Below are 72,089 nucleotides of genomic sequence, written 5' to 3'. Positions count from 1 at the left end.
AGTATTCAGTGCGACTTTTGGATGTTATAGATAGTTGTGTGTAAAAAGTTTGTATAAATTGCATATTATTTATGAATATTTATAATGATTATTTATATATAAGGTAATTAATGATGATAAGTAGCTCTTATTGTGTTAGGGTAAGACTTTACCTTTGCATGTTCATGATAAGCTTAGGTTACTGAGAAGATAGTTTGGGAACAGTTTGGGGAGAAACTCTTTTTGTTAAGGGGGCATTGTAACGGCCGTGGTCTGTGTCTTGGTGAGAATAAATTTCGGGAGGGACAATCATTTCATCAAGTATGAAATAGTTTTTAAATTGTGTATGGAAGTTATGTGGTTGAGAATGGAGATGAATTGTATAAACACAAAATACTGTACGTTATTACCGGTGAAATGTCACCGTGTCGCCCCACTATTAATTTCACTTAACTATAGTTATGAACGTATTGAATTATTATGAAATGTGTTTCTTGCCTTCACTTGATATTTGCTGGCATTTTCGTGGTAGTTGCTATGTATTTTCGGAGCTTTAGAAGGTATGTGCAGCGTAAATGCTGCACGACACGCTCTGGGTTATGTTATTGTCGTCAGCCATTATTGTTGACGTTATTGTATTGCATCTTGGGATAGCGCAGATGACATGACGTCACAGACGTTATCATGCCGTTTGCGTTATGTCTTTATTGAACTATGTGTCACACCGTATCGTACTGATTATAAATACGGAAGTTCGCTTCTCTCGGGTTCAGTCATGTCTTTGCTGGGCACCATATTCAAAATTTGAAACTCTCACAAGCATTCGCAAAATAATATTGTCATATTGTCGTTAAGATGGGCACAATTAATATTATTGTCGATAGTAATTTCGATTCATTTTATCAATAAGTATTAATTTATCCTCATAAAGAAAACAGTTAGCTTTTATCAAATAATCTATTGTCTTTACTGTGTATCGACACGACACGGTCTCGACACATCTAGAGTGTCAACCATAAGAAAATACGTTAATTCCTTCTGGGAAAAATAAAGACCAGTTATTGAACTTAAATTTACTATAACACAAGAATATTTACTCTATATTACAAACAATTTCATTGGATACGTTTAGATACACTAGAAATTATTGAAGGCCAGCGGGCTTTTTCATTTACACATTTTTGAACTATAGGCCTAATACAGAATATTGATTGATAGAGTTGTGCATAATTATAAAGTAGATTGACATTAAAGTTTATGTCAATTAGTTAGAGACAATAAACTGTTAATCATATACGAACAAACAGAAACATCAGACATTGTTTATAAAGAAGGATAATATTATTGCTAGTGCTATTGTAAACTATTTATATTAACACCCATGTAATTCACATATATTGATACCAGAGCCAACAACGTGTAACTACCACGAATGCCAGTAAGTTATTAATCCCTTTTTCTATCTTGAGTTTTAGGATCACATAATATTACGAGAGCAGCAAATAGTGTTCTGATTGTGAATACTATACTTATGTTTATATTGTTCAACCTGTATAAACTATAAATTGGTGTTGTTAATAAATCATTAACTTTATTTAGTATGAGTCTGTAAATGCCCTACAAGACTCAATCTTGATACTGATTACAGATTCGTGAATGCTACACTAACAAATTCATATATCAATCCTCTGTGTACGCAACCTACGACCTGTTTTCAGGTATATAAAATTACCAGTCACATAACGCTAAATAGAAAGTAATCCGTCACCGGAAGTTGGAACCCTCAGCCCACTTCAATATCTCAATGCATCTTGGCCAAACCCCTAAACGTATAAAGTTAGTTGATACTTTAAACCTTAATATCACTGAATTTAATCAAAAGCATATAAGAGGTTGGCAATGACAATCTCAGTTATTTTTTTATATATTTTAATATCGAGAATTCTTATTTCAAACATCAGTTTCGTTCAAATGTATTGATGAAATGCGCTTTGGAAAAAAGAAAATCTTGAAGTTTAGCCAGTGTGTAGCTAATCAAGAGCGCATCTCTTCCCCCCGGGAAAAAAACACACACAAAGAAAGAAGAAAGAGTGAAAAAAAAGAACAAGACAATACTTAAATTCTAAAGATCGAAATGATGATTCCAATTATAAATACAATGCAATTGAAGTATATGTAAAGGTATGAAAGGGCATTCGTTTGGCTGCGCGGGATATATAAATACGCATCCACGTTCGGTCGTCACTGGGACGTGTTTAATCCGATGTCTCGTGTAATGAGGTTGCCACACTCACTGCATGTTAAGCAACCATAGAATCAACTCTGTAGGGAGTCCATAGGGGGTCGGTTGTCCGTCTAACACACTCTGCTTTTCAAGCTGCAGTCGAAATTTGTGGTCTCATTTTCGTCGACCAACTTCGCAAAACCTATATCTATTAGATTATTAATAAATTAATTTTGGTCTTAATATGCATGAAATATTTGTCACTGGGTGTTAGGTATACAGCAATTAATTAAACCTGTACAACATTCAACAATTTACATATTTGCAATACGGTTTACACCTATTTACCACCCGTTTCTTAATTGCATTGCAATCTTTGGACTGCGCAGAAACTTTTACTCCCAAGTCTCAGATCGTTTATGTTACTTGACATTAGAGTCAAGCTACGCCACTGCATTTATCCTTACTTAATCAAAATATCTGTGTTATTTGGTCTCTTGTGTCTCTGGCAATCATACCAAATCTTCTTATTTTTATATTTGATAGAGACTGATATCCTTATTGAACATTAACATTATGATTTCTCATTGTAATCTTCATACCAATATTTATGATAAACAGGACAACTTATCCTTTTCTATTGTTAATTTTTCCTTTTATTGATGCGACAATTGCAGTCATACATTGTAATATAAAATGTTGAAAGTAATTTTCCTTATAATCTTCTTTTTTTAAATGCAAATTGTATCTCTCCATCTCGTCCGTTTTTTTGAATACCATTGTTAAATAGCCGGTAATATATTTTTTTTAAATTCTTTTATTACAGTGATTGAACAAAAAAATTTTCATGAACGGATTCCTTCGACCGACGTTGAATGATGGCGGCAATACTGAAATAATGCAAGTAATATAAGTTTTGTAACTTTGTATTTCATGAAAAGTTGAATGCACAAAGGAGTCAAACAAAAACGTCTGGAAGGCCAGTGGTTTTTATTTCTTTTTCGTTGATAACTTGGCTTTTCTTTGTGTCCATGTCTTTCCTTACTTCCAATAATTTCAGTTTCTTTCCTTATACAACATCTTCTTTTCTGCTATAAGATTGTTTCTTTTTATCTTTCTTCTGTCTTTTTTATCTTATTTTTCAAAATTGAATTCCTCCTGGCTAAAACTTTCTGACGTCTTTCGTCACTCTTTTTAGCCATGAAGCCTAAAACAACAATCGGAATATATTAAACGGTTTCATAAATAAGTTCAAAGAGGCCATTTATTGTCCCTAATTCGCAGGTATGATTCCGATTTCAATGCGCACGAAATGTGATTCTAAAATAATCCTCATCCGGTATACTCGAGAACACAAGTTTGGACAAGATAAAAAAGATTAAACCGAGAAATCAAACACACCCGTCACACTAGTTTAAGTACAGTTACATAATTTCTCAATTGGAGATCCGAAATGCATCCTGTCAACTTGGCGAGTGGTACACCCACTAACTTACAGTCCACCAGCATCGATACCAACCCATTGGACCCATTGGTAGACACATTACATTCATTTAAAATTAGATTAAAAAGTTTGAAAACTACATGTGAATAAACAAACAAATAAATAAATTTTATCCCTAATATGTTATAAAATATATATTTTGAAAAAAGGAATAAACTGATTCTTTATCTGCAAGAGCGCCATTCTACGTATCTCAACCATTAGGTCCTTTTCTTCTTTATCGTAGGGATCTGTTTTATCTAAAGAAATATTGCAGACATAAACATTCAATTACGTGTATTCGACGAGAACTGAAAAAAAATATATCTTTTTCGAAGTCTCTCGAAAATTTAAAGTGAAATGTTTCAAAAATACAACAGACTGGAAATATTTATTATTATTCAAATGAAGAATAATGTCGATCATATTCAGTGATGTGGTGACCATTTAATGGCTTCTTTTACTTTAGGGGTCCCAACCCTTATAGAGCTATACTTAATTATCCTTTAACCTAAATTACCCTTCAACTAGCCCTAACCTTAAACGAACACTACCTCAGCCCTAACCACAAATGAACCCTAATCCTAAAGTACAGGGACTACTAAAGCTAAAGAAGGCCCATTCATTAGTGAATACATGTTTTAAATACAAATTGGTTCGTTGTCTTAATCCAGCTTTCATGCATTACATTTATATATAGAATCAAACCAGTCTTCAATCAAATCAAAGCAATCATGGGATTTTATCACCGACCTCACAGGCCAATTCTTGATATAGCGGGAAAATGTTTTGTTTTGTTTTGTTTGTCTGTTTTGAAACACATACCTGATATGTTTGTCGTTGTTCTTGATAGAGCCGGACATCTCCTTGGTCTCCTGTCTTTCATTCTTTCGGATGTTTTGTCATTAGTGATGTTAAATTTGATTCCGCCTCCTCTATTCGTGATTATTCCAACATTTTGTCTTACATTATACTAGGTTTTGTTAAAGAACAAATTCCGGGATATTTTGATAATACTGAGCTCCCTCTTATTTGTTATATTTACAAGAAATCTACCCGGAAATTTGTGTTTAATTATAGCCAATTGTGTAAAGATGTTAATATCAGTGAAAATACACCTACTTCATGTAATTGCAGTAATTCCGAATACATTTATGGACCCATTTCCCATGTTATAACAGGAGATCTTAACATCGTTCAAGACCGAGAGTTAAAATCATTCCTCAGTAAAGGACCTAAATATCGTCCCCCGTCAATTATTAATTGGAATGAGTGTCGTAATATCATCCACGACTCACTCCATACTTACTGTTTGAAATGGATAAAACGGGAAAAAGCTGACAAAAAATCTTTGGACTCTTTTTTTAAATCAGTAATGAACATAGTTGATATACGTATTCAACATTTTAAAGAACATTTTACTCTTAACAATAACCACAATAAACCTATTTCTCGTATCAAACATAAACTAAAAGAACTAGCCAAGGAATTTGTTTTTGTCCCGGCCGATAAAGCTGCTAATAATATTATTAATGTTTGACGTAAATTTTACATTGAGGTTCTGAAAAAAGAAATCACCAATTCACCAACATTCCAACTGACTCCATTTTCAGAAAACGACATCTGTAACAAACATAAACTTTTAGCTACCGCTTTACAAGCAGAACCAAATACAATGAAAGTCCCAACTATGTATTGGCTTCCGAAGCTACACAAAACACCTTACAAATATAGATTCATTTCGTCTTCAAGCCATTGTTCCACTACTAAATTGTCTATTCTTCTTACCAGTACACTTGGTACAATCAAAAACCTGATAATAAATTGTTCAAAAAAGGCCTTCGAAAATAGTGGAATTAATTACTTTTGGAGTGTCAAGAACTCGTTGGAAGTACTTGATAAATTGCATGCATATATTGGTGATTTTGAATCTGTTCAAAGTTTTGATTTTTCTACCCTATATACCACATTGCCTCACATTCTCATTAAGAAAAAATTCACACACCTAATTAAATGGGCATTTAAAAAGTCAGAATGTGAATATATATGTTCAAACTCTTTTAGGTCATTTTTTAGTAGCAATAAACAAAAAAACTATGTCAATTGGACATGCTTTGATACTATATATGCCCTTGAATTTTTACTAGATAACATTTTTGTTCGCTTTGGAGATTCCGTATATCGTCAGGTTATCGGAATTCCAATGGGGACTAACTGTGCACCACTTATTGCGGACCTTTTTTTGTATTGCTATGAGTTACAATTTATGACAAAAATCAGTAGAGACCCATCGAAACAACATCTGATACACAAATTTAATAATACTTTTAGATATTTGGATGATATTTTGGCTCTCAATAATGACGACTTCAGTATGTATACTAAAGAAATTTATCCTGTTGAACTTACTTTAAATAAAGCTAATACTAACAATGACCACTGCCCTTTCCTCGATCTTGATATCTATATCATAAACGGAAAGCTTAATACTAAAATATATGATAAAAGAGATGATTTTTCATTTCCTATCGTTAATTATCCATTTTTAGATGGTGACGTTCCCTTGTCACCATCTTACGGTGTTTATATATCTCAACTTGTACGATTCGCTCGTGTATGTAACAATGTTTTAGATTTTAACGAGAGAAATTTATGTATTACTGAAAAATTATTACACCAGGGTTTTCGATATCACAAACTAGTCAAAACATTTACTAAATTTTATCATCGGTATAAGGACATCATTCGTAAATATAGCTCAACATGCAGACTTCTTATACGTTCAGGTATTTCACATCCAATTTTTTATGGAAATATTCTTTATAAAGCACAAAAATGTCAGTATTCACCTCTGAAACTAACAAAACCTTTAAATAGACTTATTAAGAAGGGATATAGTTACGATACTGTTGTCAGGTCATTAAAGATTGCATATTTTGGCGTTAATATTGATTCACTTATAGGGTCTTTGCATCGGCACTAAACACATTTATTTAAAAACCAGTTGTTGGCATGACACGGGTTATGTTCTTCTCATATATGTTATGATGGTATGATACTAAACCCCTAACGGGAAGGATTGTGCCTGATATTCATATGATGAAGACATAATCTTTCAATCAGTTTAATTGAAGTCTGGAGCTGGCATGTCAGTTAACTGCTAGTAGTCTGTTGTTATTTATGTATTATTGTCATTTTGTTTATTTTCTTTGGTTACATCTTCTGACATCAGACTCGGACTTCTCTTGAACTGAATTTTAATGTGCGTATTGTTATGCGTTTACTTTTCTACATTGACTAGAGGTATAGGGGGAGGGTTGAGATCTCATAAACATGTTTAACCCCGCCGCATTTTTGCGCCTGTCCCAAGTCAGGAGCCTCTAGCCTTTGTTAGTCTTGTATTATTTTTAATTTTAGTTTCTTGTGTACAATTTGGAGTTTAGTATGGCGTTCATTATCACTGAACTAGTATATATATTTGTTTAGGGGCCAGCTGAAGGACGCCTCCGGGTGCGGGAATTTCTCGCTGCATTGAAGACCTGTTGGTGGCCTTCTGCTGTTGTCTGTTCTGTGGTCGAGTTGTTGTCTCTTTGACACATTCCCCATTTCCATTCTCAATTTTATTTTCTCAATTTTTTAACTAATTATGACAAAACTTGACAGTAATGCTAGAAATAACCAGTATTACAAAGGAAAAAAATCACATTCAGTTTATTCAACAAAAAAATTCTTTTTTAGGTGTAATACCACCAAATCATAGTACGTCACATCCGGTTGCATACGAAAAAAGGTCGAAAAAAAATATTCCCTTGAGTTTAACAGTTGTAGGAAATTAATCCTACATTTCATTGCAGTAAAAACATTCTGAGTCATAAGCTTATATCTTGGGTGTTTCAAAGCACCATCATTTTTTTATTTAGTGTTTCAATAGAATATTTTGGAAACTTGAGGTTACATGGTAACTAAAGCTTGTACACAGGAAAAAAAGGGGTGAAAATTTGATTGGTTAACTTCCAGTGATGGTTTTTTTCTTATATGCAATGAAATGTTATGTGAAATTTTGTCTATAGTACCGGACAGGATGAAATTTTACTCATGCCAAGTATTTCTTTATTTGAAATAAAGATAAATTCTGCACAATTTTTTGAAAAGTGCAAATTAACAAAGACTAATAGGGGAAAATCAATGGTGGTATTACACCTATTATAGGAAGCTGCACTTGCATCTTTGACCTTGTGTGTACTCTCTTTTGTAAAAATTTCATGCTATTTAAGTGAAATATTACAAAAATGAAATATTCTAAGTGGATTGAGTATCAAAAACACATTTTATGAGAAAATTTACTTGAAATATGACCATGAATGTTAGTAGACAGAGCAAGCCATACTCAGTGTTTTGGGGAGCTTTTTCTGACTTTTTCTCTTTATTTCTTATATTTTGTTATAATAGAAAACTTTTTCCTGAGTAATACTTTAATAAATGTATATTTATAAGTAAATGAAATTATTTTTGAACTAGTAACAACAAATTATTCACTAAAAGAGAAGCTGTGTATGTCCCTCTCTGGAACACGGCGTAAATTGAAGTTTTACGTAATGACTTATTGAAACCTCCATGGAGTCAGTAAACTTTTATATGGATAGTTTATTCAGCTTGAATACTTCAATTACTCATTTATTATCACATTTCTTTCATAAATTAGTGAAAGTTACCCCAAAATGTGTTGATGCTCCTGATCTCTTGTGTGTGTATGTTCTTTTTCATTTTCTATTGTTAATTTTCCTTTTATTGATGCGACAATTGCAATCATATATTGCAATATGAAATGTTTATCGTAGGGATCTGTTTTATCTAAAGAAATATTGAAGACATAAACACTCAATTACGTGTATTCGACGAGAACTGAAAAAAATATATCTTTTTCGAAGTCTCTCGAAAATGTTAAAGTGAAATGTATCAAAATACAACAGACTGGAAATATTTATTATCATTCAAGTAAAGAATTATATCGATCATATTTAGTGACGTGGTGCCCATTCAATGGCTTCTTTTACTTTAGAGGTCCCAACCCATATAGAGCGATACTTAATTAACCTTTAACCTTTAACCTAAATTACCCTTACACTAGCCCTACCCTTAAACGAACACTATCTTAGCCCTAACCGTAATTGAACCCTTATCCTAAAGTACAGGGACTTTTTAATCAAAAGAAGGACCATTCATTAGTGAATAAATGTTTTAAATACAAATTGGTTCGTTTACTTAATCCAGCTTTCATGTATTCCCAGCTTTAAGCACACTTAATGTAGATAATGTTGATATTATATGTTATTCGGGATCTTCACAGGGGATATGGTCTCATGTTCCCTGTCAGTGTTTTATATCCCCTGAGCCATCAATATAATCTATTAGTATGTACATATACTATACTATATAGATCTATATTTTCGGCACTAGGAACGAGGATGGCATGGTGCTACCTAAACTTTACTTTTAGACAAACAGGAGTATCCCCATCTTATTATTTTTAGTAGTTCAAATAATTATGACGTCTTGAAAGGCTATTTTTTTGTTTTGCTTGACGCCTTTTCAAGAACTTTTGTATGTTGCCCTCTTAATGTCCCATCTGCATCAGGCACATAGGTGGCATGCCAGTTTTTTGTATCTCGTCATAATATTTAAAGAAATTACTATGGTCTATGCACTCACATATACCACGTGCGTCGACCAACCACCTTGCTATACAGCAGTCCATTTGATGCCTTTTGCAGGTTACATATCCAATTTCTTAAAATAAAAATAAAGAACTTTTTTTATCTATATAGTTCAAACCTGTTCAAACTATAATACTTTATTTTTATTATTGTTGTTTTTGTTGTTGTCTAACCAAGAATGTTTCTCAAATAACACCAATTCGGATACAAAGTTCCTGTCCAACATTTATAGTACCCATTTTTAGTGGAGGGACAACTTATTGATTAAGAAACAGGTGCATAGTTTTCGAAATTAATGGACCAGCATACATGCATGCAACTTCAAAGCAAGAACAGAAGCTAATAAACTCGACAATAAACGCAGGACTTCGGAAAAGTTCAGAGAGCAGACGACCTTGCTTCGGAAATAGACCTGCAGGCGAAATTATAATTTTGCTTCGGATTCATTTTGTGTACGGTCTTAGAATTCCTAGACATGAAGGGAAAGTGACAAGCGCATGATTCTGCACCATTCTTGGATGAAAGATAAAGTTTTTATGTTATTCTAAAGATTGATGTGTGATTAAAACCTGCAAGTAAGTTTGACACCTGTCTTGACACTCAGCTGTAATGATAAGTGCCTATCTATTATTTATGCTGTTGTTTTTGATAAGTTTGATATTTTGTCAGCGATATTTCAATTGTAAGTGTATGGTTTATGATCAAACCGCCTCCTTCACATATTAAATCCTTCTTGGAGGAGTCGATAAGGTTTATCATCTGTGTCATCTGTACTATTATTTGTCGGTTTGTCTTTTTATTTTTGGCCATGGCGTTGTCAGTTTGTTTTCGATCTATGAGTTTGACTGTCCCTCTGGTATCTTTCGTCCCTCTTTTAGACACAGTACATAGAAATGAGAAGATGTGTTATGAGTGCCAATGAGACAACTCTCCATCCAAGTCACAACGTGTAAAAAGTAAACAATTATAGGTCAAAGTACGGTCTTCAACACGGAGTCTTGGCTCACACCGAACAGCAAGCTATAAAGGGCCCCAAAGTGACTAGTGAAAAACAATTCAAACAGGAAAACCAACGGTCTAATCTATATAAAAAACGAGAATCGAGAAACACTTATAAACCACATCAATAAACGACAATCACTGCACAACAGGTACATGCATGTAAGATTTATACAACTTATATATTGACTAACTTTTTCAGGCATTATTTTATAATGCCTAGAAAAAGTTAAAGGCATTTTACAAAATGGCTGAATTATTTTATAGAATGAAACGTACACAAAAGCTAAGCCATTGGAACACAACAGTTTTATCTATGATAATAAATTTTAACGCTTACATTTAATTATAAAAAACAAATTCAACTTAACTATTTAAAATTCCCGCAAGTACTGAACTCGACAATCATTTGTTATTTCATTAAATATTTGGGGCAGGTTATGTTGCACATTTGTCCTGATTTTTGTGACAAATATATCGTTTAGCGTTAAATCTGAACTAAGCACTTAAACCACATAGGTGAAACCCGGAGAATGACTTTTTCAGCTCTGTCAACATTTAAACGTTTGAAATCATGGGGTTTCGCAAACAGCACACACATGAATATCTTCTTTTCATGTGTTTCCAAATATTCGAAGTATTAATTATTAGCGTGATTAAGTTGACTTACATCCTTTGGGTTATCAAGAGCATTCACCAGGCTGAATCAGATTCGTCGCATAGTGGGTGATGCATGTATAACAGGAGACGCCTACCCTTTGGACGCACCTTGATTTGTCCCTTCTTGGTTCATTGTTTTATCATAGCATTAGTACACTACAGTCGCCTTAATTCGTCAGATTTTAAAGATCAAAGAATGTCCATGACGCAGTGACGATGAAGATACTCATATCTTTTACTTTACAACCAAACACGACCTTGTATGGTGAAACGAATGCTTTAGAGGGGAAACCATTTTGCTGTAACATCTGTCCCTATCAACATACTTTCTTTTCAAGCGGTAGTCAAAATTCTTGTCTTTTATCAGATCAATCTATTGCAGAACTATACCTATTTGATTTATTATCAATTTGTTGTTGTTCTAAATAAGCATAAAACATTTGCCACTGAATGAAAACAAACAACAATCAGTCAATCAAACAATATCCTTCTTTTTCTCATCTTCATATTTCACGCTTTTGTTTTGAATCTAGATTTTATAAAAAAAAATATTCGTAAATTTTGTTTTATTATAAGAATAATTTGTCCTTCTGTTACCATGACAAGAAAGTCATAAAATAACTACTAGTATATGAAATACAAGGTAAATACAGACTTAAAGTAGTTTCACTAAAAAAAAAACTATGACATACATACAAACTTTCCCAGTTGGTATCTGAAGAATAAACTTAATTTTACTGTACCATTCGGTATTTTCTTTGCAAGATATTGTGTTTTTTGTCATATCCCAATGGTACTCTTTTTGTACAAATTACTTGAAACTGAATATATATTGCTTTACAATTTCATAGTAGGTCTCTAACAATCAATATGTATTGAATTTTGTATTGTCAAACGAAATGAAAAAAGAAAAAAAAAATCTAAATTGAATAGGGATCATTTATATTGTCAATGAAAAAAAAAGCCATTGTTTCAAACATTATAAAAAAATAGAAATTTATTCTTTCCAACAACAGTTTGTCAATCATATTTGTGATTTCACAAGATGTTGTGGACGATGAACATTAAATAAATCTTAATAAACATAAACTGTATTGTCAGAATGGTCCATTAGTATTGTTATAAGTTATTAAAACTTGTGAAAACTTGTGTTAACAAATTTTATGTCAAATTTAATTGTGTAATTCAAAGTATATTTCCTTTATAAGGTATATAAATATTGCATTGTAATGTAGTTTCAACACTAACTTTCCTGGGAACGGTATCTACAGATAGATGGTAATGTTTCTTTAGATAATTATAATTTAGAAAATTGAAATTTTTTGAATTATTTTAAAGGGTTTCTTCCTCCTATTCCCACTTTTTAAAAATCACTATTCCTTCTATTACCACATGCAAATAACAATAGATGTTTTGATAAATAATTTGTTTTTATAACAATCAAGGTTAATTAAAAATCACCCAAGATTTACCTGTATTTTTTAAAAGGAAACATATTTCTTACACTGTTTAAGTATATTATTTAAAAAAAAAAACTAAAATTGATGCAAGCAATAATTATTATATAAATTTATTCAGTCAGTTCTAGTGATTTTCTAGAATATATTAAAATATCACCAGGAATGAAGTATTTTTATTCCTTAATCAGGTGGAGTAATGTCTGATATGAATTACATACGGATTTGGAATATGTGGATGTTGGGCTACATTTTAATTTTCACTGTTTATTTGTAAAAGGTTTTTTTCTTCTTCAAAGAATTACCTTATAATAAAGAATAAGTCAGATAAACAGAAGTAATATACGATTAAAAAATCATTGAATTTGTAAACCCCAAATTTTTTCATCTGAACACATAAATTAATGATAGATGATATAAAAACAAACTTTCCCATCTTGCAAGATTTCCATGTACATAAAACGCAAAACGAACCTACCGGTTTTACCCATTCTTGCTAACAGACGACAACATAGTTTGGTGTGTAATAATCTTCAGAACTCAAAAGAATCTAACTCATTAGCAGTAGCAGATATCATAAACTAGTATGGTAAATATACATTTTACTCCTGTCCAAGGGTATTTTTCAAAATTTCAATGAGGAAGTCACAACAGTACAGTTTGGTGATGCAGCCTTTCACCTATTTACGTTCAACAGATTAATAAAAATGCAGCCTCATAATTTGTGTTATGAAAGAAATAAAATAATTAACTATATTTGTTTCCATTTCTTTCATATTTATTTAAATTAGAAACACAGAATTCATATACATACAAAAATAACCTATTACCTATCATAAAAAACACTAGTCAATTAAAAGTTGATTGAACAATGTTTATACAGTATAATCCTTTGTTTGTACAAGTTTTCCTCCTATTCCCACATGAAATTTTAACTTTTCTTACCAGATTTATAAAAAGTGGGAATAGGAGGAATGAACCTTTTAAAGACAGCAAGAATGAATAAGATATCAAATTGCTTAGGGTTGTTACAACAACACTTATTTCGGGTTTAAACCTAGTAATTTATTGTACACCTTCACAAGCTTTATTTCCAAAATATATTTATTAATATTTATTAACATCATTAGCACAATTTTTTGGGGATATTTGGTTTTCAATATACTTCAACTTCAGAAGGGGGTTTGGCCTTCCAACGGTTCTATTTCGAACGCCACTGATCAATTTTATATAGAAAAAACGCGCGTCTGGCTTATTAAATTATAAACCTGGTATTATTGATGAGTTTTTATATAACATATTAAAAAGGGGAGGTTTGAAATGCCATAAACGGCATAACATTGGGCCAACTTTAAGTAAGCAAAAATAGTTCCTATTTTCTAGTTTTACTTTTATTTGACTCGTTATTTTAATTAAAAAAATACAAAACAAAGCGTTCAAAAATACCATTGAAAGTTTACCATTTTGATTAAAACAACATAACTATAGATTGCTTTATTACGGTAAGATTACACGCGATTCTGATGACTGTGTTTGATTGACACATATTCTGTCAAACTGGATGTACGTGAAATCGTTTTATAGCATTATTTGAAGTCAACTACAAACAATAATACGTTCGATAATAGGTTGGCAAAAAGTACAATCCAACCATTGATCTGTATCGGGTTATAAACTGTTTTTTTTATTTGACGTTGTGTTTTGTATTTCTTTACGGAAGGTTTTTTTTTCTGTTTACAGATGAAGATGAAGCTGCTAATTCTTTTAATCACCATAGCTGTTGCAACTGCTAGTTATGGAAAAAGGGGTAAAATATGTTTTTTCTTACAACCTACTCCTCGTGCTATTAATATAAATCATATGTTATTCTCTCTTTCCTCCTCTGTTTTATATGCATGCTATATAGATCATATTAGCGTATTGTATTTTACCCGTTGCAGGTTAATGACTCCGTGTTGCTGAAATGAAGAACAATTAGATAATGCTTTTATTTATATATTTTCAATTGGCGATATCCAATAACTTTTACATTTCTCAAGTACGTTTCAAGATAATCATTCTAATTTGACGTTAATCATTTTCACATCTCCTGTGTAGAAAAATCATAAAGGCATTGTTTTGTATGACGAAAATGCTATATTTTTTCCCATATGAAACTTTTTAATTCTTGTGTTAGTCCAATTATGCATAATTGTAGTGAGATACAGCCTCTAAACATTGCAAAAAACAACAAAAAACAGAAGTCACAATATTTGTCAATGGAATCAGTAAAATCATATTTGCAAAGAGTCGTCTTGTGTTTATTCAAAGGCAGTAAATATTGATATATAAGATATAAAGTATGAATGTTCCCCATTTTTATTCAGGCTCTTAAGTCTTCTAAAGGTTTATGGCTGCACATTTAAACTCAAAGGAGTGTCTTTACTATATAATGTTTATAAAGTTAACCATCATTTACCCGATGGATTTGCTTTAAAAATTTAAATTTTACTATCCAAATTGAGTTGTTCTCATGTTTTGGAAAATCAATGTACTTTTTCTAAAAAATGATTTCTTTCGGCTTTAGCAAAGAATCTTAAGAAAATTACAATACATTTTCGAAAAATGGTCTTTTCAATAATGAGAATTCGATTAATGGAAACAAGTTAAGAACTTATGGAAAATTTAAAGTAAAGTATGAACTTAGAAAATATCTTTTATCAAATTAAGATAAAAATGTTATTTAAACTATGCCAAAATAAGAATAGGTAACAGCACGCTAGCTATTGAACGTGGTAGATATAATAAAGCAGCTTTAGAATATAGATTGTGCCCCTTAAGTAATATAGGCGTGGAAGATGAATTCCATTTCGCAATAATGTGTGCACAACTCAACAACTCAAGAATGAAAATTTTTAATGAAATTTCTGATATTGTTCCTAGTTTTATTTCAATGAGTAATAGGATAAAAATTTGATTTATTTTTTCTTGTGAATAATACGACATTTTGATAATTATTGTTAATGGCTTAAGTGAGATTTCTAATTACAGAAACAGTATTAGCAATTGTGTATGAATTGTTGATTTTACAATATACCTTTTTCTTTCTAATATAACCTAATACATGAATGAATAAAATAGAGGTAAGCTACATTTCTTTTTTTTAACTATTCTAAATATGACAATTTTTATGTTAATTTGAGGGGAGGCATGTTGTCTAGCATTAAATAGAAGAAGAAGAAAAAAAAAAAAAAAAAAAAAAAATAATGACATAAATACAACACGGAAGTCCTTAAGTAGCAACCGATTGTTCATTAATAAATATCTTATCTTATCTTATTATAATTATCCAAACAAGCATACTCCAGCACTTCATTCGTGGTTGTCATCCTTTGGATTTTTGATGAACATAAATAGCATTTATTCAGTTGAAAGACTTATGAATAACTTATATTTTCCCTGAATGACACTTCAAACGAAGATTGTCAAAAAATGAAAGCGGAAAAATCTAATTTGTGTAAAAATAATAAAGGAGCAAGTTGCGAATCCTTAGTTTATTTTTCAAAATTAGAAAATGTGGAGAGGAATTGAGCTCTGAAATTTGGGGCAGAAAATTAAAAGAATAAATAAAAAGAAATATGGATACATGTCAATGATACAGGAACTACAAAACAAACTTAAACACAAGGTCATGTTTTTCTCTGACTGTTAATGATATATTTACACTAAATCCATGGGATGTTGAATGTGTACTGATGATTTTTTTATTAGTTGTTATTGGCTTTGAACTAACTGTCAGTAACTGCGATTACTCTCAGATCTTTACTTAGTTACATTTTGTTGTTAGGGATGAGGGATGGATAAATACCCTGCCACGTCCGGTCTGTGTTTATGTTTGATGTTATTCTGCCTTGTATCGATCTGATGAGTTAAGCCTTTTTCAAATGATTTTTATAGTTTGTTCTTATGTTGTGCTGTTACACCACTGTCTCAGGTTAGGGGAGGGTTAAGCGCTCACAAAAATGTTTAACCCCGCCACTATCTTTATTTGCCTGTCCCAAGTCAGGAGCCTGTAGTTCAGTGATTGTCGTTGGTTCATGTCTGTCATATTTTTTTTCGTTAATTGTTTTGTTATAAATTAGGCAGTTATTTTTCTCAATTGAATTGTTTCTTATTTTTCATGTGGGGGCCTTTTATATCCGACTATACGGTATGGGTTTTTCTCATTGTTTAAGGCCGTACGGTTGCCTATATCTGCTTACATCCATTTTTTAAACTTTGATGTATAGTTGTCTCATTGGCAATCATACCTCATCTCATTATTTTTATATTAAACCAGAAATTACATTTGAAGATAAACGTTCTTCGACCATAGACAGATTATCTTTAACAAATAATGCTCGCAGATACTGTATAAATAAGCAAATAAGCTCCAATGATTAATCGGATAATAAAGATATCCCCCCCCCCCCTCCCTCTCGCAAAAAAAATTAAAGTTATCAGTAGCGAGTCGGTGGATTTAATCTGGTTTTTATTTACGTTTTTAAATTGGAAGGGAAAAGAAAACTTTTGGTGATATTTTATGATATTATATGCGGTCGCGCGTCTCCGCGGGTCTCTGAAAGCCGGGGACATTTTTTTCTGCCTTCTACACCGGGAAGAAATTTTCATTATTTATTATTCAATTAAATCAGGACATCTTTTTTTCAACCAGAACTACATCATGGATTATATTATCTTCTAAACTTGATCTTAAATATTGATTTTCTCAAAGAATTTTGCTTTATTTATATCAAATATCGTTAAACATGTAGATAGTATTTGAAAAAAAATTGAGATTACATGGTAGTTTACTGAAATTATTTCATCCATTATAAAATTATCTTTAATTTTGTGAAGGAAGTGGATGGTATGGTGGCTATGGAGGATATGGGAGAATGGGATATAGTGGTGGCGGATACGGTGGAATAGGTTATGGTGGCATGGGATACGGAGGAATGGGAGGCGGTGGATACGGAGGAATGATGTATGGAGGCATTAGATATGGATACGGCGGAATGGGTGGATATGGAGGAATGGGTAGATACGGCGGAATGGGAGGGTACGGAGGAATGGGTGGATACGGAGGAATGGGTGGATACGGCGGAATGGGTGGATACGGAGGAATGGGTGGATACGGCGGAATGGGTGGTTACGGAGGAATGAGTGGATACGGAGGAATGGGTGGATACGGCGGAATGGGTGGATACGGACGAATGGGTGGATACGGCGGAATGGGTGGATACGGAGGAATGGGTGGATACGGCGGAATGAGTGGAGGTGGATATGGAGGATATTGGCCAGGTGGTAATAGATATTGGTGGACATATGGTAGAAGAATTGGAAGTGGGAGATGGTCAAGCTCTAAGAAAGGTATAGTACCATCTAGCTAACTAATTCTTTTAGTCGTGTTCAAATCTTAAATACGATTTATACTGCAGCGAAATTGCTTATCAACAATTCTTCATTCATATAACTACTAGTATACTTTTGAAATAAAACAAGGCTAGAAAAAAAATGCGTGGAACGAAAAAAATAAGTAATGAGAAAAATTATAAAGCTCTGTTTTGTTTTGCGTCTTGTTGAAAATAAACAATTCATACTTCAATAGATACTTATTGAACCGTATTTAAGAAACTTTTACGTACCATAAACACTTAAGATCTCGTAATTTTTCGTCGTAACAACACAATTCTTTTCATTGTTCATCACTGAATTTCTTTAACAAGTAATGTTGATATTTTTCAGGAAGTGTTTACTAGACTGGTTCTTTCAGAATGACACAGACGATATGGAATTCCTTTTTATATATACATCTTATATACTAGTAGATATTAGTAAACTTTGCAGCCCATTTGTTTTTGTTATTTCTAACCGTTTCTTCCACCTAAGGGAATACGTGGTAACATCCGGTCTTATTTGCGGGGAAGACGTAGGTTAGACCGGGTAAAACCGAAGACTATGAAATTCATATTATTTAATACTTGCCGCCAGATGTCAAACAGCCGTCAATCAATCAATCGTTTCTAGACATATTTAAAACTTCTTGATTTCTTGTTATCACAGTAAAACGCTTCCCTGTTTGATTATACTAAAACTTCTTTTAGCTAACATAAAAAAAGGAAGAGGAACGGACAACAATTTATCGAGATTTGGTCAGCAAAGTTGTAATGATACAAAAAAATTTCCAGAAAGTCCATTAATAGTTGCAATAATCGATACATAGAGAATGACATATACGAAAGAAAAAAATTGAAAAAAGGGGTAGGTTCATTTTCCACAGGTACTTGTCTCTGAAATGTTCATATAAACCTTAATGTAACACGATTTCTTCCCGAAACAAGTGCATGTTCATGCTATATAAAAAAAATACAAGTACCAGGTCGCATATAATTGTATTTATTTTCGTTTAGTTCCTTGTTTGGTTTGGCATTATACATTATTATTCTACATAAAACAAATATATATGATAAGTAATCATTTATTAAGCAAGTGAAATACAAAATTTAGACGACCACAAAATAAATTACTTGTCTTGTCAGTGTTCCTCTACTTGTTTAGGTTTGCAAAAACAGGACAACAGCGATCCAATAAAATCTCGGAAGGTTGATTTCTTCTTGTGCAGTCCACCTGGAAAATAAACACAATGCACTATAAACAGGTACTGTTAAGCCAAAACAACCATATTCTTAAAATCTATTTTATTTTTCGTAAGTTAAATCCACGCTGCCCACGCTGTCTTGTGTAGACATACCGTAGGTGTTTTTCATACCTCATGGTTTTCCGAAAGATTCAGGTACTCGATTTTCATTTAAGGAATTAATTTTTATTCACTAAAATTTTGCAATGGAGCTTTGTTATGAATACAAAGGAGGGATGCTGTAATGTAAACATTCCATTCTGTATGTGCCTGTCCCAAGTCAGGAGCCTCTATTTCAGTGGTTGGTGTTGGTCGCTGTCTATCATATTTATTTTTCGTTTATTGTTTTGTGCATACATCAGGTCGCTAGTTATTTTGTTTGAATTGTTTTACATTTTTGTCATTTAGAGACCTTTTATGGCTTATTGTAAGGAATGGTTACTATAAGGTATGGGTTTTGGCCATTGTTGAAGGTCGAACTGTGACGTTGTCTCATTGACAATCATACCACATCTTCTTATTTCTAAATTCGAACTCTCCTCGGCATACACTCCTTTTCAACCTTTCTTGGATTGAAATCCTTTTCAAGAACCTTCCGAATTAATATAATGTTTTGTACTCTTATAAGTTATACAACTATATTATTGTCCGTTATTTGTTTAAAAAATTCCAAATAAGCCAGAAGCCAGAATTTTTTTTTTAAAGTTTGACTTAAAATAGTCAGATTTGTTTTTATATCAGCATGGTATAATAGAGGCATATGCTTTGACTAAATGACTTTTATTTTTGATTTCTGTGGTCATGTTGATTTCAGATCCGCGTGATGTATGTGTGTGAATACAATTGAATGTCGAGTAAGCGTCAATGAGTTAACAACCCGACAACACAATCATAAAGCGACATTAAGCATGACAGAACTAGCCGTCAGTAACTGCGAGTACTCTCAGATCTGTACTTAGTGTCTTTTTTGTTGTTAGGGATGCGGGATGGATAAATACCCTACCACGTCCGCTCTGTGTTTACGTTTGATGTTTTTTCTGCTTATCGATCTGATGAGTTAAGCCTTTTCCAAATGATTTTTAAAGTTTGTTCTTATGGTGTGCTGTTACACCACTGTCCAAGGTTAGGGGAGGGTTGAGCGCCCACAAACTTGTTTACCCCGGCACATTCATGTGCCAGTCCCAGGAGCCTGTAGTTCAGTGGTTGTCGTTGGTTCATGTCTGTCATATTTGTTTTTTTTGTTGATTGTTTAGTTATAAATTAGACCGATAGTTTTTTTTTAATTGAATTGTTTCATATTTTTTTATGTGGGGGCCTTATATAGCCGACTATACGGTACGCAGCTACGTTAATGCTGTCTTTAGGCAAATTGACATTTTCGCGCTAAATAAAGTATACTTGTAGTCGGACTTCAGTTTTCTACTTATAAGGAATAATTTCAATATAAACATGACTTTTTATTCATATATATATCAACGCCTTTCCTTTCATGTGTAATTTTATTGTTTACTTGGTTACCATGGTAACCTGTCCGCCATAATGAAAATGTAACTAGACTGAAGTAAAAATGAAATGGCACACCCCGAAGATCTCGACGAAAACAAGCGATACAGTGTTCAATCTTATCGTAATAAACTGATTTTTCGTGAAACAAGTGTTTCTTAAAAATATTATGCTACCACAATTACTGAATTTGGTAAACGATGAGGCGGATGTGCTAGAATACTGCAATCGGTTTTTCTCATTGTTGAAAAAAGGCCGTACGGTTGCCTATAATTGCTTACATCCACTTTATTTGAACTTTGTTGGATAGTTGTCTCATTGGCAATCATACCTTACTTTTTTTGTGATTTATATGGTGTATTTATAAGTTAAAATTTGGCTTTGAAGTAGATTTCAGTAATTACGAGTACTCTTAGATCGGTACTTTGTGTCTTTTGTCTTTTTTTGTTTGTTTTGTTTTTTGCACTTAGTACCGATCTGATGACTTAAAGTCCTTTTCTTTTTGTTGTTACACCAATGTCCCAGGTTAGGGGAGGGGTGAGTGCCATGTTCCTGTCCCAAATCATGAGCCTATAATCCAGTGGTTATCGTTTTTTTGTTGCTGTCTTCTTTTTCTTTTATGTTGTAGTTTAAATCAGGTCGTCGGTTTTCTCTCTTGAATTGTTTTACATTTTGTCATTTCGAGGCCATGTATAGCTTACCAAGGGTATGTGATATTGATCATTGTTGAAGGTCGAACTGTGACCTCTTGTTGTTCACATCTTTGTCCTTTGGTGTTCATTTTATAGTTTTCTCATTGGCAATCATATAACAGCTCCCCATTTTCATATTAAACAATGAACAATCGTTTATATGTAACACTCAGAAACGTGTCCATCCCCCCAAACGTGTCCATATGACGTCACTGAACTGAAAAAAACATATCTAGGTGCTAAAGGGCGGCAAAACGTGTCTCTTTTCATTAGAACGCCCAATCGTGTCCATTTTTTTTGAACGCCCAAACGTGTCCATTTCCCCAAACGTGTCCATATAAAGCATAAACGTCTCCCTTTTGTGAATGCTCAATCTTGTCCATATGTTTAAATGCCCATTTAATTCAATTGATTGATTGCCTAAAACAACAATAACATGTCCACCAATATTAAATATATAATTTTGTTAAACAACAAATTTGATAATTGCACTTTCATTTACGTATATACTCATTTTACTCTTTCATCTGTTGTCCTTTCCCCAAGTGTAACTGGAGAATAGATATATGGTCAATTAGGTCTTCCTCCAACAGACAGTAAAACCCTTGCCAACGTGGGGCGTCTGTTTGGCTGTGCGGGATGTAAAAGTACGATGCCACGTCCGGTCAAAATAAGGATGTAAATCCGAAACCTCGTGTATGGAAAGTGCCTTTATTATAGACCTACTTATTGTATCTAGTGTTAATATGTTCTCGTCCTGAATATACATAAAATATTTGCCACTGGACGTTAACAAACCAACAGTCAATCAATTTATTGTCTGAAATATGCATGAAAAAATTGCCACAAAACGTTAAGCAAGCGACAATCATTTAACTTCTTTCACAATTGATTTCACGTATACGTAATGTGCCAGTTAAAATGATGATGCACATTGAAAATTACTTAATGATACATTCAAATTTATTCCTCTTGTTTATGTCTCTTTATTGATGTTCGAAACAAAACTACAAAAATAAAACTAAATATCAGTACACACTTTGAAGAGCTGATAAAAGAATCCGTGATATCTCTTCAAACATCATTAATATGCATGTAGTTAGACATCAGCGGAGTATATTAGTACAAAAGAATTCACTAAGTAAACTATAAATTTAACCGTACAAAACTAATTAATTGCAATTTTCAAGTTCGCTCTAAATATGCATGGAATATTTGCCACTGGACATTAAGCAATCAAAGGTCAAGAATTAATGTATATATTGCAAATCAAACTTGCAATTATGCCAAATATAAACAACCGGCGTTGAACAAACTAATGCTATAAAAACGTTTGGGACATATTAGCGCAAAAAGCTTTGAGACGTTCTGGCGTTTAAAACTGGACACGTTTTGGCGAATAACAATTATCGGACACGTTTGGGGGATGTTAAATCGGACACGTTTCGGCGATTTGGGATTTTAAGGACACGTTTGGGGGAATCGGACACGTTTGGGAGTGTTACACGTATACGTGAAATCAATCGGAAAGAAGTTAACTGATTGTTGCTTGCTTAACGTTTTGTGGCAATTTTTTCATGCATATTTCAGATAATAAATTGATTGACTGTTGGTTGGTTAACGTCCAGTGGCAAATATTTTATGTATATTCAGGACGAGAACATATTAACACTAGATACAATAAGTAGGTCTATAATAAAGGCACTTTCCATACACGAGGTTTCGGATTTACATCCTTATTTTGACCGGACGTGGCATCGTACTTTTACATCCCGCACAGCCAAACAGACGCCCCACTTTGGCAAGGGTTTTACTGTCTGTTGAAGGAAGAACTAATTGACCATATCTCTATTCTCCAGTTACACTTGGGGAAGGACAACAGATGAAAGAGTAAAATGAGTATATACGTAAATGAAAGTGCAATTATCAAATTTGTTGTTTAAGAAAATTATATATTTAATATTGGTGGACATGTTTTTGTTATTTTAGGCAAACAAATCAATTGAATTAAATGGGCATTTAAAAATATGGACAAGATTGAGCATTCACAAAAGGGAGACGTTTATGCTTTATATGGACACGTTTGGGGAAATGGACACGTTTGGGCGTTAAAAAAAATGGACACGATTGGGCGTTCTAATGAAAAGAGACACGTTTTGCCGCCCTTTAGCACCTAGATATGTTTTTCAGTTCAGTGACGTCATATGGACACGTTTGGGAGAATCGGACGCGTTTGGGGGGATGGACACGTTTCTGAGTGTTACATACGTAATGTGCCAGTTAAAATGATGATGCACATTGAAAATTACTTAATGATACATGCAAATTTATTCTTCTTGTTTATGTCTCTTTATTGATGTTAGAAACAAAACTACAAAAATAAAACTAAATACCAGTACACACTTTGAAGAGCTGATTAAAGAATCCGTGATATCTCTTCAAACATCATTGATCATCATTAATATGCATGTAGTTAGACATCAGCGGAGTATATTAGTACAAAAGAATTCACTAAGTAAACTATAAATTTAACCGTACAAAACTAATTAATTGCAATTTTCAAGTTCGCTCTAAATATGCATGGAATATTTTCCACTGGACATTAAGCAATCAACGGTCAAGAATTAATGTATATGTTGCAAATCAAACTTGCAATAGTGCCGAATATAAACAACCGGCGTTGAACAAACTAATGCTATAAAAACGTTTGGGACATTTTAGCGCTAAAAGCTTTGAGACGTTCTGGCGTTTAAAACTGGACACGTTTTGGCGAATAACAATTATCGGACACGTTTGGGGGATGTGAAATCGGACACGTTTCGGCGATTTGGGATTTCAAGGACACGTTTGCATTTGGGCGAAATAGACATGTTTGGGGGAATCGGACACGTTTGGGGGGATGGACACGTTTAGGGGGATGGACACGTTTGGGAGTGTTACATATATACCTTATTTTACTTACAATATTGACATAACATTTATTTGTTTTTCTTTTTAGTTTAGTAATCACCCGTCTACTTTCTTTTTCTAGTAACTATAAATACGTCATTGATTCCTGTCCCCTTATTCTTCCTTTCTTCCTGTTTCAATATATTACTTTCGTTCTTGTCAGGTATGGTCAGTTCAATTTTTTTTGTCGAAAATATTAAACTCGCATTTGTGATAAGAAAAATTAAGGTTAACAATGATTGTAATCTAGCGTATTTTCTCATGAATTTTAGCAAATATCTATTTTGCAAAGTAGAATTTGTATTGAATATCCACCTGTGTAATTCATAAACATATATAGATATCCATGTATCTATTTAACAACTATGAAAATTAACATCATTTGCCATGTATGTTTGATTTGAAATGATAGACATAGCCTAATGACAAAGTTGTTTCCTGAGGAAAAAGAAACTAGACGTTTTTATCACACACAGTATCATAAGCCTGTAATCCAGTGGTTGTCGTTTTTCGTTATTATTAGTATAGTATATTATAAATCAGCCGTCGGTTTTCTCTTTTGGGTTGTTTCACATATTGTCATGCTTGTGTCTTTTGTTTTTGCTTTCTATACGGTATGGGTTTTTACATTGTTACTTTAAGGTCGTACGTACGATGACCTGTCATTGTTTACATCCTCATTTTTTTTTGTCCCTTGTGGACCACATTTCCTTATTGTTGGCAATCATACCACATATCCTTATTTTTGGCAATCATACCAAATCTCCATATTTTTGGCAATCATAACCCATCTCCTTATTTTCATTATGACAGGAACGCAATGCATCCGTCTGTTGTGAAATAATAAACAGTACCTTTAAAGAGATATCTATCTAAGTAGAATCTTCTTTTTGGTGGATGTGCTTAAAAGAGGAAAGTCCTGCAAACAATTAACGCTGTCCATGATTTCGTTTTCTCAAATGGTACATTAAATTAAAAAACTAGAAACGAGAGGCTCTAGGGAACATGTTACCTTTCAAAGATTTAGCCCTCGATAACAAAGTAAACTCTACGATATTTACCTAAATAAATTATGAGATGGAAGGCACCCATCTAAAAAGGAGAGGACAAACAAGACTAAGATTCTTCAAAAACAACAATTCTGTCATACGATATGTAACCAAAATAGACAGTTTGTCGTAATTTTAGATGTTTTAAGATGCTTACGATCTCAGTGGTTTGTTCCTCGTGGTACAAACTTATTATTTGTATATATAATAAAAAATATGAACTCTCTTTCAATCGTCTTTCTATGTTACAGGACAGTGTAGAAATTAAACTTTTGCATTCGTCAACATTCAGAAATACAAAGAAGATATATTATAAAGAGCTTTACAGCTATATTTATTTATTATACTATTTTTGTTATTCAACTGGTTTGGATTTAAGGGCTGAGATCCTTAAACCTAGTTTAATCCTGCCATATGTAAGTGTGTCTGCCTCAATCCAGGAATCGTCATCAGTTTCATATCTTATGTTATTTTGTTGTTGTTGGTTTTTTGGGGGTCATTTTTGGAATATGATATTAGTGGAAAACCGTATGTTGAACGCTAGGTGACTTTTGTTTCGTTTTCTATTTTGATGTTTGATTACTGCCTCTTCGAAAATATCATACATCTCCTTTTATTCATATTTAGACATTTTTTTTCACCAAATTATTGGGTTTTTTTTAAGGAAAAATAAAAGTATCTCAGAAACAGCAAAGACATCCTTTTGATTTTAGGGCGTCATCTAAATTATGAGAATTTATAATTGCAAATTGCATTTCTTCTTCTTCCGTAATTGATGCTTACACTTATGCTCAGTGGCAAATATTACTATCATAATAAGACAATTTGGGTAGGATCTAGAGTGCATCTTATTTAAATGAATGATGGGATTTTCATCTACAAACCTAATAGTAAACCATATTATCTTAAACATATAAAAGGGACGGATGATGAAAATTTCATTCTTGGACAAGCTATTTTTTGCTGAACATTACATTAAGTGGTTGATGCTAAACATTACATTAAGTAGTTGATATTTTATACGTCCGTTCTACATGTAACATGATTTATAATGAATGCTGTTAAGACTACAATTTTATTGGTACATAGGAATGTAAAAATACATGTCACTATTGCTCATGATGTGAAGTTTTTGCTTTTAGTTGCATTCTTCTTTATAAGGATGGCATTACCTTCTGAAAGTAGAGTTTAAGTTTATTGCTGTGTGTTTGTTTATTCTACATTAGCTAGAGGTATAGAGGGAGGATTGAGATCTCACAAAACATGTTTAACACGCCTAATTTTTGCGCCTGTCCCAAGTCAAGAGCTTCTGGCCTTTGTTAGTATTGTATGTTTTTTTTAAATTTTGGTTCATTTATTTGTTTTGGAGTTTAGTGTGACGTCCATTTTCGCTGAACTAGGACACATTTTTGTTTGAGGGCCAGCTGAAGCCCGCCTCCGGGTGCGGGATTTTCTCGCTGGGTTGAAGACCCATTGGTGGCCTTGGGATGTTTTCTGTTCTTTGGTCGGGTTGTTGTCTTTCCCCGTTTCCATTCTCAATTTTATTTAAATCAGTTGACTTCATCGTGGTATTTTTTAAATTTTTTAAAGGACGCGTTGTCGTCAATATAAGTGTGACATTCTTTATATTGTTCTGTGTACACTTCCGGAAACGTACACTATAACTGCGCAAACACGCTACGTAAAAAACCGATATAACACAGCTTATTTCAAATATTCCGTTAAAAGCCCGTTATCTGAATTAAAATCAACACAACTCAAATTCACTGTTCTTGTGGTAAGACTTGCGAGTTTCTGTTGTCCAGTATTTTTATTAAGCATTTGATGTATATTAATAAATTACGATCAACAAGAAATGGAAAGTGCAAACATACCCTCTGATTTGTAATAATACAACGAACCTTCAATTGTATCTTTAGACGCCGCGTGGCAGTAACCGGTAATTCATGATTGTTACATATTTCATTTAATAGTAAATGATCATATAGCCATATATGTCGTATGATTTTTATAAAATTTGCATTTATGTGTTTTACATAGAAACGAAAAATTTAAAGGATTTGTTTTTATGAACACAATCATTGTGATTTTTGCAGGGTTCATTTCATGTTATTTTTGGCATTATTCTATTTTTTAACCGATTTTGTCAGTTTGTTTTGTTTTTGACGAAAATTGGAAGTAATAACAAATCAGAAAATTACAATTAAAGAGACTATATATAGAATACTTAGATCACCACGACTATTTTAGATGCTTCATCATACTACGTTTATTTTACTACCAGTGGATCAGTACCGCTGATGATGGTGTGATACAATCCACACAGCAGCCATTGCTTCGGTACTAACATTAAAAAGATACATTTTGTCTGTAAATTTTCTGTTTAATAAGCTATCTTATTAACACTAAGGGTGCAACTGTCATATGCAAAGTTGACGGAGTTAGTTTTTAAACAATATTTCACTCACAATATAACTCACAACTTGACTTTTTTTAACTTTTGAACATTTAATTTGCCAAATATATGTAAGCGAATGACCATAATAGTACAATGCACAATTTTCACATTTAGTAATTTGGCAGCAGACTCAATCTATAGCGATCAATAAGACTAAAAAAATTATTAGTGGAAATAATTGCCATCAGTTTTCGAAAGACGTTTCATTCTATTGGTCTTCTTTTTACTAAGCATTTTACGAAGAGCGACTTGTATTGGATCAGCAGCGGTGACAAATGCACATTTGAAATTCGTAAGGTAAGCAATTTATTGGAAATGAATGGAAACTAGTTTAATGAAGACATTGAAATTCTTCTGAGTAAGTATGTGTAAGATTTTATTCGACATATTGCATGTTCTACAAAAATGCAAATAGACGCTTTGTTTTTTCGACTTGCTATGGGTTGAATTGTTCTTATTCTTGGTGGAACAAGGAAGTTATACACCCCTTTTCTGAAATTGTCTTTGAAGGGTGAAATCTTTGTCGGTCATGTAGACCTAGTCCAAATAATTATGACGTCTTGAAAGGCTATTTTTATTTTTTTCTGGGACGCCTTCCTACGACCCGTAGGAAGGCTAATGTAGACCTAGCCAGATTTAACATTATCTAAAAGGCCGGACTTTGGACACATTTCTACATCTGTTGTACTTCTAGGGAAGAGGTCCAAAAGATAACGACCCCATAAAGTACAGTCAACTAATGCCTTAAAATTTGCTATATGACGACCAAAATACCGACTGTTTATCCAATTCATTCGGCTCGTCTACCTCTAATTCTGTGGAGTTTGAAATCATAACACATTAGGAAATTTTTAAAGTTCATCTGGGGGGACATAATGTCTGTAATTCATTCATTGTTGGGTTCTTATTAATTTTAGAAAATATTGATTTCATGTGACAGGCCCATGTTGACAAAATACATGAAACAGTAGACATTGAAACATTTAAACATAGAGGAAAGAGCAGCTTCACATATGTCTTTTCGTAGGCTTAATAAATACACAAAACAACTCCTCTCGTGCTGAAAAAGCTCTTTGTCGTTCTATGTTTTCATCCAAAATTTTCTTTTCATTATACCAACTGGTACTTTTTAGGTTTGTCAATTAGTGAAAATAACGTCTTAAAAGTGTGACATATCATGTAAATAACAACAGTAGTATACCGCTGTTCGAAATTCATAAATCGATTGAGAAAAAAACAAATCCGGGTTACAAACTAAAACTGAGGGAAACACATCAAATATAAGAGGAGAACTACGACACAACAGAAACACAACATTAAAATTGTGTTGATGTATTTTTCTTGTTCAAGCTTTTTCTAGATCTCGGATTTTAATATTGGAAATTGTTTAGTTCCATGTCATTTGCCGGGGGTATTGGTTGACAAGCGTCACCTGAAAGTAGTGAAGGTAAACACAGCTGACTGTCATCTTCCAAGAAATTTAAATTATCATCTGCAACTCGGCTATTAAGCTTTACTTTAGATCTTATCATCTATCTTAAGGCTTTTACGTTCACATTATTTACCAATTTTTCTGCCAATTGAGAGGTCGGGGATACTGTTACTGAGAACTGTTTCACCAGCAATTTACGGTTTCCTCCTTTAAATTTAATGTATGTACCCACTTTTTCTGTAATTTATTTTTTTGGTATTCTAAAAAAAAACCCTAGTTTTGTGTGTTTTTTGAGGTATTTGTGCAAACAAAATATGTCCAACCCATTATTATTATTTACGTTTTTTGTACCCGCTACGTCAGAATGGCGTCGTAAAAAACAAAACGGCGTCACAGCGTTCACGATAGAACATTACATCTATATAGTTAATGCACTAGATTTTGAAATGGCGAAACTTCCTGAGCAGGATGATACAAAAAATAAATGCAGATCACCGGAATCCATATCAGATGATGTTTTTGGGGTTCTAAACTCACGTTAAAAAATATCAAATAACCAGGGAAAGTAGGCCTGATATATACGTCAAATATCATAGTAGCCCAACGTCATGGATATTTTTTCAATTTAATAGATCCCTTTGGTCATGTAGCTCCTAACGTTTTTACGTATTCATACATCTCTGGTCTTAAGGATGTTCGCTCCTCTGTTTCAAAATAACAAGCTTTTTAAAAGACTGTTATAAATTGGTAGTATATAAATAAAGGAACTATAAAAGCAGAAAAAAATGAAGGGTCCGTGTGCTTGTTTTCGAGATATAAGCCATTGAAAATTTGGCGGGAAATGATTCTCTCTAGATTTTTCATACATTTAACATTGGCACCTTTTTTCTTGCAAAAACTATGAAAAAATAACAAGGATTTAATAAGATTTTCAAAGGTGGCATTTTAAACTATATGTTATCAAATTATGAAAAGAAAAGTAGGCGTTAGTGGGCAAATTTTTTTAATGGCACTACATGGATAAAACCAGAGGATTCCGAATATCTGACAAAAAGTCAAAAACAAGAGTAGCGATCATCCTTAAAGAGTTCCTGATGAAGGTAAATCCAGAAAAACGCATCGGACGCACCAAATTTATGGAGTGTTATTTTCATTTAATAATGATCTAAACAATGTTAACAATCGAAAAGCATTTGAACTGTCTGAAAATGTAAATACTGCAACATATATTTCATGATTTGTAAGAAGTAAGGAAACACACTTTTGTCTTGCAAAAAATTGATTATTTTTGCCCTATGTATAGTGTCTGTCTCTGGCACATATATTTCATGTATCTTAAAGTATATATATCGAAATGAGGGTCTGGATGGAGTTTACAGAATAGAGAATAATAAGTAAAAAGAATAGAGAATAGAGAATAATGGGTAAAATATATATGGAAAAGAGGAAAAATGGCAAAATGGTATTTTAGTCTCCAGGAACGATCTTACAGCTAACGGGCGGGGCCTGTTATTATTTCCCTTTTTTTTGGGTTAGTTATCCCCAATACGCGGACAGGAATACGTCTGACTGAATTCACTCGTAGCCAATATCTTATCATTGGTACATTCATCATTTAGTCATTTGTTAGACATTTTTTCATCATTAAATATCCTAACCATTACAGGTATTCTGTTTGGGATAGTAGTGGTACCATGAAGGCGTGATAACCTAAACCTGACTTCATTGTCATCGTTCCTCTTAATCGAAACATTTTTTGTAAAGTTTCGATCGAGTTTTCCATTTGAAATTTAATCTTTGTTGTTTTACTACGTACTACTTGATGCAATTCCTCATGATTTGTCCCTTCATTCTTCTGTACTTTTGGGACCTCTTTATTATCAGTGTTGTTTTTGGTTACTAAAGTGTTTTTCTGCTTTCTATTGATAAAGGTCAGCTTTGGTTTAGACTTCAGTTTCTTGGGACTCTCGAAAAAGACATAAAAACTTATATTTTTGTTCATAGCATGCTTTTCTTTGTATGCATCATCGATAACAATTGCACTGTCAGTTTCTTTGTATTCGTTTTCACAACTTTTTATTTTCCACTAATGGAAGGTTTTGATTGAACGTGTGTATTTCTTTGGCCTGATGACAGTTTTGGTGTAGTCATATGTTTCTTTGGACTTTTGGAAATAATATCAAAACTGATGCTTATCTTTCCCTCTAGGTGGTCTGTTTTTATACCATCTGAAACATGTCGTCCAATTTTACATCTTCTTTATAAGTACTTTCATTGCATTTCACATTATGATCTTCGACGGTAGTCATCGATCGCATTGACTGTTTTTCTATTGTCTGAGGTGATTTTTGGTTTAAAAATTCGTTTCTAGATACCAACCCCTATCCTTCGGGATAGCTCTGATTTGACTTATGGACATCCTTCAGGATACCCATGATTTGACTTATGTAAAGTAATTATTACTTTAAAATGTAAGATATTTTTCAAAAATTAAAACCATGTACTGTTAATATTTTCGACTGTTTAAAGATATCTGCTACAAGTGAATCAACTATCATTTCTACTTGTAAACATAAAAAAGGAAAGAGGAGCACGTGTAAGACATGTAATATGTTAATCACGACTCCAGATCTCAATAGTAACTTAACAGGAAAAACTTATTACACAAAATCTTTTGAGTCTCTGGACTGTTCCACGGACAATGTTGTTTACGGAATTGAATGTACTTTGTGTGGACTACTTTATGTTGGTGAAACTAGACAAACTTTGCGTAAAAAGATGAATCAACACCGGTCTGATAATAAAGATCCACAATTCAGGGTTCTTTATAACCATTTTAATCAACCGGACCATGATATTTCTTTATCTATGAAAGTACGCATCATCGAGAAAAATCACCACACCAATAGCCCTATACTAAGTACTCCTTAGTACTCCTTTCCGAAAAGATAGAGAAAATTTCTGGATAAAAGAATAGGTACTGCATTGACATATGGTTGCAATGATAACATCAAAGGAGTAGGAAATTTGTCAAGTCCAGCCTGCAGTTATGTAAATGTAATGAGCTCATTTGATACTACATTAAGACACCAGCGTAGTCATGGGCATACACATTACCATCGGCCCAATGTAAAAAAAGTCTTCCAAATCTAGATCGCCCTCTGGGAGTTTTGATGACCTTCTTTCACATCTTCATCATCTGCTATGGTTACATTACATTAGAACTAAAAAAATTTCACTGCCTGTTAATTTTCCAAAATGTTTGAGAGATTATGCACTTGACAAGGGATGCATATATACATTTACTCCAACAGACTAGTCAGTATAATTTGTGATGTAGGTCTTTTCCGTCTTTTTAAACCAGTAAGATCGGAACCGTAACATGATGAAAAGAGGAAATTCCGTCCAGTTCAGTTTTCCAATAAAAGAATTGATGCAATCAATATCAGCAACATTCTTCAACACAAGGAGGTAACATCTAAAATTCCTCTTTATTTCCAAAATCAGTCTGTTCCTATTGTACCCTACAGTTACACCACAACCATTACACCTAAAGTATTTATCTATAAGCAAACATTGCAGGACCTTGATTTAGAAGAATACCTAAATCCATAGAGTGTCTTGTAAAAGAATTATGAATAAATGAGCACTCAGGTAATCCCACATACAAAAACATATCTTTTGACAAGGATGAGATTTTGGCGAATCATAAGTCCTTCATAGCTTCAATGATCATTACATTGAACAGCAAATCTGAGGACTTACCTTGTTTGAATTGGATACCTAAGCTTCACAAAATTCCGTACAAACAACGGTACATTACCGGCTCATCTTCATGTTCTACAAAGGAATTGTCCACTAGATTGACGAAAATTCTGTCCGCAGTGAAAGAGGGTCTTTAGAAATACTGTGAAACATTTCACTCGCGTAGTGGTATTAACAATATGTGGATTCTAAAAAACTGTTGGTTTTCCCGTTTGAATGGTTTTACACTAGTAATTTTTGAGGCCGTTTATAGCTTGCTGTTCGGTGTGAGCCAAGGCTCCGTGTTGAAGACCGTACTTTGACCTATAATGGTTTACTTTTATAAATTTTGACTTGGATGGAGAGTTGTCTCATTGGCACTCATACCACACCTTCTTATATCTAAGAACTTCTGGATAATTTTAAATCTCGATCTTTCTCTGAAATTAATTCTATCAAAACTTTTGATTTTTCAACCCTGTATACCACCATTCCCCATGTGAAATTGAAAAATCGTCTAAAAGAAATAATCCACAATGCTTTCCAATATAAAAATGGTAGCATACGCTATAAATTTATTACTTTAGGATACCATACAGCATATTTTGTTAAAAGTGAACAAAAAGGTAAAACATGCTACACAGAGGAACAAGTGATCAGTATGCTGAAGTTTTTTATTGATAAAATATTTGTTGAATTTGGAGGTAGACTTTTCAACAAATTGTCGGCATTCCCATGGGAACGAACTGTTCGCCTCTCCTTGCCGACCTCTTCTTATTTTCGTATGAGTCGGCGTTTCTTCAGACACTTCTCAAAAACAAGTAGATCAAAGAAGCCAGATCATTTAATTTCACATTCAGATATATTGATGATGTTCTTTCCATTAACAAATCAAACATTTCTGATTGGGTTCCATTAATATATCCTCCAGAACTAGAGATTAAAGAATCAACAGACACGGCTTCCTCCGCCTCATTTTTAGACTTATACCTCGAATTTGACATACGCGGTCATCTCAGTACCAGAATCTATGACAAACGAGACGATTTTAATTTTGAAATTATCAATTTCCCCCACCTTAGAAGCAACATACCAACTTCACCTGCATATGGGGTATACATTTCCCCAATTCATTCGGTATTCAACAGCTTGCAGCTGCTACTCAGACTTTATAAAACGTTACCAGTGTCTGAGCAGAAAGTTGATGAAACAGGGTTATGTCAAAGAACGTCTTGTTTTATTCTAAAAAAGTTCATCCGAAGATACCAAGACCTAGTTGATAAATATTCCGTATCAACTTCACAAATAATACATGATGGTCTTGATATATAGATTCTAGGTACTGACGTTGTTTATCCTCTTCATTACGTGTTATATTGATCTTTTATTTGTCTTTGTAAATGATTAACCTTTACCGTTTAGTCCATTTTTGGTAATATCCTTTTGATGTGGCTCGGTACTTATACATCCCGCCATTGTGTAATTGTGATATGATATTTGTTTTTATTCTTGCTTATGTGCTTTGTCTATAAGTCATTTTGTTTTTCTTTGTTGACATATTTGTTTGCTTTATAGTGATTAAGATTATAAAACAATGTTGACTGCTGAAGCCCTATTTTTGACATTTGTACCTATTATGTCTGTTTGTTTTGTTCACACATTGTTGTCAATATAATGGAATTTTATGCGACTGTCATACAAGTAAGAGGTCTAGCTAGCTATAAAACCAGTTTTAATCCACCATTTTCTACATAAGGAAATGCCTGTACCAAGTCAGAAATATGACAGTTGTTTTCCATTCGTTTGATGTGTTTGAGCTTTTGATTTTGCCATTTGATAAGGAACTTTCTTTTTTGAATTTTCCTTGGAGTTCGGTATTTTTGCTATTTTACTTTTTCTCCGGTTTTTCGAACATTATGGCAAAACTAGTATTAATTTTCTTCTTATAACCGATTTTGTCTGTACCATCTATAACCTTATCAAAAGTTCCAGAGTGGACTGGTGGCCGAACTGCTTTACACTTTTCCTCCTCAGTACTTGTTTTCTCGTCAAGGGTCTTTCCAACGTCCCCAATGTTTTCTTGTTTCAGTGCTGTTTTTGCCTTTTCTTCTTCTCTTATTATCTCATCCAGAATTCTTATCTTCGACTTGGTTGTAGCTTTAGAAAAACCAATTTGACTAGCTTTGATTTCTTCTTCATGTATCAAATTTTCCACTTAGTCTTCTTCAATAGCCCTTTTTTTTTATCAGATTAATACAATTCCTTTGGATTTTTTGTACACACTTTAACGTACTTTTCCACTAGAGAAATGCATTCATCGTCCATCCGCCATTTACTACTGTGACGCATTTTCGTAACATCTTCAAAATCTGACTCCATACTAACCGATTTCTTAAGAACGCATTCGTTGTTTGTTTAAGTTTGAACCTTTTTGTTTATTCTGTTTTTAGTATCAATACCATGAAATTTATTTCCTTTGGACATTTTTTTAGCATTAACTCCTCCTTGTTTCTTGTCACCAGATTGTCGTGGTGTAGTGCACATTTTGGTCTTTTCCTCCTTTCGTTTTCGTAGCTCTCCACATATCATAACTGTCTGCATCAGGACACCAGTTATTCTCAGCTGATTCAGTTGTTAAGTTTCATAGTTTTGTAGCGGTATCACAACTCCTCTATCTCATCTGATTTTCCTCAAAGTTAACTTGCCTATCAAACTTAAGATCATAGGCAATCTTTTTGAGGTCATTGATTTCCAGCCGCCATTTTGATCAAACGGACTATTTTTGGTCATGGCTAAATTTTCTATTGAATTCACAACTTTGAAATCATATAATCCAGTTAAAGACTAGTCTGGTTTGCAGGAATTTCGTCAACCTCTCCAGATCACATGCCTCTGTGACAGCTAGGCGTAACTCTAACTTACCAAGATGACCAGATACCAAGAAGTTTCTTTTCCCTTCTCGTTGAATACACGATGACTGACATGGTCTTAGATGTGTAAAATGTTGTGGATCTGGTTTAATTGGGAAAGGCTACTTTTTGTAATTCATAGAAAAACGTTCACCAAACGACTCTAAATATTTGTGTTTCCAGAATTCCGTTGCCACGAATACCTGGTCAAAATAAGGAACATTTTTCGGATATTTGCCTTGTTTACAAAATACCTCAATTGCTCTTTTAAAGACTGGCATGTACTTTACTCGAAATTTTTATTCTCTTTCTTTTCATTCTAGATCTTTGAATGATTTGCCAATGATTTTGGGATTAAGCTTTTTCCAGTTTTATCAAAAGTGAAAGGCTCTGGGTGACGTGTATAGCCGTAATTTAGCTCTAAGTAATAGAGTTTTTTTTAACCATTGTGTGTTTTTTTTATTAAACCAATACTGTTTTTCATCCAACGTCAGTTCTCATTCAATTATTCTTTCGTTCTTCCTTTTAATTTCTTCTTCAATCATATTCAGTTTTTCAATATTTGACTCTTGATCTTGTTATTTCAATGCCGACCTGGAAAAAGGGTAATTTGTTGTATGTAATATTTATATGAGGTTAACCTGTTAGAACGTTAGCTTTCCTTACTTCGATTTTGTTTGGCAATCTATATATTAAGATTTCTCCCCAGCAACTTCTATATTTGTCAATTTTTGTTTGCAAAAATTAACGTCTCAAATACACTTCTGATAAACGAAAGGCGGAAGATACAAAAGGGATATTCAAACACATAAGTCGACGACAAAATGACAACGTCATGGCAAAAAAACGAAAAACGACCAAAAGACAAACAACAGTATACAAAACACAACATAGAAAACTAAAGATTATACAAAACGAACCCCTCACAAATAACGGGGTTACCTCATGTGCTACGGAAAGATAAGCAGTCCTGTTCCACATGTGACACCCGTCGTGTTACTCTTGAAACATTCCAAATGCTTGTTCTCTTAAAAATGCATGTATTGTTTCATACAGTTAACCATTAATGTCATTGCATGCATTTTATATTGAAAATTCATTTGATTTCTATTTTGGCCAATATGCGACTTTTTCAAATGCATGTATCTCAAGAAAAGCACAAGTGCCTATATTTAGCCATCCCAAAAAATGATGCACTATACATCATCTTTTGAAAAATGACGTCAGTTATGAACATTTTGCAACTTTTCTTTGAATGTAAACAGGGAATATCCTTAATCAATACATAATTAATATTATTTCTTTATTTATACCAAACAACGATGGTTTTTGTCATTGTCTGGTCACAAGAAAACATTCATAGTATGCAATGTGATGATTCATGATATCTCTCAAAAATTGACTTGAACCCGGGATGTTCCTTTGGCCCCTTCTTACGGTGTGTATATTTCACATTTTGTTTGTTATGCCCGTGTCTGTAGTCGTGTTTTATATTTCAATGAACGTTACTTCTATATAGGTGATAACTTATTAAGTCAGGGATTTCATGACCACAAATTAGTTAAAACATTTACCAAATTTTTTCATAGATACAAAGATTTGGTTAGGGAGGTCGGATGTGAGTTCTTATCAAAAACGGGATATCACATCCTACTTTATACGGTGATGTTGATAATAAACCCCGTAAATTTAGTAAGATCCATATAAACTAATTATAAAAATAAGAAAATGTGACATGATTGCCAATGAGACAAGTCTCAACCAGAGACCAAATGACATAGAAGTTTACAACTATAGGTCACTGTACGGGCCTTCAACAATGAACAAAACCCATATCGCATAGTCAGCTATTAAAGGCCCCGAAATAATTGATCCTTTGAATACATTGTTCTCAAAGGTTATCAATTTTGCACAGTAGTAAAATCTTAAAATATTGATTTTATTGGTACTAACATTGATTTGGTTTTTGAAAAATTCAAACATATCTAAATATATATTGCTATATATGTGCGTTATGAGAACGCATCATCCTACACCCAGTCGAAACTATTTACTTATTTACTTATATTTTGTTTTTTACAAGGTGATGCTTTTCTCAAACTGTTTATGACGTCTTTACACTAAATCCGTTGGACGTATACTGATTAATACTTAAGTCTGGGAGAACATGATTTATTTATTCGTTGTAATTGGCTTTGAACTACCTTTCAGTTACTACTAGTACTCTTATTTCGGTGCTTTGTGTCTATTGTTTATATGTTAGTTGTTTTTGTGCCTTGTGCCAATCTTTCGAGTTAAGCCAATTGCTACGGATTTTTACAGTATGTTCTTATGTTGTGCTGTTACACCATTGTTCCAGGTTAGGGGGAGGATTAAGCGCTCATTCTTTATGTGTGTCTGTCCAAAGTCAGGAGCATGTAGTTCAGTAGTTGACGTTGGTTAATGTCTGTCATATTTGTTTTTCGTAAATCGTTTTGTTATCTTGTTTGGTTTACTGTTTGAATTGTTTCACATTTCTCAAGTGGGGGCCTTTTATAGCCGACTGTACGGTATGGGTTTTTCTCATTGTTGAAGGCCGTACAGCTGCTTATAATTCCTTACATCCATTTCATAGAAGTCTGGTGGATAGTCTCATTGGCTATCATACCACATCTCCTTATTCTTATATGTATTCGTATCGCCCGACAAAGAAGTCAACAGTGTGGTGGTGGTATGACGTAAATACTACACGGAAGTTCTTAAAAATGAATTTATAAGTTTTTCTACATTCAGATCCGTGCCTTCCACAGAGAGTCATATAGAAAACATCATATCGTTACCAAATTTCAGTTTAAATCTAAAAATAAGAAGATGTGGTACGATTGCCAATGAGACAAATGTGTACCAGAGACCAAATGACATAGCAGTTTACAACTATAGGCCACCGTACGGCCTCCACAATGAGCAAAACTCATACGCATGGTAAGCTATAAAAGTCCCTGAAATGACAAATGTAAAACAATTCAAACGAGAAAACTAACGACCTGATTTATGTACAAGACAAAGTTAACGAAAAACAACTATAATATACAGCAACAAACGACAACCACTAAATTACCGGCTCCTCAGATGCGACAGGCACACCAAAAATGTGGCGGAGTTAAACATATTTGCTGGCGCCAAACGCTCCCCTAACATGGGACAGAGGTGTAACAAACCATAAAAATCAGTTGAAAAAGGCTTTACTCATCAGATCGATACAAAGCACATAAAACCCTACGAAAAACACAAAAGACACACAGTACAGATCTGAGAGCCCTCGCAATTACTGAAAGCTAGTTCAAAGCCAATAGCAACTAATAAAAAACTGTGTTTAAGACTAAAATATTAATCAGTACACATCCAACATCCAATGGAGCTATGCTCTCAGATTTCTACTGAATGTGTTAGTTGTTTTTGTGCTTTGTATCGATCTGATCAGTACTTTTCAACTTATCTTATAGACTTTGTTCTCATGTTGTGCGGTTACACAACTCTCCCAGATTAGGGGAGGGTTGGCGCGCCCTCAAAAATGTTTAACCTAGACAAATTGTGTATCTGTCTGTCCCAAGTTAGGAGCCTGTATCAGTGGATGTCGTTTGTTGCTCTTTATCATATACATTTTTGTTTGTTTATTGTTTTGTACATAACATAAATCAGGCCGATACTTATCTCGTTTGAATTGTTTTACATTTGTCATTTCTGTGCCTTTTACAACTTGCTATGGGGAACGTGTTTTGCTCATTGTTGAAGGCCGTACGGTGACCTATAGTTGCTAATCTTCTACGTCATACTGTCTCTGGTGGAGAGTTGTCTCATTGGCAATCATACCACAGATTCGTATTGGCAATTGTTTCTAAATTTGCCGTCTGAAGTAAGTACATTAAAAGTGGTTACCCTTAGACTACTATTAATCTATCCATTAGAAAAAAAATTGTAACTACAGAAACTGCATATTTAAGTTTTTTTTTGCACAACACACCGAAGGATTGATCCAATGAAAGACTGACCGTAGGGAGGTCTTTCTTTTGACAAACCTGACACCGGAGATGTGCTATACGACAAGAAAAAAACCTTTAAATATGCATTATTTACATACTGGAAACAAATATTTTTTTTTCTGCAAAGTATTGAAGAAAGTTGTATATCATATTTTAACCGTTCACATTAACGTGGGGTATGGTTTTCTTAAGCGTTTAATTATAACCACTCCAAACAGTTTAATCATAAGGTGAATCAAAACACAATAATTTAGATATAAACGTTAGTAATCACTGTCTAGCTGAACTAAAATTTATTGCAATTGCATGACCCAAGGAACAAATGAATTGGTTCGGCATATGGATAATACAAGTCACTTGGTAAGTAATTTATTTTATTGACTTTGTAAAAGAGTGTGTGCTTTGCTTTTTTCTCCGGATTCATGATATTTTTACTGCGGAAAAGCAGATTATTCTTTCACCAATTAAATTAAAACGAACTTATTCAAGATAATTGTTTTCTCTGTTTTGCCTGGGCCATACACTTTTCTTCAAAAATTCAGAATCACGATATAATATCGTAGCCCTCCTCTATATAGGAATATAACTAAAACTTATATCCGTTAAATTGGTCTGTATCTTTGTTTCAGTATTCATTGTCATTTTGTTTATCTTTGGTTGTTCTTGTGATTCTACTTGTGCTCCCCTGTTCACACTTGTCTCTTTTGTGAAGGTTATTTCAGTTTCATCAACCTTCACTTCTCCTAAGGAAATTAATGATTGCATTTTTCTAAAAATATGTTGTATCTCGTCATTTTGCTTTATCTTGATGTCAACTTCTCTAACCGCCTTATTTTTTTCTTCAACGTGTTGTATACATCGATGTACTTGTTGATCAATCTGATGTATTCCTAGAAATGATTGGAGTGTTGAAGTATGTACTTTAACAGCATGTAAATCTTCTTGCATTTCCTTTAAGCTTTTCCTTTTTTCTTCAATTTCCACAATGAAACCTGTTAATTTTGATTTCTCCAAGCCCCATATAGTATCTGCTTCTTTGTATATTTTCTTCTCTAACTGGTCCAAATGTTTATTGATTTCCTTCCGTATTTTACTGATTGATTCCTTTATGATTTGGTATTGTTGTTCTCCTCTTTGTATGTTTTCTGATTTGTTGTTAGCCATTTTATCCAAGAGTTGTAAGATGGAGGTTATATCTTTTTCTACAGATTTTTTTGATTTTTCAATCTTAGTTTGATCCACTACATTCGCTAAACTTTTTATTCCAGTACATTTTGAATGACCCTTAGAAATGCATTCATCACAGCAAGGCATTAAATGACTTGGGCAGTACAACCTGAGCTGTTGACGATGGGTGTCACATTCTGTTTTATTAGAGCCAAAGGAAGGTTTATAGGTTTGAATATCAATTGTTTCATGATCATGAGTTAATTTCAATCTTTCATGAAGGCTGAAACATGTAGAGCATAATCCTTCATCACAATTGTAACAACAGATATCAGCTGAAGTGTTCACTTTACCTTGTTGACAAGGTCCGCATGTTATCATTTTACTTGATGCCATGATCTAAGCAAATACATAAATTTTTATTAGTCACTTACGTTATTTCATTTTGTTTATCCTTTAAAGAATTAAGTGCTTATTGCTGAAATGTGATGGTCTATGTTCAATATACTTTCTTGGTATATATGGTGCCTTCGACTCCAATCTTAATTAACTAGGATTGCAAGTTTTCCTGACAAAGGTCAGTGGTTTCTCTCCGGACACTCTGGCTTCCTCCACCAATAAAAATTGGCCACCACGATGGTCTAGACCAGTCGATTGCCAGGGCCTTCAGTTTCAAATGTAGTTTTGATATTAAATGAACATTTTTAACAGCTTATTAGTATCTCTTTTACTTGACTACCAGAATAAACAGATAAAATCTTCCCCATTATTGCAGACTGTTCTTCACTTGTAAAATGTTTGATTCCTAAGTTTTACATGAACATACTAAAGTGGAGGAGTACAATCTATTAAAAATATATATATACCTCGATCCTTTTTAAACAAAAAGTCAGCTGTATGTATGACAAAAAATCAATTTCTTTTACGTTTTTCTAAAATCTATGTCTACCAGGAAGCTATTTAGTTAGAAAACGATCTAGGTTATCGTGACATTTGTGAATCATAGCTGTCCTAGATAGATAACCAGTATATGTTACATAATATCCATCGATAATATATTTATGTTGTATAGTGATTTAATTTAGTGAACAAAAGAAGTCAGCATTTGTATGAATGTGGAAAAGTTAATTTTGTGAAATGCTAGATTTATATTGAGCTCTTTCTGCAAGACCAGGACAATACTAACGAACGTCAAACTCTGCACTCAGCATACGGAAATACATACATGTGGCTCCATAGAATCTCCCTTAGACGCTCACAGTACTAATTATTTTCTATTGTTTACAAAGTTTGAAACAATATAAAAATAGAAGGATATTGTTTTGACGTCAAGTTATTTTTATACGTTGCAGTTTGATAGGCAGTTGGGACAGGTGAGGTTGTGTTTATTTTGTGGTATGGGCATGGTTATTTGTCTGTCTGTTGGGCATGGCTATTTGTCTGTCTGCTTTACGTACTGCTTATTTTTCCAGAACACCTCAGTTCAGCAAGATGTTTGAGGGGGTTCATGCGTGTTGCTCAATCTTTATTGTATTTTTTCACATTTCTATCTTCCTTACTGAAACAACTTGCACACATTTAACAAACTTTATAGTAGGAATGATGTATTGAAGGTTCTCAACAAAAATAAACACGACCAGCAGAGACAAACTTTTTTTAATTCTGATTTGCAAGTTTTTAAAAATTTTCTGCGAAAGTTTTAAAACTTTACAGGATTGCATGATGACTGTAATGGTTGCTGGGTGAAAAAAATATTGATTAATTGTTGTTTGCTTAACGTCCAGTGGTAAATGATTCATGCATGCAGGACGAAAACAAATTAACAATAAATTCAATAGGTAGGTCCTGTAATGGAGGCCGTCCGGAGACTTCCACTGAAAAATGAGGGTATATTGAATAGAGACAGAACTTTTGCCTTACAACAGGCCACCTGCGTACCCCTCAAAGAGTTGATGCAAGGGGTCTTAACGTACAGAGAGCGTGCCACTGTCTCTACATGAGGTATCGGATGTAATGTCCCTATTCTGACAGGACGTGGCTGCGAACCTGTACATCCCGCACAGCTAATTGGACGGCCAACTGTGGCTAGGGTTATACTGCCAGTCGGAAGAAGACGAAAGTGACCATATTCACCGTTGGGGGTTTAAAACATAAGTATTCAATAGTTTTTGTAATTGTATTTTTCCGTTTTGTTTTTACTTCTGATTTTCAGGGGGAAAAATCGATTTAAAAACAGTTCAATATTCAAATGGCTTAATATGATCTAATAGATATACCGGACAACAGAAACTCGCACAGTCTTACCACAAGAACAGTGAATTTGAGTAATGTTGGTTTTAATTAAGATAATAGTTCATATTTTAACTTATAATTACAAATAAAAGGTTTGTACCACGAATAACTGACCAGATCTAAAACTACGATAAACTGTCCATTTTGATTATATATCGTATGTTAAAAATATGACAGGATTGTTGTTTTTGAAATCACCTAATCGTATTTTTCCTCATCTAATGAGCTTCTAGAATCCGAAAGAAAAAAAAAAAATTCCGTTCAAGAATGATTCAAATACAAAAGACGAAATGAAGTTCTAGCCAAAACCTGAACATATCCAAGAAGACTTTTACGGATAAAAGTACGAAGATCTGTATAGAAGATCAGGTTTGTAATAATAAATAAATAACTAGAATAACTATGTATTGACCAGGTGGAAAAAATCTAACATTTCGTGTAATTTCCATTTATAATGTCACCATATAAAAGGGCATTGCAACAGAATTTCCAATGTTTGACTTTTTTTAGTTTTTGAGTTAATTGGACACAGAGTTGTATAAAAACATGTGCACGCCTCATTTTGAACAGTTTTCATAATCCGATATTATGTTTCTTGAAAAAAAAGGAAAAACAACAGGTTATAAATTTCATGCGTCCGAAGTGGTTTTCTGAATTCATCTTCTTCAGGAAAGCTCAAATCCGAATATTCGAAAGCCAAGTATGTATAAGAATCGAAACAGTTGAAGACCTAAATGACCAAAAAGGACCTAAAAAATAGTAAATATTTTTAAAATCTTGTTCTTGTGGAAAGCTTATTTTTCTGTCTGTTTCTGAGTATGGTAATTGTTTATTATTAGTTTTTGTGCATGCATCTATATACTATTTTTGCAGCGACGTTTTTTTTCATCGAAAATGTTATAGTATTTTATACATTGTCGTATTGAAATCGATTTTTATACTTTAATTCATAAGCTAATGAATAAAGATGAATTATAATATAATATTTATCATTTTGTAGTATTTGTTTGATTACTTATTTGTTCCTGTCCTTCTTCTTTCAGATGCTTCAACATAGAAGTTGAACACTAAATTCAAAAAGAGTCCAAGACAATTGCCGAGTTCGATTTCAGCACAGAAAGTGAAAAAAATTGAGAGGAGATTAACCCTATCCGGAGGAAGAAGGTTTGGCTGTGAATTTATAGGTTTGTTTTGATAGTTACTATAATTTATGTGGAAGGGAATAAGGGAATGCACTACATGGTTCTCTCTGCACGAGGCAGCGGATTTGACGTCTCCATTCTGACCCCTGACTTGGCTGCATACTTATACATCCCACATAGCCAAATGAACGCCACACTTTGGCAAGGGTTTTACTGCTGGTTGAAAGAAGACCAAAGTGACCATATTTCTATTCCCCAGTCACCGTTTGGGACGAAGAACCCTCCAAGAAAGATATAATATGTGAAGGAGGCAGTTTGATTATAAACTATAAATTAACAATTGACATAACGCTGATAAAATAAAGAAATAAAGTATTGCACAATTAAACAAAAACTACACACCAATATATATATCTAAACATTTTTAAACTTGTCGTGGGGTCAAGAAAACGGAACAGAATCATCGATACAAATGTGTGTCCGTAAATAAATGACGTTGACACCACGTGGTTGAAACATGCGTTGGATTGTAAGCATAAAAATAAGATGTATGATTTCCCACGAAAGAACTTCCACCAGAGACCAAATTGACGTATAGTTAGCAACTATAAGGTACCGAACGACCTTCAACAATCAGCAAAACCAATATCGCAAAGCAACTATAAACAGCCCCGACATTACAAATGTAAATCAATTCACACAAGAAAACTAACGGCCTGATTTATGTACAAACAATAAACGAAAAACAAATATGATACCGGTATACAGCATAAAACGACAACCACTGAAATACTGACTCCTGACATGGGAAAAGCACATATTTAATGTGGCTGGATTAAACATGTTTGCGGGCGCCCAACTGTGACCCTCCCTCTAACCTGGGGCAAAGTAACGTTCGTTAATGATTATACTGTTAAATTATTAAATCAAGGATTACGTTACCATAAATTACGTAAAACTTTTGCTAAGTTCTTTCATAGATACAAAGATTTGATTAGTAAATTTGGCTGTACTTGTAGAAAACGGATTAAAAACGGTATTTCACATCCTAAATTTTACGGTAATATTGTACTTAAAGCGCGGAAATCACTATGTGATCCGTGTAAACTCATCGAACCTTTGAACAGGCTTATTAGTAAAGGTTATCTTACCAATGTTGTAATTAGATCTTTGAATATAGTTTACATTGGCACTAATATCGATTTTGTCATCAGCAAATTAAAACATAACTTAATTTGTATTTTTTTCAATTGGGATGTATAAAGACACACCCACGTTCGTTTAGATCTATAAAGAGGTTAAACTCCTAACTATCCTACTGTCTGTCGATACATTTATTTTTGGCATTGCACTAGTCATGTCTTCTTTGACTGTCCATGACGTTAAAATACTAAATCCCTGGGATGTGTTTTGGTTGATTTTAGTCTCCGATGCATGATTTTTTATTATTAATTGTTTTGGCTTTTAACTAGCTGTACGTAACTGCGAGTACTCTCAAATCGTACTTTCTTGTTTATTTGACCTGTTGATACTAATTGTATTGCTTTTTTGTTATTTAATGTTATTCAGGGTTATATCTGGTCTATATACCAGCTTTGATAAGTGTTTGGTATAACTATAAATTTTCACTTCGTACTATGAACATCAAAATTATTTATTTTGTAAAAATATTTCCTTTCTCTTTTAGTACTGTACACGTATACCTAACAACAAAATTATTTTCATTTACCTGTGTTTAAAGTTATTGCAAATGGATAGTATTTTTGTTCGGGCATATTGTTTTTCTTTAATTGTTTAACATTTCTTACCGATATAACATGTTACTTTTATTATTCTTCCCTTAGTTTATTTATTTTGTATCAAAATTATATATTTTGTAAAAATATTTCCTTTCTCTATTGGTACCGTACACGTATACCTAACAACAAAATTATTTTCATTTACCTGTGTTTAAAGTTATTGCAAATGGATTGTATTTTTGTTCGAGCATATTGTTTTTCTTTAATTGTTTAACATTTCTTACCGATATAACATGTTACTTTTATTATTCTTCCCTTAGTTTATTTATTTTGTATTTACATTGTGTCATAGGTCAAATTTATTTGTTCAGTGTATGTTCAATGGTGTTAATATGTCCTTTGATTGAGTTAAGCTATTTCAGTTGATATTTTATAGTGTGTCTTTCTATGTTGTGATGTTACACTATTGTTTCAGAAAAAGGGTGAAGGTTTGGTACCATTAAAACGTTTAAACCCGCTGCATTTGTTTGCACCTGTCCTAAGTCAGAAATCTGATGTTCAGTAGTTGTCGTTTGTTGATGTGGTTCATAAGTGTTTCTCGTTTCTCGTTTTTTATATAGATTAGACCGTTGGTTTTCCCGTTTGAATGGTTTTACATTAGTAATTTTTTGGGGCCCTTTATAGCTTACTGTTCGGTGTGAGCCAAGGCTCCGTGTTGAAGACCGTACTGTGACCTATAATGGTTTACTTTTATAAATTTTGACTTGGATGGAGAGTTGTCTCATTGGCACTCATACCACATCTTCTTATATCTATATATGAATTTGCTGATTACATTTTACATCTATTGATATGGACTTTTGTTTATCAAAAAGGTATATTTAATTTATATTCATGATGGAACATGTTGATGTGTTATGGATATGAACCTTGCTTTGTACTAGACCAATACAGTGAACCGGATTGTTAACGTCCTAATTCACAAGGTAAAAGCTCACAGGAAGACATGTAGAACCGATCAATCGTAAATGCTGCGTGCCAGGTGGAGAAGCAGCAAATATATTTAAAGCCTTTAGATTTACCCGATTGGCAGTGGAATATACGATCCCCCCGCACCAAAGCGATCACGCTACCATGAACCACCTTGAGGATTGTCTTTTTGCATCAATGAACGTCTTAAACCAAAATTAAGTATCTAAAAGACAAAACATAGCTTTACTTCCAGTACACACATGAAGCCGTCATCCTGGGGATTACAGAAAAAATACTGAAAAAGATTTGATTAATATGGCCCTGGTATGAAATAAATTTAGAGGATAATAGTCTACCCTTTTGTTCAATTTATTTTTTTCAAATATATCATTCTCCGGCAGCCTTTAATGGACTTTCTAGAAATTAGTAAAATCAAACATAAACGCGTTCTACTGTGCTAAAAAAGAGAACAAGAAAACAAGAAGTTGGACTCATTGACGACTGTTTGAAGTCTGGCGGCAAGTATTACATAAAGCAAATCACAATTACAAAGTCTTCGGTTTGACTCAGTATTCACGTATTCACTTAGTAGGTAGATACGATTATAAATAACTAAAACAATAAAACGTGCTTCAAAGTTTACTTATATCTACTAGTATATAAGATGTATATATAAAAGGGAATTCCATATCGTCAGCATCATTCTGGATGGACCAGTTTAGTAAACACTCCCTGAAAAATATCAGTTTTACTTGTTAAAGAAATATAGGGATGTGCAAAGGTTAGTGACGAAAAATTACAAAATTTAAAGTGTTTATGATACGTTACAGTTTCTTAAACACATTTCACCAAGTATCTTTGAAACATGAATTGTTTAGTTTCGAACAAATCGCAAAAAAAACACCCCAAAACAGAGCTTTACCATTTTGTCATAACTTATTTTTGTCGTTCAATTTATTTGTTTCATCGAGCCTTGTTTTATTTCAGAGGTATAGCTATATAAATGGAAATCTGTTAATTTCGCTGCAGTATAAATCATTTAAGATTTGCCTAAGACTAAACGAATAAATCACTTAGATCGAACTTTACCTTTCTTAGGGCGTGGCCACCCCCCACCTCCAATTCTTCTACGATGTGTCCACCAATATTTATTACCACCTGGCCAATATCCTCCACCACTGCTGTATCCCATTCCACCGTATCCACCAATACCGCCGTACCCACCCATACCACCGTATCCACCCATTCCTCCGTATCCACTCATTCCGCCGTATCCACCCATTCTGCCGTATCCACTCATACCGCCGTATCCACCCATTCTGCCGTATCCACCCATTCCGCCGTATCCACCCATACCGCCGTATCCACCCATTCCTCCGTATCCACTCATTCCGCCGTATCCACCCATTCCTCCGTATCCACCCATTCCTCCGTACCCATATCTAATGCCTCCTCCATACATTATTCCGCCGTATCCATCACTACCGTATCCCCCACTACCGTAACCCATTCCTCCGTATCCACCGCCACCCATTCCTCCATATCCCATGCCACCATAACTTATTCCACCGTAACCGCCACCACTATATCCCATTCTGCCATATCCTCTTCCTTCACAAAATTAAAAATAATAATTGTTAAGAATAAAATTAATTCAGTAAACTTAAAGTCAACCATGTAATCTCACATTGTTATCAAATACTATCAGCATATACAACAATAGTTAATATGAATAAGAGCAAAAATCTTTGAAAAATATATAATTATGACCAAATATATGATGTCCTGGTTGAAAAAAAAGATGATCCGATTGAAGATCAAAATATAAAATAGAACACCATGCATGAGTTTCCCTTTCCCATCGAATTTAATACTGTTAATTAGAACCAGATTAAATCCATCGACTCGCGACTGATATTTTTAAAATTCTGTTAAAAGGGGAAAAAACTGATATCTTTATTTACAGATTAATTATTGGAGCTTGTTTATACAGTATCTGCGAGCATTCTTTGTTAAAGACACTGATTCTATGTAATGGTCGAAGACGCTATCTTTTCAAATGTCATTTCTGGTTTTATAGTTTGTTTAGTAGTTTCTGTCTCATTGATTCTTTTTATTTATTCTTTTAATTTCCCGCAGCATATATCAGGGCTTAATGCCCCATCCATATTTTTCTAATTTTGAACATTAAACAAACGGAATCGCATCTTGATCCTTCATTTTTTTTTTACAAAAAAAAAGATACACTTTTCTTTAAAAACGACTATTTCGCCTTTATATTTTGACTATCTCGTCTTTTTGAAGTGTCATGTAAGTTATGTCCTTCAACAGAATATATGTTAATTTATGTTCCTTCAACAAAATATATGTCAATTTATGTTCCAATAAAAATCCAAAGAATGACCATAATGAAAATGAATACCTTCGATTTAGACCTTTTTTTATCTTGAAATGTACTTAGGAAATGTAAAAGATTGGGATATCGCCAATTGAAAAAAAATATCAAAGTATTAAACATTTTTTCATTACAGCAGCACCAATTAGTAAGCCTGACGACGAGTAAAACACTATACGCACATATGATCTATAGGATGCATATTAAACAGAGGGGGAAGAGAATTTAAATTACAACTTGATCTATTAATAACTTTAAGCTGAAACTATTTTACATGTATAAATGTTAATTTATGTTCATCAAAAATCAAAAGAATGACGACCGCGCGAATGGAGAGCTGAGATAAGCTTGTATGAATTAATTGATGTTTGCTTTACGCCGCATCAGCGCAAACAGGCTATATCGCGTCGAGAGCCGATTCAAGTATTAGAACAAATGCTGTGACAAAGGTCTCTCAAAATACTAAAAATTAAGCAAAATTACAGATTGTTTTGATGATGATAATGCCGATGATTAATGTTGATTTAAAAATAGACTTTTTTTTTTGAAATGTGCTTGAGAAATGTAAAAGTTATTGGATACCGCCATTTGATAAGGACGTTGCGCACGATATTGGTGTCACTTTTGAAAAATGAAGAAGAGGGCGAGTTTTTCTCCTTTACGCTCTTTTTTTACAAAATAAATATCAATGTTCTGCATATCATTCGAAAGAAAATTAATCACAGAAGAATATTAAATAGTTTATTTTCGCTTTGTTTATTATATAAAGATGTACTGTGTTGATTCCGATGCCTTAAATGTCATTTTAAGGGTGTCCCACTGTTACAATTATGGTTGGTGCGGGTCTTTGAAATCAATTTGCGGTTTTAAAAGTTCGCGAAATAGTATAAAATTTCGCAAGAGCTGTGAACGTCATCAAAGAAATATGACGTCATTGCCGTTTTTCAAGATGGGTGAAAGAAGATAGCCAGAAAGGTTGAAACAAATCAGAGAAAAAATGTCCCATTCAGATGGTCAACACCCGTAAAAACTTTTCAACTTTAGTTATTACTTGATAAAAGAGACGTAAGTAGCATTTAATCATATCAGAAAATTTGAACATGTCCTAAAGAAGCTTTCTGAAGTCATGAATATCTATCTACTGTCTTACTTTCAAACTATCGTCAGTTTTCCCGTGTCCAATAAAATGTCCCCACTGACAAAATAAGGCATTTACACATCTAAAGCCTGTTTATCAAATGAGATTTCACTTGATCTGCAATAAGTAACACCTTTTAACTGATAGAAATGAAAAATACATTTTATGTCCTCTGTAGAAACATAAAATGTATGTCCATAAAAGCTGCATATCGAAAATACCAATAGAAATAAAATGTCTAATGAGATGTCCCCATTACTGAAATTTGACGTCGGCGTTGTCATGAAAAGTTTTGAGTTGAACTCGGCTATTCATATACTTTATGGTTCGATGTATTTGGCATGAAATTCATTTTCTGAAATTGTCTGAAAAATATTTAACCAAGTCCTTGGTCTGTTTGTATGCATGGGGATCTGTAATGTGCTTATGGTATAAAAAGACGATATGATTAGCTCCCAATACTGGACAAAAGTCGGGTTCCGGGCCCATGCAAGTTAAACAAGCTTATATTTTAGTTTCCATGTCTCACTTTCACAAATAGAAAAGTTAAAAAGACTCCGATCAAAATGTACTTTATTTCTATTGTAAGGCCCCTTGTCGATTAAGATTATGATCGATTCGAAATTAAGGTATCTGTATACACACTCCTTTCCCACCAGCGTTTTTCTTATCATGATTCATATTTTTTAAGAAATTATAGATCATATTGTTACAGGCAAATTGGAGAGCCGGTATTTCATTTGTAATTTGATTCCAATTAATTACTAATTTCCGTGTAATGGTACAACTATATAAATATCCATGTACTATTACTGTCAGTAGAACAACTAATATCATAATGCATACAAGTAAACTCGTATAAATGGATATGTATACAGGTTAAAAGATAACCAAATTAATAATATTTATCTGCATGCGTAACAGGATAACATTCACTTCAAATATGAATAAAAGGAATCATGGAGAAAACATCAATGAGACAGAAACCCAAAAACAAAAATCACCACAAGATATCGAAAATAGACATATACAAGTCTTCAAGTACAGTTTACTCTGCTAAGGCTGATACTTTCTAGTAAATGCACCATACATCTATTCTTTTACAATATTCTTCTGAATTGTCGGATATCATTATGTGGGAATTTTTATGCTTTGTGTATGCAACATTGCATTAAAAAATATTGTTTCAGAAAATTTACAAACTTACAATACTATAAGTATACTACATGTACAGTGATGTAGGTGTAATTGACATTTCATTTTTTCCCTTTTGAACAGTCAAACACAAAATGTCTGCTAAAAAGAAACTGGAATTTAACAGAAAACAGAAACTCTTAAAACGTCGACAACAAAAACTGGCCTCATACTACAAAAACAGAAGTAAAAAAAATGCTGAGTATATGTACACAAATACAAAAGAAGCAACAAAAAAGAGAGCATACAGGGCAAAAAAGGCCGAAAAAAAGGAAAAGGAAAATACAAGAAAGAGAAATTACAGACAAGCTATGAAAAGCAAACACATAACTCAAAATACATTAGACGACAGGGATATTTTTAAAAATGTGTTTAATAACAGGACTACTAAACACAGAGCCATTAAGAGATTGAAGAACGCACTACCAAGAACACCGAAAAGAAGATCGGCTACTCTCGCTGCTTACCTTCAGCATACAAAATCTCCAGCAGTTGAGATTCTAAGACAGGCGGAAGTCGTATCTTCACCAGAAGACCAGATGGATATGGCAATAGAAAAGGCTGCTCTAGAAGATATAAAGACGGCCATTGATAGTTGCAAAACAAAGAGATCAAAAGACTCCGTTACATCAATGAACGTTCTTGTAGCATCCATTAGTGGTGAAAAGGTTACAGAGACCAGGTGTCGCAAAAATTTAGCAAAAAAATTAGGACTACCAGTAAGACGATTGAGTAGGGGAAACCGAATCAGGACAACTATTTTAAAATCAGAAAAATCATGCTGGGCTTATGTATGCAGAAAGACCCGCAAAGACGCATTATCTGAGGAAACAAAACGACTGGCATATAATTTTTGGATGAAACCCGGCATATCCCGTCCTACAGGTAACAAGGCAGATGTAAAACGAGAAAGGATTGGGCCCAAAACATACTCTAGTCACCAAGTATATCTACTTGAAAAAACACAAACCGAGGTATACATTGATTTTACTGCTGAATATCCATGCATAAAATTGTCCCAGCGTTCTTTTGAAAATTGTAAACCGTATTTCATTCGTCAAGTGCGTCCGAAAGATAGACAAACCTGTTGCTGCAGGTACCACGTAGAAACCAAAAGCGCATTTAAAAGTTGTATGAATTTTCGGAAAAAGTTATTGAACGAGAATGATGCATATGATGAAAATAATGTTCATGTTTATGATTACATAAGCGACATTGTGGATGTCACATTATGTAACAAAGAAGATAATGTCCACAAAATATCTTGCCTTAAAAGAGATTGTGGAGAATGTGGTATTAACAAACTAGAACTACTGCCAGAGGAAACTGACGATTTAGATACTGCACAGATAGTAAAATGGGAGAGATTTGAAAAGGTAGACATTAAAGTTAAAGGCAACAAAACAATTAAAAAGTTGGTCCTTGTGAAGAAAGAAACCAAAGCTGTAGAACTATTTTCACATTTTTTAGAACTTTTAAAATCATTTCCACTACATCAGCATAGAGCAACGTGGCAAAACAAACAATACCAAACACTTCTAACTGAACTTCCACAAAATCATTGCGTCTGTGTACATGACTTTTCAGAAAATTACCGCTGTACGGATTTAAAAGAACTTCAAAGTTCATATTTTCAAAAGACGGAAGTGTCTATTCATGTAACAATAATACATCGCCACGCTTTACTTGAATATGACGGTGTTGAGAGTACCTCCGAGTTTCCTGAAATAATTACCGAACATTTTTTTGTGATAAGTAGTGACCAGCAGCATGATCAACATTTTGTTCATGAAGTTCGAAAGAATATTACAGAGTACTTAAAATCCATCTCTTACCCGGTCCATACAATGCACGAGTTTACGGATGGATGTGCTGCACAATACAAAAGTCGCCACTGCTTTGGTGATATAAGCCGGACCTGTAAGGATTTTGGATACAGCAATTTCACCCGAAATTATTTTGAAACCGCACATGCAAAAGGTAATATTTTTTTGGGGGAAATTATTAACATTTTAATATTTTTATTTTTTCAAAGAACGCTTCATGCTTTGATAATAGGCTATTTGCATTGTTTGCATTTTCATCTAACGTTAATAAGCTCAGTCAACAGAACTATATTTTTGGCTTGGCAATGGTCGTTATTTTAGCGGGTGATATAAAATAGCAATAGAATCTTCCGTGAGATACGTGGTCGTACATAATAGAAAAGTAACAACACTGATAAGACACATCATTATTCAAAGTTTAAAAATAAATAAACGGAAGAACAAAAAATAAATCTTGATGATCGAAAATCAGGAGAATATACTACTAGAATCAACAATTAAAGCTAGAAAGTTATTTTTTGTATAATTATAAAAAAAAAACACCAATTGATACATAATTTAATACAAAGAAGACATGTGGATCATACAAATATATATAAGGTAGATAACCACACTCAAACATACATCACATTCGACTTCGTCTCGGGTGACATACTTCTTTTCGTGTTGTAACAGAAAATTGTATGCATGTTTATACGAGTCAAAATCGCATTTCTTTTACATCTTAAAACATTGACAGTCTTTGTAAATAGCAACTGAAGATAAAAAAATGTCCAGGTATTATAATAAAGTAATTTTCCTCATATTTTCAGGCCCCCAGGATGCCGCCGGTGGACTTCTAAAGCGACAGGCAGATATAGCAGTCTTACGCGGACGAGCGACAATACAAAATGCATCCGATTTATATAATTTTGCCGTTATGAATATGACACAAACCAAATCCGTTTGTAAAAGAAGACTATTTAGATTTGTGGAAACAATCCCGAGGGATACAAACCTATCTTACAAACCTGTAACAAACATAAGATTAGTACACCAAGTTATTGTTAGGGATAACCGTGATGAAATTTTAATCAGGGAACTATCATGTTTTTCTTGTGACAAATGTGCCAGTCATTTCTATGAAGAATGTGAAAACATTTCAAACACGGGGAGTTTTACGAAAGTAAAAATGATTAATGAAACCCCGAGAGTAGTTGATAACAATGAAGTCACAAACCCCGAAATTGAGAGGGAAGAATTATCTGACCTTGTCTCTTCAGGACAAGTCATTGCCGTTTACACAGATGACCCGGACAATGATTTCTACCTAATAAAAGTTATGGATTGTCCTCACGTTCTTGGTGTCGACACAACAGATTCGTGGGGCTCCATATTGCCAGCTGGGACAAGTGTTATCAGTGGATTGTATTATGATAATAATGCATCACCACTATCATATAAACTTGTATCGAAAAAAAAAGCAATTGTTCCAACAGAATCGATAGTTTATATATGTTCCGAAATTGACGCCACAAGAAATATTCAATTACATGAGGACATTCATCTCAGCATTTTACAATGTATAAATGAATTAAAATAGTCACAAATATAGGTGTTATTTTTTATTTTAGTTTTTCATATCATAGTGTTAGCATTGCTCGTATTATAAATCAAAGTAACGTCGTCAACTTCATGCAATATTGACGTTTTACGTGTAACGTCAAGTGACACCAGTATTGTGCGTAACGTCACGATATAAATCAAAGTATTATTCAACAGTTCTTCATTCCGGCAGCACTGAATTATTAACCTGACGACGGGTAAAATACAATACGCACTTATGATCTATAGCGTGCATATTTACAAAACAGAGGAGGGAAAGAGAGAATATTATATGATTTTTTATTAATAACTTGAGAAGTAGGTTGTAAGTAAACAAAAAAGTTTGTTACCCCCTTTTTCCATAATCAGCAGCTGCAACAGCTATAGTGATTAAAAGAACTAGCAGCTTCATCTGTATCTGTAATCATGAAAACAAGCTTCAGTAAAGAAATACAGAACACAACGTAATAAAATAGTTTATGACCAGATGACTGATCAACGCTTTGTGTTGTAATTTTTGTGACCTGTTCCATCGGTTATATTGAACGTACTTTTATTGCTTGTAGTTGAGTTCAGAAATGTTATGAAATCGAATGCAGGTTCAACCAGTTCGATAGAAAAATTGTCGTTCGAACAGTCACCAGAAACTCGTTTAGTCTTAACGTAAATAGTTACGTTGTCTTTAAATACACTTAGCTTCAAATTGTATTTTTAAACGCTGTGTTTTTTGTATTTTTCTATTTAATTGACGAGTCAAATATAGTAAAACTAGACTAGAGGAACTATTTTTGTCACCTAAAAGTTGGTCCTAAGTTATGAGGTTTACGGCATCTCAGACATTCCTCTTTAAATATGTATATTTATATATATAACCTCATCAAAGACACCAGGCTTATAATTTAATAAGCCAGACGTGCGTTTCGTCTAAATAAGATCCATCAGTGGCTTTAAAATCAAAACAGGCCTAAAATTGTGCCAAATCTGGCAAGGATGTATGTAGGTAAATGCTTAATTGTTTAACGTTCATGCATGTTCAGGACGAGATCAAACTAACAATAAATAGATAAGTCCTGTAATAGACTTCGTTCGGGATGAAGGTCGGGGAATTTTGACTGCCAAGGGAAAATGAGGGTTTATTGGATAGAGACAGAAATTTAGCCTTGCAACAGGCCACCTATGGACTCCTCAAAGAGTTGTTGCAAGGATTCTTAACGTGCAAATTACTTGGCACTCTCTTTACACGAGGCATCGGATTTAACGTCCCCATTCTGACCGGACATGACTGTAAACACGTACATCCCGAACAGCCAAACGGACGCCCACTTTGGCGAGTGTTTATCGCCGGTCGAAGGCAGTATCGGTATGTAGATAAAAAATTCTTAAGTCTTTTGAATGACTTAACCTTCTATTAAAAGTAAATTTAAGGCAAATAACCGTAACTATGATATTCCACTGTAGCACTGACTACTGAGCTGGCAAAACCCTCGATTAATAAATATGTTTTACAATTGAAGCTTGTATACAATCAGCAGGTTTAAATTAACAGGTTTAAACCCGAAACAAGTTTCGTTGTGACAAGTTCCCCCTAAAATTATTCCAACCTTTTAGATAATAAAAAAACCTGCACAGTATGATTACCAATATCTCATTGACACTCATACCATATTAAATTTTTATATTGATAAAAAAAAGGTCCCTCCTCAAACAAAAACTTCTGAACCTTAAGCAATCTATTGCCTTATTCTTTTTTTTGCTCTCATTAAAATAATTTATAAGTATTTAAAGAAACCTTACCTCCTATCTGTAGATACCGTTCCCAGGAAAGTTGGTGTTAAACAACATTACAATGCCGTATTTATATACCTAAATAAAGGAAATATACCTTGAATTACACAATTAAATTTGACATAAAATTTGTAAACATAAGTTTTTACAAATTTTAATGGCTTATAACAATCCTAATGGTCGATACTGACAAGACAGTTCATGTTTAATAAGATTTATATTATATTTAGAGACCACAACATCTTATGAAATCATAAATATGAAATTATGAAATCATAAATATGATCGACAGTTGTTGGAAAGATTAAAAGTTGTATAATGTTTGAAACAATCGCTATTTTTTGTTTGTTTGGCGATATAACAGATCCTATTAAGTTTAGTTTTGAAAACATCACTTTTTTCTTCTTTCATTTCGTTTTACATTACAAAAGATATTTATTTTTTTGTTCGGCTCTTTAATACATGTGTTACAATATCAGATTATCTAAATATTGAAAAAAATATTCATAAAATGTATCTCTAATTTACAAACCCCTGGATAACTCAAAACATAATTAAGATTTAAATTTACTACCGCGAAAGGAAGATAAAACGAGTTTCTGATGATTATTATGTTAAAGAAATCATTAAACAAATGCATTTATATAAATTACACTGTTAACGTATAATCGGCTAACAAATATTTTCTTCTGTAATTGTTGCTCAAATACTTTGGCTGCTAATTGAATTGCGGGTTTTGTGCCGGTTTACCGTTGATTACCTCGAAAAATCAAAACAAATCATGGAGCACGTGTTGAATAAGAGAGATGATAAACCAATATTTATTTATATTTCTCCAATTCTCTGGTAATTTAAACCTTTTTGGACCCATTGTTTAAACAAATTTAATAAACATGTGGTTGCCGATGATATCAGAAGTTAAAAGGTCATAACCTACATCAGCTCACTGTATGAATCGAAATATGCTGACAAGTGTTAGAGAAATTGACAACTTTCTCTACGCGGAAATAGTTTGACCTTCAAAATTTGTTGTTCCAAGTTGTTCCTGTTACATTTGAATATACATATCATTAAATTCAATGTTTTTTTAAATTCTTTATTAAACGTGGTCTTTTATTAATGTAAACTTCCATTTGATTTAGAGATAAATAAATGAAGTTTTTCCTCATAAATTTCGTTACTTTATAAAAAAAAATTCTACGCGGAAATAGTTTGAAATTCAGAATTTGTAGTTCAAGTTGTTTACTTTTACCTATGAATACATATTTCATTAAATGCAAAAATGTTTTTGATTAAAAGTTGTCTTTTTTGTTTGTTTGATTTCATTTGATCCAGAGATGCATAAATAAAGGTTTTGATTTATATGAAGCGTGCTTTGCACAGTTACATTCGTATCTGGAAGTATACACATAACAAACATAAAAATATAAAAACATCACAACTTTCTCAATAATAACGTTATAAACGTCTTTGTATAGGATCAACACACAGGTCTTTGAATCTCGTAAAGAACATATAGGTTGCACTTTGCAAATACAACTGTTTCACAAACCACGCCTCTTTTAGGGAGATATATACTATTCATAGATATTTTGATTTGTTTACGTACTGGTTCCCATATTTGATCTCTATGTTTCACCTCATAGAGACATAACTTTGGAATGTTACCAGTATAAATGCATATGGATAGCGGCAAAATTTAATTCTGAGGAGGACCAAAAGTGAAGGCAAGGGTAGTACAGAATTTAAGTATAAGTTCAAACTTTTGGAAGTTCGGGTCATATAAATGTTGAAAATATGCCGCACAGCCCTATATTTTGACCTTTGAAAAAAATTGTAGCACATATGAACTGATATAATTTTTTACGAAACTTCATAGTAAAAGTGGCACAGTTTTAGCCGTAAAAGGAGTTCCTATGGGAAATTCCATTATCTATATTTACAGAATTGCAACTTATAACAGTTTTACAGATTATTACTGACGTCTACTTATTGTGAATATTACAGATAATTGTAACGAAGGTAGGCAACTGACGTAAACTCCATTATCAGTTGGTACATATGGCGAATGGTGGAACTAACTCTGACATGTATTCCATTTGTAAATATTTAAACACACCTTTGGACCAATAAAATTTTAGACTTAACAACATACATTATTAATCAAGTTATGTGTAGAATGGACGTATAATATATCAAATACATTTGTCCTTAATTTCATGTTTTGTCCAAAAATTTAATTTTATATGATTAAGGTGATATGGTTTACTATTAGATTCCTAGAAAAATAAAGTCATCATAGATAAGATTCCTTCATTCAGAGAAGATGCGCTCAAGACACTACCCATGTATGTAATACTTGTAAAGGACGTAAGTGTAAGCGTCAATCACGGAACAATAAGGACTAATTTTAATGATAAATTTCACAATTAAGATGACTAGATAAAATTACAAAGGGGTGCCTTTGCTTTTATTGAAATTCAAATTGATGTATTGAAATAATTTAATTCAAAATTTTCTTTTAAACTATTTAAACTATCCCAAAGGGTACCTGGGAAATATAAATAATAGTCACTACAGGTCTTCTCCCGACCGGCAGTAAAACCCTTACCAAAGCTGGGCGTCCTTTTGGCTGTGAGGGATGTACAAGTTCGCAGCCACGCCCGTTCAAATCCAATGCCTCATGTAGAGAGAGAGTGCCACATTCTCTTCACGTTAAAAACCCTTGCTAAAATTCTTTACGGGGTCCTTAGGTGGCCTGTTGCAAGGCTAAATTTCTGCCCTAATCAGAATACCCTCATTTTCCAGTGGCAGTCTAAATTTCCACGATCTACGGCCTCTATTACAAGACCTATCTTTTTTATTTATTGTTAATTTGTTCTCGTCCTGAATATGCATGAAATATTTGCCAATGGACGTTACGCAACCAACTACCAATCAATCGATTATCTTTTAAATGACAAGACAAAAATTACTATAAATATGAAAAAAGGAGATGAGTGATATATCCAATGAGACAGCATTCAATCATCCAAATCAAAAACGAAACAAAAGTCACGTAGAGTTCAACGTGCGGTTAACCGACAGATTCCATATTCAAAAAATGATATAAAAAATCAACAATAAAAAAAACCCAATAAGATATGAAACTCTGGAGGATTCTGGAATCGGATCAGGCACACAGGTTTAAGGATACCCTCTTAATCCCAACCAGTTGTGTAATAAATAAAAAATAGTACAATAAATATATGTGGCGGTAAAACTCTTTAATATTTCTTCTTTATTTTTAGGAGTGTTGACAAATGCAAATATTTAATTTCTGCACTGTCCTGAGCTTTTGTATAATTTTGTTAAAAGAGGGTCATATATTATCTACTAGTATTTCATACATCATTTTCATTATAGTTATTGATTATAAAAGGTTAAAATTTGAATGCTGAAATATTCAAAATGAAAATCCCATGCGTCCAAAGCGCTTTTCTGGATTTACCTTCATCGGGAACGCTCAAAGCCGAGTATTTCAAAGCCAAGGGTCAAAGTTACTGTGATGACTTTGTAGAAGTCCACCGCGAATACCCTAGTTAAATTCATGGAGAGGAAAGTTTTAAATTTCGGCCAAGTTCAACCCCATCTTCATAAGTCGGTCGTCAGAGATAATATCATAATAATATCCACAAATATCAGTACTGGTAGTCTGTATTTTCATTAAAGGGGCAGACTGAAACCATGCTTTCGAACTATAATAATAATACATGAAACAGTACAAGACGAAGGTTTTCATTAACTTTATTGTTTATGTTTACACAAAATTAGCTTCCATATTTTCAATTCAATTACACAAAAAGACAATTATAAGAGAAGTTCATATTTTTTATTCTTTTTACAAATAATAGGTTATTACCACGAGGAATTGAGCAAGTAGATAGTAAGCATCTTAAAACATCCAAAAGTACGTCAGACTGTCCACTTGATTATATAACGTATATCAAAAAAATTGATTGTTGCTTTTGGAAGATCGTAGTCTCATTTTTGCTCGTCTTTTGTTATGGGGCACCTTCCACAATCTCAATGAGCTTTTAGAATCCGAAAAAAACCTTATTTCTCAGCTTAAGAATGAATCCATTACAAAAGACGAAATGAAATTCTGCACAAAGACTGAACCAATCCAAGAAGACTTTACAGGAGAGCAAACGAAGATCCGTATAGAAGATTAGTTTTGAAATTTTAAACAGATAACTAAAACTAAGAATTGACTAGCTAAAAAAACAAACAAAACATTTGGGGTATTTCTTGTCCGGATTCGGCTACAATTTTATGTCTTGTTTTGGTTTGCTCGGCTCTTTAACAAACATTTGGTGTATTCCTTGTCCGGATATAGTTTATATCTTTTTTGGTTTGATGGGCTCTTAAACTATGTAAACATTTGTTGGATATTCAATTATATTGGCCTTGAGCATCACTGAAAAGACATTAATTATTGAAATGCGCATCTGGTGCATTAAAATTGTTCCGTTTATGTTATTCCAGTTAGACGGTCACCATTGAAAGAGCGTTGCAAAGATTTTCCAATGTTTGGCTTATTCAATTTTTTTAGTTACTTAGGTACAAAGCTGTATGAAATATGTGCTAGTCACGTTTTGAACAATCCTCATAATCCAAAATTGTGTTTCTTGAAAGCAAATATTTAATCTTGTTCTTGCAAAAAGCCTACTCCTTTATTTCTTCTGTCTATGTCTTCTGTACATGCGTCTTTATTATTTATTCAACGTTTTTTTTCATCGAAAATGATATAGAATTTTATATATTGTCGAAAAATGAAATCAAATTTTATACATTTACTTAGAGCTATATTAAAATGAAGTATTTATCGTTTTCTTGTGTTCGAGTAAAGGATGATATGAATTGTTCCTGTCCGTCTTTTTACAGAGGCTTCAGCAGGGAAGTTGATTGTAGAATTTAAATTAGAGGCTCTCAAGAGCCTGAATCGCTCACCTGTAACTTTTTGCTGAAAATCTTTCATCAATGACTATTTTTGCTTTTCAATATTTTTCAATGAGTGGCTTAAAAATGCCATTTAAATGTTCTTTGTATCTGTCATATTTTCTTCAAAAGCAAAAAAATGCATTTTACCCCTATGTTCCATTATAGCCATAGTGGCTATGTTTCTTGACGTGCAAAGAAATAAAATACAAAATTTATACTAGATACTCTAAAACTCATTCAGCCCTAGTTTGACTAAAAAAAAATTCAGCAGTTTCAAAGCAGAAGATTTTTTAAAGTAAGACAAGCAAACTAGATGATCAAAGTGTGAAAAATTGTCTTTAAAGGGCAATAACTCCTTAAGAGGTCAATTGACAATTTTGGTCATATAAACTTTTTTGTAGATCTTACTTAGCTGAACATTTTTGCTGTTAACAGTTTATCTTTATCTTCAATAATATTCAAGATAATCACCAAAAACTGCAAAATTTCTTTAAAATTACCAATTAAGTGGCAGCAACCTAACAATGGGTTGTTCGGTTCGGCTGAAAATTTTAGGGCTGATAGATCTTGACCTATTCAGCATTTTTACCCGTCAGATTTGCTCTAAATGCTTTAGTTTTTGAGATATAAGCCAAAACTGCATTTGACCCCTATGTTCTATTTTTAGCCATGGCAGCCATGTTTGTTGATGGATCAAAACTCCGGATACAATTTATAAACTAGATACCTTAAGGAACATTCAGTTAAAGTTTAGAAGTATAAGGCCTAGTAGTTTCAGAGAAGAAGATTTTTAAATGTAAGCAAACATGATGAACAAATTGTGTAAAATTGTCTTTAAAGAGCAATAACTCCTTAAGGGGTCAATTGACAATTTTGGTCATATAAAACTTTTTTGTAGATCTTATTTTGCTTAAATTATTGCTGTTTACAGTTTATCCCTATCTTTAATAATATTCAAGATAATAACCCAAAACTGCAAAATTTCCTTAAAATTACCAATTTAGTGGCAGCAACCCAACAATGGGTTGTTCGGTTCGTCTGAAAATTTCATGGCTGATAGATCTTGACCTATTCAGCATTTTTACCCATTGTCAGATTTGCTCTAAATGCTTTAGTTTTTGAGATATAAGCGAAAAACTGCATTTGACCCCTATGTTCTATTTTTAGCCATGGCGGCCATGTTTGTTGATGGATCAAAACTTCGGAGAAGATCCTTGAAAAGTTTACGTCGACGTACGACGACGGACGCCAAGTGATGGCATAAGCTCACATGGGGCCCTTCGGTCCCGGTGAGCTAAAAAGAGGGCAAGCCAATGGATGAGTTAGATTTCCGCCAAATCTCAAATCTGGAGAGAAATTGAAAAAATGAGAGGAGACAACCATTATTCGGAGGAAAAAGATATAGGTTTGTTTCGAGTTACTATTATATATATGAAAGAGAATAAGGGAATGCACTACACTGAATAAAAGAGATCGCTGGACAAAGAAACACGAAAATACAGTTGCAATGTAACACATAGAATCAGGAACCTCAGTCAAAACTTCTGCTTAAAGTTTTTAAGAAATTATTGATTATGCATCTATTATCTTCATATCTTGTTTTGACCCATTAATCTTTTTTATTTAACAATCTCATTTCAGTTATCTTTGTGATTTGTCTTTTTTTAAACAAGTCTCTTTTAGTTGTGTCTATTTTTCTTGAGCAGAGGACTAAAACATATGCAAATAAATATTGGTTCTTTTTATGTATTCTTTATATATTTTAGACGAAGTTAAGACAAATGCAGTCGGAAATGAACTAGCTGAAACTGATAACGGAACAATTGGATGGGACCAGTAATGAACAAGACAAAACCGGTAATGAAAAAAGTGACGAGATCATGTCACATATACAGAACAAAGAAGCTGAGACAGCTGAAACATGACGTCCGAGATGACGTCACACATAATGCTGTTGGTAAGTTTCAAATTTCAAAATCCTCTGACCCCATGACAATTGCACGATATGTTTTTAAGCCAAAAAGATACTTTTATACATTCCAGGTGAAAACATTGATCCAGTCACTTGAATCCAACGGAAAAGAGCTTTGATATTCAATTATTACAAGTCACACTATACACGGTTCCAATGCAGGGATCTAAGTTCGGGTCCAAGGTATAACCTTTGATAGCAGTAGCTATCCGAGTCAACACTTATAGTGCCTTTACCATGTTAAACCAAATATATTTCTCACTGACAATGATACAAGGTCACTTAATTAATGATTTCATTTTGAAAGCACAATTTAAGGTAGCTTGGGTGTTTAAATCTTCTTCTGGGTCAATGTACTTCCGAATTTCAATATAAAAACTTGGGGTCACGGACCTAGTTTTTCGTTAAAATGCACTAAAATTAACGAAATATCAGTTATTTAATGGAGGTTTTAAAGGGGAAACTTATTTTTTCCTTTATTGAGAAGTCATAAACGATATAAATGGTAAAAATTCAATGAGAAAATTGCTTTTTATAAATACATCCGATATATCAAATAAAATTAGGGGGTCACTGACCTTATTTCCTTTAAAAAAAAAAAACAAAACCAAATTATCCTATCATTTTCAATATAAGTATCTGATCTTGATTTTAAAAGGATTTTTTTCTAAAAAAATTTAAATACACTTGATGGCACTTAATTTTTTTGATAGTGTAATCTTAATATTTCAAGTTTTAGATATTATTGAATGATACTTGGTATTATGTTTTTGTAACCAAAAAAGTATTTTTGCAACATGATTATGCTTAGAAAAAGATATCAGGTTTACCTTAAAATATTTTATTTCCATGTTTTAGTAAGTTTAGAAGATCAATAATATATGAGCTGTGTCGGATAGAAATCGACATTATGCAAATGAATATGTTGATAAAATCTCTTCGAAAAGCCTGTAACTGGTTGAAAATTTAATTGTAATAAGAACCTTTATAGTCTTAGATGCATGGTTTTTTTAATAGTTGTTATTGGCTTTGAACTAGCTGTCAGTATCTGCGAGTACTCTCAGATCTGTACTTAATGTCTTTTTGTTGTGGGGATGTATAAGTTCCCGTCCTAGTCCACTCTATGTTTTTTTAGATGTATTTCTATTTGTATACATCTGATTGGTTAAGCCTTTTTCAACTGATTTTTATAGTTTGTTATGTTGTACTGTTACACCACTGTCCCGGGTTAGTTGTGACCTATAGTTGTTAATTTCTGTGTCATTTGGTCTCTTGTGGAGAGTTGTCTCACTGGCAATCATACCACATCTTCTTATTTTTATACCTACAAAATAGAACAAAGATCATCCTTTATTTCGTATTTGAATGTTCCAAATCAATCAAAGTCCAGGTATAGAGCATTTACAGAAGTTCGATTTCTATCAGCTGAATTAAAATTGCATTTTTGGTCTTGTATATAATTGTTGGCTTTTCACTTCCCATAGACGAGCAAGACGAATACATATTTACCAGACGTAAAACCGGATGAAACATCAGTGATTCGAAGCATTCACACCACACGTAAGTTTTACAATAGATCTGAATACGAGTACTTGCATACCAATATTTCTATTATTATAAGATATTGTTTTATGGTGAATCAAGAAACATGAATGGTAAGTAAGGTGAACAATTCTGTTTGTATATTTTAGCAAAATGTGTTACACAATTTAAAAAGAAGACTTGATTTTAGAATAACTATTGACGACAAAGCGACTTCAAAAACCACTACTTAGCCATTTACTACATTATTAAAAAAACAGTAAAATTCCTTAAAATAAGCAGAATAAACATACATTTGAAAAGGTACAAGTTGAAAGGGATACATTTATTCTATGTAATGATTATATCATGATATATATATTCTTGTACACTTCTTATATTTTATTTTTCCATTCAGTTCGAGCAAATAGATTATTATTATTAAGGAATATGTTTAAGATCTGCTCTCCTGAAAGTTCGTAGCAATTCCCGTTCAAACTATAAAATATTTTCCAAAAATTCCCTTTACCGTGTTTCCTGACCTTTTTAGGCAGCCTTTATGGTGTTATTTTTAGTCCATGGTTATTCAACGTTTGATCATTTCATTGTACCAAACTGACCAAAACTTTTGAGGTCCACACGGTGCACAACATTAATTTCGGTTTAATATCGTGATTTTCTGGTTAAGCGAGGCAGAAAGATTTGAATGGTGAGCGATACAGTTCCCTAGAGCCTCTAGTTTCTTAAGAGAACTTTTCACAGAAACATAAAAGTGAGGATGTAAACAACTACAGGTCACTAGGTTAACAATGAACAAAATCCCATATCGTATAGAAAGTTAAAAAAGGTCCCAAACGACGGCTGATTTATACTACAAAAATAACCAACAACCAACGACAACCCTTACCTTTGCTTGATTATGCTCCAATCACTCAAATCTTGTGTACTCTTGTTAGGAAATTAATAATATGACATATTGTACATGTCTTCTTTCAATGTTTACTGACTGACCTTTCTCGAGCTATTCATTTGTGCTGAACTGTACTAATCATTTGTGATGAACTGTACTAATCTTTTGTAGGACATTGTTGCTGGTTATGAAAATAATGCATGTTACAAAATGTAAATGATTGACACTTCTTCGTCAACAATTTTTAGATAAATTTTTACTGAAGTCTTTCAATATATTTTAATCATTTATAAATAGTCAATGGGTATGCACCATCTCCCAATAGATGGCTTTCTATTGGCAGATGGGATACTTTTTCTTGAGAAAATTCAGACTTCCTGAAAACTATGGCATCCTGTACAGACACAGGCCATCCAACAAAGTCATCAATAAAAGTCATGTCTGCATCACAAACACCCTTTGAAACGTAAAATAGGTCAATCAATATATTTCTCATCCATGGTAAATTTTTTGACACACAATTTTGCTAGAAAAATATTTGAATATCAAATGCTCATACCTGTAATTATCTTAATGTTTTTACTTTATTGCAAAGGAATGTTTAAATGCATCTAGCGTACCAATTTTACAGCACCATATGAGCATTACAAATTAAGTCTTCTCGATACGCCAGACTGAAATATTTGTTAGTGCAAAAGCTAATACAATTGTTTAAAGTAAAGAAATTAAAATTTTCCCAAAACATTTTTTGTACTAGAGAAACATTGAAAAAGTTGACATTCAATATTAATCAATCTGCCTTAAAAAGGTGTAAATCTATATTGTGTTCCAATACAGTTAAAAAACCTTAGCAAAAAAGAGAAAATCAACTGCCTGTACATCATCCTACAATTTTAGATGGATGGCTGATTATAAGCCTGAACTCTATGATTATTTAGAATAGTCTTGATATCAGGCTAAACTTATAAAATATTAATCGAACATCTTTTTTGTGTTTTCTTCATCAATAGTGTAAATTGGAATGAAGGTTTCATAGTAATTTTGTATACGATTTACTTTCTGTCTCAATAGAGTAAAAAAGTGTTCATTATGTATAAAATCCTCAAATTGTATATAATAATCAAAAAGAGATGTGTCGTAAAAATCTTCTAAAAATGGATAACTATAAGAAATAGATTCAGATTCAATAGTTTATTAAAGTCTCACCACATACAACATAGTTAAAACAAGATACAATTATATAATTAAATATACAGTAAACATATTTAAAACAATTAAATATATGTATGTGCCATTCTTAAAAGAATTATGAGAGACTATTAAAATACATATCTATACTAATTCATTTTATAAAATACTACAAATAGTTAATGATATAAAATACTGTTTCTCCTTGTTAAAATGTTATTGCAGGTTTTGGCAACAATGTTACAAATATTGCTATTTTTAAACATATATATAAAATTTTCTTCATCAGACAAGTTTAAAACATATCATTATGACACACTATATCAATAAACAGAGCATGTCTTAGATCTTCATACAATGGACAATTTAAAAGTACATGTTTTTCATCCTCTAAAATATTGCAGTTCAAACAGACTCTTTCGTCTAGATTTTTCTTTTCATATCGACCAGTTTCAATTTTTAATGGTACTACACCACATCTAAATTTTGAAAAAGCACTACGATGACGCAGTGGCATTTTCTGTAGCAAATATTTTTCAGTGTTATAAGTATGTTTAAAGAGTTTATATGTTCTCAATTTAAAACCAGTACTATATGAAAAAATTCTTGTCTTTTTTATATTTATCAAACATTTTTTCTTCTAACTGAGATATACTATAACTATCAAGAAAATTTTCATTTATTTTATTATATCTTTCAAAATCAAAAGATTTTAATATCTCCATAACTTTGTAACACCAACTTTTCAATTTACAACTGCCTTTCATCACTGACCATTTAAAAACTTTATAATTAATTCTATTATTGTCCATTTTTTGTACATCTGGACCAGTGTCTAAAAATATTTGTCCACTGTTTAACACATGGTGGCTTCCAGCCCATATCACCTGACACAGCATCGTTCGGGGTATATTTACCCACACCCATGTAGAAACGCATGGCGCGATTCTGTACTGCCGTGATGCACGAGTAATCTCTCGTGCCCCAAATAGATGAGCCATAATTTATGACTGACCAAACCATCGTATCAAATAGCTTTGTGTAGATATTGTGCTGAAAACCACCATGTGCTTTACATTTAACAATAAGTAAACCTAATGCCCTACTTGCTGACCTGGCTACAGCTTTTGCCATTAATTGGTAGTCTAAAAATTCTGTTAACAATAAACCTAAGTATTGGTAACTTGAAACATACTCAATATTTTCTTCATTTAAACTGAACTGAAAATTGATCTGGCTACCGAGGGATTTCTAAAATGTATAACATTTGATTTTCTTAAATTTACTTTTAAACTATATATATAAATACAAGGTACACTGGAAGCCATCTTGGAACGTAACGACTCCCCTTGGCTATTCTATTATCCTGAACCGGTTCCGTCGATACGAACCGCATAATGGAATTAAAGAAAATATCACAGTTTTACAGATTATAACTGACGTCCTTTTTGTGGATATTACAGATAATTGTAACGAAGGTAGGAAACTGACTTAAACTCAAGACACAATAAGCAACCCTGACACACATTTTAATTGTAAATATTTAAAGATATCTATCTATGTACCAATAAAATTGAAGACTTAAAACAGCACACATTATTAGCCATATTATATGTAGCATAGAGTATACAATATTAAATACTTAATTAAGGGTCTAATGTTCATTAAACTTATTCATTCGTGACTTCTATGTGTTTTAAGGTAATATGATTTACTATTATGTTCTAAGATAAAAATCCTCATATTCAGTTTTAAATCCTACCCAAATCATTCATCATATCATTTCGTAATTTAGATGAACTAAAATCAAAAGGATGCCTTTGCTATCTCTGAGATACTATTTAATATATATAATAAAAAATAAAAAAAAAATAAAAATTAACTAGTTGTAAAAAAAATGAATATGAATATGAATGAAAGGAGATATGTGGCATGTCATAATGAGACAGCAATCAGACATCAAAATTTAAAACGAAGCAAAACAAAAGTCATCTTGAGGTCAACAATACGTTTTGCCCACAAATGTGATATTCCAAAAATGACACAAAAAAAACCCAACAAGACAATAAGATTGTTGATTGTTAGTTGCTGAAAGTCCAGTAGCAAATATTTCATGCATGTTAAGGTCGAGAACAAGTTAACAATAAATTCAATACATAGGTCCTGCAATAGAGAATCGACAGGGATAACGGAAGGGAAATTTGGAATATCACGGAAAATAAGGATATATCGGGTAGGGACAGAAATTTGACCTTGCAACATGCCACCTACAGATTCCTCAAAGAGTTGTTGCAAGGGTTTTTAACGTGCAGAAAGCATGGCAGTCTGTTGCATGGGTTTAAATTTTAACGTGCAGAAAGCATGGCACTGTCTCTACATGAGGCAAACATACATATAGAAAACTAAAAAAAAAAAAAAAATTTAAACCACAAACGATAAGACATAACACAATATCCAACCAAAATTTCAAACGAAACATCATAACTTAATACATGAATGTTGGATGTATAAAAACCGAGACATATCTAATAACAATGCGAATTCACACTCGGGAAACAGTCAAATCCGGGAATAGGTCAAGTTCGGTACTTAGCAGACCAGATGACGTAGATGGTAAACCACAATCTAAGACGTGGTAGAAATGTCGTTAGTTAGTTTAGACACAGACACATCGTATAGATCAATCAATTCATGATGGTGTCCATAAAATTTACGGAGTGTCATTTTTAATCTTTCCTCCTCATAACTCTGTTTGAGCAGTTTCTGCGTAAGGAGCACACTCCTGTATTTGAAGTCCTTATAGTGTGAACATGCACAAGGATAACGTATCAACTGAGATATGTAAACACCATACGATGGGACAGAGGGTATGTTACTGCTCAGAAATGGGAATTGATAATTGGGAAGTTGAAATCGTCCCGTTTGTCATAGATTTTAGTGTGGAGTAGTCCATCTGTGTCAATATTGAGGAAAAGATCAAGGTATGAAGCAGTCCCTCTAGTATCAGTAGTATCCTTAATTTCAAGTTCACAGGGATATATTAGTTGCAAGTACTGACTGAAATATGGGTTATTAAGTGATAGGACATCATCAATATATCTGAAAGTAAAATTAAAGAATTGTAAGTACTGACTGAAATATGGGTTATTCAGTGATAGGACATCATCAATATATCTGAAAGTAAAATTAAAGAATTTTGTAAGGTGCTTTTTCTTTTTCTTTTTGCCAGGCGCTCACTGTTGTGCATATTTTTCCTTTGCATTAAGGACCAAAAAAATATAAATAGATATTAATTCTTTTGAAATATTCTTCCTAAATTTAAGATACAGTAAAGGCAGATGAACAAGCTGAATCTAATTTTGAACAATTACTTTAGTAGTTGAAACCGGTAATGAACAAGACAAAACCGGTAATGAACAAGACAAAACCGTTAATGAACAAGACGAAACCGGTAATGAAAAAGACAAAACCGATAATGAAAAAAGTGACGAGATCATTTCACAGACAGAGAAATAAGAAACAGGAACTACGAAGCAAGTCGTCACACAATGTTGTTGGTAAGTTTTAAATTTCATGACAATTACACAATTACACGATGTTTTTCAAGCCAAAATGTTTCTTTTATACCTTCCGGGTGAAAATAATTATTCAGTTACTTGAATCAAACGGAAAAGAGATTTGATAGTGATAAACCAAGTCACACACCCCTGCACTGTTACAATGCAGGAATATTTGAGGCCAAAACCCAAACGGCATTGACTGATCTTGACTGATACATGGTTAACGAATGTCTATAGCAGTAGTTTTCAGAGTCAACACTAAAGCTGATAGTGGCTATATAATGTTAAACCAAATATTATTTCTCAGCGACAATGATAGAATGTCACTGAAAGATTTCATTTTAAAGCACACAATCAAGATAATTTTATGTCCATGTTTTATTAAGTTAAGAAAAAAGTAAAACAACCAAAATACCGAACTCCAAGGAAAATTCAAAACGGAAAGTCCCTTAACCTTAAAATTCCATTATATTGACAACAATGTGTGATCAAAACAAACAGACATAATAGGTAAAAATGTCAAAAAATAGGGGTACAGTAGTCAACATTGTGTTATAATCTCAATCATTATAAAAACAAACAAACATGTCAACAAAGAAAAACAAAATAGCATATAGACAAAGCACATACGGTAACATTGAAACACAAGAAATTCAAAAATGACAACAGCAGTTCAACACAATGGCGGGATGTACAAGTACCGAGCCACGTCTAAAGGATATTACCAAAACTGGACCAAACAGTAAACGTTAATAATTTACAGAGACAAATAAATGAACACTATAACACGTA

General features: G+C 33.1%; 3 protein-coding genes and 1 long non-coding RNA gene across 4 annotated transcripts; 2 read left to right on the top strand and 2 right to left on the bottom strand.

Annotated features, from left to right (window-relative positions):
* Positions 1-17,759: 17,759 nt before the first annotated feature.
* Positions 17,760-18,388, top strand: LOC127728019 (uncharacterized). The gene is made up of 2 exons (XR_007993977.1): positions 17,760-17,907; positions 18,283-18,388. It is a non-coding gene; the product is annotated as an uncharacterized LOC127728019 (long non-coding RNA).
* A 21,819-nt stretch (positions 18,389-40,207) lies between these two features.
* LOC127727993 (protein wech-like) lies at positions 40,208-42,088 on the bottom strand. Its single transcript, XM_052235146.1, has 2 exons — positions 41,963-42,088; positions 40,208-41,495 (listed from the first exon to the last, which is right to left on the bottom strand). Exon 2 carries the CDS (start codon positions 41,490-41,492, stop codon positions 40,500-40,502), a length of 993 nt encoding a protein of 330 aa, XP_052091106.1. The 5' UTR covers positions 41,493-41,495; positions 41,963-42,088; the 3' UTR covers positions 40,208-40,499.
* Positions 42,089-47,866: 5,778 nt separating this feature from the next.
* On the bottom strand, positions 47,867-48,827 carry LOC127727999 (acanthoscurrin-2-like). The gene is made up of 2 exons (XM_052235151.1): positions 48,331-48,827; positions 47,867-47,973 (listed from the first exon to the last, which is right to left on the bottom strand). The coding sequence occupies exons 1-2, from the start codon at positions 48,788-48,790 to the stop codon at positions 47,960-47,962; spliced, it is 474 nt and encodes a 157-aa protein (XP_052091111.1). The 5' UTR covers positions 48,791-48,827; the 3' UTR covers positions 47,867-47,959.
* Positions 48,828-51,082: 2,255 nt separating this feature from the next.
* On the top strand, positions 51,083-55,521 carry LOC127727979 (uncharacterized). The gene is made up of 2 exons (XM_052235124.1): positions 51,083-53,948; positions 54,607-55,521. Exons 1-2 carry the CDS (start codon positions 52,064-52,066, stop codon positions 55,374-55,376), a joined length of 2,655 nt encoding a protein of 884 aa, XP_052091084.1. The 5' UTR covers positions 51,083-52,063; the 3' UTR covers positions 55,377-55,521.
* Positions 55,522-72,089: the final 16,568 nt, after the last annotated feature.

Source organism: Mytilus californianus, unplaced genomic scaffold (genome assembly GCF_021869535.1).
Source record: "Mytilus californianus isolate M0D057914Y unplaced genomic scaffold, xbMytCali1.0.p SCAF_2, whole genome shotgun sequence".
NCBI classification, from domain to species: Eukaryota; Metazoa; Mollusca; class Bivalvia; order Mytilida; family Mytilidae; genus Mytilus; species Mytilus californianus.
Note: the sequence above shows the minus strand (reverse complement) of the source record. Positions and strands in the feature narration are given on the sequence as shown.

Bases quoted from the DNA above. Each gene is read 5' to 3' on its own strand.
- LOC127727993 (XM_052235146.1), bottom strand. From the start codon at position 41,492: ATGGCATCAAGTAAAATGATAACATGCGGACCTTGTCAACAAGGTAAA.
- LOC127727999 (XM_052235151.1), bottom strand. From the start codon at position 48,790: ATGGGATATGGAGGAATGGGTGGCGGTGGATACGGAGGAATGGGTTAC.
- LOC127727979 (XM_052235124.1), top strand. From the start codon at position 52,064: ATGTCTGCTAAAAAGAAACTGGAATTTAACAGAAAACAGAAACTCTTA. The intron at 53,949-54,606 runs GTAATATTTTTT...TCATATTTTCAG, and splicing joins TGAAACCGCACATGCAAAAG to GCCCCCAGGATGCCGCCGGT.